This window comes from Solanum stenotomum, chromosome 4, assembly GCF_019186545.1.
Source record: "Solanum stenotomum isolate F172 chromosome 4, ASM1918654v1, whole genome shotgun sequence".
NCBI lineage: Eukaryota > Viridiplantae > Streptophyta > Magnoliopsida > Solanales > Solanaceae > Solanum > Solanum stenotomum.
In genome coordinates this window covers 48736345-48808433 of record NC_064285.1, presented here as the reverse complement: position 1 = coordinate 48808433, position 72089 = coordinate 48736345, and the positions used below count along the sequence as shown (strand labels likewise).

The 72089-nt window shown below is 34.5% G+C and overlaps 2 protein-coding genes and 2 pseudogenes across 2 annotated transcripts; 2 read left to right on the top strand and 2 right to left on the bottom strand.

The window, feature by feature from the left end:
• Positions 1-15775: 15775 nt before the first annotated feature.
• LOC125861548 (MADS-box protein AGL24-like) lies at positions 15776-16483 on the top strand (annotated as a pseudogene).
• Positions 16484-21983: 5500 nt separating this feature from the next.
• Positions 21984-48421, top strand: LOC125862269 (zinc finger CCCH domain-containing protein 41-like). The gene is made up of 5 exons (XM_049542305.1): positions 21984-22173; positions 43841-44677; positions 44959-46173; positions 46783-47130; positions 47649-48421. The coding sequence occupies exons 2-5, from the start codon at positions 43943-43945 to the stop codon at positions 48114-48116; spliced, it is 2766 nt and encodes a 921-aa protein (XP_049398262.1). The 5' UTR covers positions 21984-22173; positions 43841-43942; the 3' UTR covers positions 48117-48421.
• Positions 32678-33612, bottom strand: LOC125861547 (uncharacterized). The gene is made up of 3 exons (XM_049541414.1): positions 33529-33612; positions 33295-33375; positions 32678-33205 (listed from the first exon to the last, which is right to left on the bottom strand). Exons 1-3 carry the CDS (start codon positions 33610-33612, stop codon positions 32678-32680), a joined length of 693 nt encoding a protein of 230 aa, XP_049397371.1.
• A 22073-nt stretch (positions 48422-70494) lies between the features above and the next one.
• The window catches only part of LOC125862277 (uncharacterized), a 3637-nt pseudogene continuing 2042 nt past the window's right edge, over positions 70495-72089 (bottom strand).

Genomic DNA, 72089 nt, shown 5'->3' with positions numbered 1-72089 from the left:
TGTCATTCTGCATTAGCACACAACCCAAATCAACTCTAGACGCATCACAATATACAACAAAGCCTAGCATACCTTCTGGTAAGGTCAACACATAGGCGAAAGTCAACCTCTTTTTCAATTCCTAAAAGCTTTTCTCACAAGCTTCAGACCATTGAAACTTCACTGTTTTCTGAGTTAACTTGGTCAAAGGGGATGAAATAGATGAGAACCCCTCTACGAACCTTCTATAATAGCCAGCTAAACCCAAGAAACTCCTAACATCAATTGGAGATATGACTCTATGCCAACTCTACATTGCCTCTATCTTTTGGGTATCAACTCTAATTCTATCACCGGAAACTATGTGGCCCAAGAACGCCACAGGCTCAAGCCAAAACTTACATTTAGAGAACTTAGCATATAACTCCTTATCTTTCAAAGTCCGATGAACTATTCTGAGATGGCTGGCATGATCTTCTTCATTCCTTGAATAGATTAGTATATCATCAATGAAGATGATAACAAACATATTTAAATAAGGTTTGAAAACTCTATTCATAAAGTCCATGAACGTTGTAGGTGCATTGGTCAAACCGAATGACTTGACCAGAAACTCATAATGACCATAACGGGTCCTGAATGTTGTCTTGAGAATATCACATTCCTTACTTTCAACTGGTGGTAACCTAATCTGAGGTCTATTTTTGAAAAATATGAAGCACCCTGAAGTTGATCGAAAATATCATCAATTCTCAGAAGAGGATACTTGTTCTTGATGGTAACCCTATTCAATTAGCGGTAATCTATACACATCCTAAGGGAACCATCTTTCTTTCTCACAAATAAGATCGGAGCACCCTAAGGTGAGACACTTAGTCGAATAAAACATTTCTCTAAAAGATCTTTCAACTGCTCTTTTAACTCTTTCAACTCTGCTGGTGCCATTCTATATGGCGGAATAGAGATAGGACGAGTATCTAGAAGAACATCTATACCGAAGTCTATCTCTCTCTTAGGAGCGAATCTGGGTAGATCATCTGGAAGAACTTCTGGAAACTCTTTTACTATAGGAACTGACTGAATATGAGGTATCTCAACACTAGAGTCATTAGCTCGGACTAAGTGATAGACACACCCCTTGGAAACTAACTTTCTTGCCTTAAGGTATGAAATGAAATGACCCTTAGGCACTGTTGAACTACTTTTCCACTCTAAGACTGGCTCATTAGGAATTTGGAACTTGACAACTCAAGTTCTATAATCAATGGAGGCGTAACGGGCATGAAGCCAGTCCATACCTAGAGTGACATCAAAATCTACCATGTCTAACTCAATTAAATCAGCAATGGTGTCTTTGTGATTAATGGAAATTACAAAATCATGATAAACTCGCTCAGCTAGAGTAGATTCCCTAACAGGTGTAGAAACACAAAAGGGTTCACAGAGTTTCTCAGGAATAACATCAAACTTATTTGCAACATAAGAGGTTACAAAAGATAAACTTGCTCCTGGGTCTAGCAAAGCATAAACACTAAAAGTAAAGACTTTGATCATACCAGTGACAACTCTGGAGAGTTCTCTTGCTCATGACGACTAGTGATCACATACAGGCGGTTTGCTCCTCCGCCAGTACCAGAAGAAGCTCCTCTAGGTGCAGCCCTGTCTGATAGGGCAACTCATAAAGATTGGGCTCTACTGCCCTGACTTCCACTACCATGCATGTTCTTAGGACACTCTTTCATAAAGTGACCCTCTTGCCCACACTTGAAACAACCTGACTGGCTATCACAACACTTACCTGGGTGGATTCTACCACATCTAGCATATGCAGGAACCCAGTTAGCTCCTTGTGCCACACTACATTGAGACTATGCAGGTCTAGCTCTGAAGTTCTGCGAATTCTGACCATTATACTCACCTTTGTTTCTAGGTACATATGCACTAGCAGATGATGAAGCAGGTCCCTTTTGCTTTTGCTCAAAGGATGAACGGTTCACATTACCTTTCTACTGCCCAGACTCATTCCCTGTCTTAGATTTATTATTTCTGAATTCCTCTTTATCCCTTAGCTTCTCTTCTTCAACCTACTGCACATAGACCATCAACCTTGATATGTCCATGTCCCTGATTAGTATCGCAGCCTTACCTTTCTTGCTCGACAGACGAGACAGCCCAGCAACAAACAAGCTCATTCTACTCCTCATGTCCGCAACCATCTCCGGAGCATAACGAGATAGTTGGGTGAACTTCAGCCCATACTCATGCAAACTTCAGGAATCCTGCTTAAGAGTAAGAAATTTTCGTACCTTAGCCTCTTTCAGTTCTCAGGGAAACACCCTAAGAAAGCCTCCTCAAAATATGCCCAACTCGCAGACGGTGCATCATCAGCTCTACCCCCTTTCCACTGGTCAAACCAAGTCCTAACAACATTCTTCAGTTGATATGTAGTCAGTTCAACTCGCTCAGTATTGGTAACATGCATAACATCAAATACCTTCTTCAGCTCCTCAATAAAGTTCTATGGAACCTCAGTAGTGCTCGAACCAATGAAACTTAGAGGGTTCATCCTCAAGAACTCACGAATTCTCGAAGTATCAGCCACTTCTTATCTAGCTCCTCTTTGTTGCCCAACCTGGTTAGTCACAGCTTGACTTAACATCCTTATGGCTTCCCTGAATTCAGCATTAGTGACTTGCCCTTGAGGTTGCACTTCAGGTGCATTTGGTAGCTCTTGTTTCTCAACATTAAGCCTAGCAGGACGACCTCTGACAGCTCTTCCTGGAGGCATGATTATCTGAAACACGTGCAAGCACGAATTAGAAGGAAATTTTTTAAAGATCAAACTCTAATGCACAAAATGAGTGTGAAAGAAGTGAGATAAACTCTTGAACTCTATGCTCTGATACCAAGTTTGTCTCACCCCGAGCATACACCCCGAACGTGGCTGGCACTCGAGAACCATTGCTTGCCCCAAGCGAACCCTTGGTATGTCTTACTTACTCAGCGGAAGACTATATGCATATTTATAATGATTAATAACACTATACTCACTTGAATAATAAAATACTGAGAATGCTTAAAAAGTCAAACATTCAACTTGGCCAAAATGGCAACTCAAGTCTCAACATATGACATGATAATGTAAAGACAATTGAACTACGAATTTTCTGTCAATGAAGCCGCTAAAACAAAGAGGGATGTCGGGACAGGACCCCCGATCATCCTAACACTGAAAACCAGAAAGCAAATGATAAAAGAGTCCTCCGAAATGCAAGGAGGCTCACCAACTGACTCTGAGTGCTCAACCTAATCAACGAGACGCTGGATGTTGATCCTTGTTACCTGTGTCTGCATCATAAGACGATGCAGGCCAACTGGCATCAGTACATTGAATGTACGAGTATGCGAGTTGGAATGCTAAACACAACTTAAGCTTGAAAAGGATCTTAAAGGAACACTTACCTTGGGTTTACTCAACTCCTGAATAACTTAACTCAATGTAAGCAATAAACATATGCAATATATATAAAACTTGTAAAACAGTGGAAAAACAACTAAGGTCGTTAAACAAAATGCAATAACAAACTCAACTTTACTCATATAACAAAGTAATATAGTTTATGTGGGAGATTCTCTAACAGACAACCACCACTATGAGCCTAACTGGTGATACATCGTCTTGCCCATGTTGCCAGAACTGTCCTATACTTTGCTGTCATATAGAACTACTTAACTTAGTGGATCCACTAGCTTATGCTAAAAACATCTTAAAGAGTCATCTAAAAAGTATGATCCTTTACTACCCATGATAGCTACATGGTTTATGAAGACTTGAGTTAATATGAACCCGCATCCCCATATAGGTGCTCAATACTACTCCCAAAATATACTTAGCTCATATGTTTTTAAAACAAACTTCTTTCTTTGATTTGAGATAATTACTCAAAACTTAGCTTAAAAGCTCCCTTGGAATGGATGTTCCTTTTCTTGCTCAAATGTAAAAACATTTTAAACTCTTTGGGAATACATAGTCCCCATATATTTCTTTGAAGAAATGAACTTCAAATCTTTACTATTTGCTTAACTTAAAACTTTAGTCTTAGAACAAAGTTAAAACGTTTGTGAAAGACTTTTGAAAACTTTAAAGAACTTCTATTGACTTGCTTCTTAACTTCTAACTTAACTCTTAACTTTCCTTGAATTGAATTATGGATTTCAAGGATTGTGATTTGTGATAGAAAAGATCTCATGATGTTTAGGAATGATTTTAGATAGCTAAAACGTGAGAAAAGATCAAGAAATCATTGTCTAAGGGTGGGTATGCGACGCAGAGAAGTATTTAAATTTTTGGTTCAAAAACAACTTTTGAGGCAGAAGAGTTCGTGACCGCTCCGCAACGCGAAATGATTTTTCCCAAATCTAGGGAGCAGGTCCGCGACGCGGAGGCACTGCCCAGATTTGCCCAATGAAATTCCTTCTTCATTTTCTAGCTCTAAACCCTCTAAACCCCATTGGTTCTTTCCCCAAACACTTAGAATCATCTATACCCTCAACTAGCATCAGATTCTACTTGAAAACACAACTAAAAACGTGAATCAATCTCAAGAAAAACCCCAACAAAACAACCCACAAGGATTCAAACGAACTTCATCAAGAATTCAAGGAATTTACTTTCAAATCAATATACTTTGCTGAAATTGAATCAAGTTGGGCGCGTGGGTGAACTAACCCAACGCTATGTGATCTCACATACCTTGTAGGGATCACCCCCGATGAAATCCACAAGCTAAACTCGACGATCTTGACGAATCTTGCTTCTCTTCTCCTTTATCCTCTTCTTTTCTCTTTCTTCCAATACCTAGCGTGAAACTTCAACTTTTCTAAACTGACTAAAATTTGATTTTACCCCAATTAACTCCTAAAAACAAATTAGAATAATTAGGTATGGAAAAGATTAAATTACCCTTCCAAAATCCGGATTAGACTTTCCTTATTCAAACAGCCCAACTTCCAAAGGGACTAACTCACTCATACGAACTTGGAATCGCGCAAACTCGGCAGCGTTGGAAAGATCATTCCAAGAGCTTTCCTACCATATCTGTAAGTAACTCTAACTCATCCTTAACTAGAAGTTATGGTCGTTTGAAGTTGACCAAAAACTCATTTTTCCAAACTTAACAAAATTTCCAGATTTTCATTCTTTCCAAAATGACTATTTCCAATTATTAGCTTCTTCCTAGTTATTTTAAATTGCGAGATGTTACACACATGGTCTATGCAGGTTAATGGTAAACATCCCACAATAATGAACTAAGGTTACTTTTAAAGTATTTCATTAAGTGTTTTAAAGAAGTTAAGCTTCCATTGACCATGATTATGACTTATGTTTTCTACCCTTTTATCTTATGATTTATCTTGTTCATTGCATATCATGTAAAGTCCTTTTTATCATGCTTTCATAACTCTTATGAATTGCTATCATACTTAGTTCATTCCATTTACTAATGCGTACTTGTGCCTACATTGTTTCACAATGTAGGGTTCGACGCTCCTACCTCTTACACTCGTGGCTATTTGATCCCTTTGGCACTTTAAGATTAGTGAGTCCTCATGATCCGAGGGTCAAGACACTTTTATAGCTTTATGTCATTTCAGTTTTTAGAATTTGTATGTGGTGTATGAGTTAGTCTCAACCACTTATTTTGAGTTTGTAGATGGCTTGTTGAGACTTATGTTAGACTTCCGCTTTGTCAAACTCTTTTATGATATAAGATTGTTTCTTTTGAAATATTTATTTCTATTATCTTGTATGATGTATGCTAGGAGGATTGTGTAGGGCCTCTTGGGGTCCTATATGCCACCTAGGGTATACTTTAGGTTGTGACACCAATAGGAGACCGACACCTCCTTTCATAGAGAGCCTCTAACGGATCCATATGAATACTCAAGTGATAACTGTTATTATAAACAAACTCAATCAAATAAAAATGATCATCCCAGTTACCCTTGAAGCTAATCCCACAAGCTCTGAATATATCCTCCAAAGTCTGAATAGTATGCTCGACTTTACCATCGGTGTAAGGTAATACTAACCTTAACTCGAGTACCAATCCCTTTTTGGAAAGACCTCCAAATTTGGAAAGTAAATTGGGTACCTCGATCAGATATAATGGATAAGGGCACCGTGCAACTTAACGATTTCTCGGATATACAAATTAGGATAATCCTTAGCCGAATACGAAGTTTTCATGGGGATGAAATGTGCTGACTTTGTCATCCTATCCACAATGACCTAAATCGATTTGAGTTGTCGCAGGGTGGTAACCGGTAGTGAAATACATATTCAAATCTTCCCACTTCCAAGTAGGAATCCTAATATCTTGAGCCAAATCTCTCAATTTCTGATGCTCAACTTTCATTTATTGGAAACTTGACACTTTGCCACAAATTTCGCTATATCCTTCTTCATCATATTCCACTAATAGACCTCTCATAATTTATGGTACATCTTGGTGGCTCTCAGGAGAATAGAATATCAAGAACTGTGAGCTTCCTCTAGAATTTGTTACCTCAACTCATTAACATTTGGAACACAAAAATAACCTTGATAACGAAGCACACCATCTCCCCTTGGGAGAAAGCCTTAATAGCCTCTATGAGCACAACTTCCTTCAACTCAACCAAAGTTGGATCAAGATCTTTCTTAGCCTTCATATCCGACATAAGAGACGACTCTAAACTATTCCGAACAATAATACCACCCTCTTCGAAGTGAACCAAGCAAACACCCAAATGAGCTAGTCTATAAAGATCACGAACTAACTCCTTTTTACTATATTCAATGTGAGCAATACTAATCATCAATAATCAACTAAGGGTGTCGACAACCACATTTGCCTTACTCGGATGGTAAAGAACACTCATATCATAATCCTTCAAAAGTTTGAGCCACTTCCTTTGACAAAGATTTAAATCTTTTTTCTTAAACACATATTTCAAAAGTCTTATGATCGGTGAACACATCCGCATTAACACCATACATATAAGGTCTCCAAATCTTCAAAGCAAAGACCAGCGTCGCTAACTCTATATCATGACTTAGAAATTCTTTTCATGAACTTTCATTTTCCTCGAAGCACTAGTAATCACTTTCCCATTTTGCATCAAAACACAACCAAGGTCAATTAACTAAGCATCACAATGAACTACAAACCCATCGGATCCTTACGGTATGTTAAAACTGGGGCTAAGATGATTCAATCCATTAACTCTTAGAAACTCTTCTCATAAGCTTCCGGTCATTGAAATTTCACCTTTTTCTGAGTCAACATAGTAAAAGGTGAAGCAATAGAGGAAAATCCTTCCACAAATCTTCTATAATAACCGGCCAAACCCAAGAAACTCCAAATTTATGAAGGGAAAAGAGGTGTAGGTTAGTTCTTAACAACATCAGCCTTCTTGGGATCAACTTGAATACCTTCATCGAAAACAATAGCCATGAAAAGCAATAGAGCTCAACCAAAACTCACATTTACTAAACATAGCAAATAATTGGCGATCCTTGAGGATTTACCAAATGATCTGTAGGTGATCAGCATGTTCATCCTCACTCCGTGAACAAATCAAAATATCACCAATAAAAGCGATCATTAACATATCAAGATATTGCTTGAACACTCAATTTAAAAGATACATGAAATCTGCCAGGATATTAGTCAAACCAAAGAACATCACCATAAACTCATAATGATCGTACTGAATTTGTAAAGCCATCTTCGGAATGCCACCTCACTTACCATTAACTAATGATACCCTAATGGAAGGTCAATCTTTGAGAAGAAACTAGCACCTTGGAGTTTATGAAAAAATCATCTATTCTTGGAATAAGGTACTTATTCTTTATCTCGACCTTGTTAAATTATCGATAATTAATACACATATGAAGTGTGTCATCCTTCTTTTGAACCAACAAAATTGTAACACATTATGGTGAGATACTCGATCAAATGAAACCCTTACCAAACATATCTTTCAACAGATCCTGTAAATCCTTAAGTTCTTTTATAGACATATGGCAAGGAGGAATAAAGTTAGGCTACTATCCGGAAGAAGGTCAATTCAAAAGTATATATCCCTCTTGGAAAGAACACTAGGAAGATCATCAAGAAACATTTTTGGAAACTTATTAACAATCAGAACCAACTCAAGAGTAGGGATTTTGGAATTTGTATCCCTAAGTCAAATAAGATGATAAATACAACTTTTAGAAATCATTTTCCTACCCTTTAGGCAAGATATAAACCAACCTATAGACGTTAAATTTCCACCTTTCCATTCTAAAATAGGCTCATTTGGAACCTGGAATGTGACCACTTGGGTTCTACAATCAATGGAAGCATAACAAGAATGAAGCCAATCCTTACAAAGAATGACATCAAAAGTCTAGCATCTCTAACTCCATGAGATCAACTGAGGAGAATTTATGGGAAACTGAATCTGGGCAATTTCTATAAACCCATTTAGCAACAATAGAGTCACCAATAGGTCTAGAGAATGAAAAAGGTTCTAAAAGAATTTTTGGACTGACATCAAACTTCATAGCCACATAATAAGTCACAAAAGAAAATGTAGCACATGGATCAAGCAATGCATAAACATCAAGTTAAACAACTCGTAGCATACCATTCACTAGAGCTGGAGAACCCTCATGATCTAGTCGAGTCTAAAAAACATAAAACATTTTCTGATGCGGAGCACCACCCGAACAAAAAAAGTACCATGTTGAGACAGACGACTCAAAGAAGCACTAGGCATCCGCCTGATGACCATCTCTACCCTTTCTAGCATGCGAAGGGCAATCTCTCAATCTGTGACCACTCTTACCACAACCATAGCAACCATTGGTATCAGCTAAGCATCCCCTCGAATGAATCTTGCCATACTTTTGGCAAGCTAGAAATGAAGATCCACCGAACCTCGAGTGAGAGAAATCACCATTATCTGTTCTTTCCCTTTATGAATATCTAGCTTTCTCCTTGAGATTTTCCTCTTTGATTTGTTGAGCATGAGGCATAAATCTTCATATATCCATCTCTTTGATAAACATGACGGTTCTACATTCTTTGACCACTATTTCAGACTCACCCGAAATAGACCTACGCATTCATACCCTAGAGTCGACAACCATTGTCAGAGCATACTTGGAAAATTGAGTGAACATCAAAGAGTATTCCTTCATTTCCTCAAGTTGATAAATTCTTGCACCTTAGCCTTCTTCATCTCAAGGAGAAAGAACTAATCAAGAGATACCTCTCTGAACTTTTCCAAATCCAAGAGACCCGCATCCAATGTCCTTTCATCCTTCCAATATTGAGAAACCCACACATGAGCAAAGCCTTTCAATTGATAAGCAGCTAAGTATGCCTTTTCCACCAGAGTCACTCTCATAATATCCATGATAGTTTGAATCCCTTCAAGAAACTCTTATGGATCCTCATCCACTTTTGACCCATGGAATTTGGAGGATTAATCCTCATAAAGTCTCTAACCCTTATCGCCACCGTACCCATATTTGGATTCACAGGAGCTAAAACCTCTCTATTAGCTTGTGTCGTCATAGCTTAAGCCAATCCTCGGAAGGGGGCTCTAAATTCAGCATGAGACACTTGCTCACCGAAAGAGTCAATCGGAGCTTGAGGAGCTTTAGGTTCTACATTGTCGTTGACATTAATGGATCTCTTCTTGGAGGCATGTTTTGAAAACACATAGAACAATGGTTAGAAGGAAAACCCTTATAGAGTTCAACTCTATCACACCACTTTAGAGTAATGAAAGAAGTGAAGTTTCTTAAACGTCTCGTAGTCTCCTATTCATAAATGTGGTTGTTGACACCCAATTTTAGCTCTCCATGTTTAATTAATTAAGCTTCCATAAATAATAATAATAATAAGAATAAGAAAAAAAAATATATATATATATATATAAAAACTTTTGTTGGAGTATGAAAATATTTTTAAAAAAAACATTTTCATTTTTGGCAGGTTTGTTTCATAAATATTGATCTTATAAAGAAAAATATATATAAATTTGTATATAAATATTACTACTTACTTTCTCATTTTTAAATTTACATCAAATAAATTTCATTCTTAAGGGTTGACTTGATTTTTTTAGCTAAATAAAATTCTTGTTGTTGCAAATAAATATTTTTCGTACATTACTCAAAATTAGGAAGCTTAATAAATTAATGAGTTAATAATTCATACCAATTTTATTTTAAGAATGACCCATATTGTCAAATAAGCTAATCTTGCAAAGTAATTATTCTCAATTTAATTAATTATGGCTATTTAATAAAGAAAGGGGTTATAATTGAAATGATTTAATTTGAGGAAAAACTTGGAAATCCAAGTCTCCTAAATTCATCCAATCAGTGTCTACCATGTAGGCGGTACATGGATTGTATTTGTCACCCCCCAAGGCTACCCCTTTGACGTAAACACGGGACCTAGGATCACGAGTGACCCCAAGCTAACCCTGAACTGGCATATCATAAGCATACTTAAACAACTGAACAAAAGATACTATGCAGAAGCTTAAAACATGAGATAAATTGAAATGATGGGGAAATACCCAATCTAAGTCTGAATAGATAAATATTGGGTAAGAGTTTAAGATACTGAACTATAACTCAAATACCAAAGCTGAATCTGTCTATGTCTGAAATAAACCTCTAACTGACTAGATATGATGGGACGTGCCCCCAGCTAACTCTAGCAAACCTGAAGGTAAAATGAAAGACTGAATGTAAAAGAACATGTTTATCGTCCTCGAAGAATGAGGACTCGCCATTGATAATGCTGAATACGGATCGGAAACTAATCTACACGTGATCTGAATACTGAGGCCCTAAACCTACATCACGAAAAGATGTAGCGCAGAGTATGCGTCAGTACTTGAAAGGTGCTGAGCATGTAGGATAGGATAAAGATGAACAAACATATAACTGAACAAAGCATGTTGAGCAATGATATAATTGAATATGAATGTAAATATTGTAATATACTGATTATGAACTAAACTAAATGCAATGACCAAGTACATAACATGTTGAAACTGAATACTGAAATATAACTGGGAAACTGGTCAATGCATTAGAATCTGACTGTGGGAGTTATTATTAACCGTCATAAAACTACATGAGCTAAATGTGGAGTCTGATGTATACGCCTCATCGAGATGACCCAATATACCTTGCCAAGGGTATAGAGGCATGTTGGCGTGATCACTAAAACTGATGCGCACAGAGGGGACTTATAAACCTACGGGGGCACGTAGTTTTGGGACTATGAGGGTGACTGACCCTAGTCCAACTAGGTCTAAGCCTACTCCTAACTGGAAATGTGTACAATACAATATAACTGAAATATACTATATAGCTCAATATTCTGACATGCTAACTGAAAATGCAATATTAAGGTACTGATAATGAAACATTTGAAAACTGAGGCATGTATATATGTTTATATGTCCTAGCTAGTGTAGTTCATGAACTAAATGAATCTACACAACTAGGGTTCTGAGTTTCATGCAAGGAACTAAGCAACAGTGTTACAAAAACATGATAATTTGATTTGGAATACTCTAACATCTAAATCACAACAATTATTTGAAGTTCTAGAAACCCTAGGTCTAAGCAATATTTAGAGAATCAAGATTCTGACTAAAATCTAGGGACCCAATGGGTGAAAGGAACCCACTAGTGAAATCCCACATACTTGGTGACGAATTCCACGGAGAAATCTTTTGATTTTGGGGTGGAATGGAAGAAAACCTGTTGCATTCTTAGAGAGGGTTTGGTCGACTACTTTCCCCTCTTTTCGTTCTAATTGGATGAATTTTGGAGAATGAATTGACTAGGGTAAGTTCTGAATTAGTTACTAGGCTAAAACTAACTAAAACGATGTAGTTTAGGAGTTAAACGACGTAGTTTAGGTGTCCAACGCATAGGGGAAAAGACCAAACGACCCCTGACTTAAAATCTGACAGGGCCTGGTCAGCCGTCGTTCGGCTTCAAAGGATGGGTTTTGGGGGGTCTGAACCATGGACCGTGGTCCCACCTACGGTCCGTAGATCTTGGCGTGGTTCTGGACTTAGCTAAATTTTTTGGGGTTCTGGGGAGGGGGTTGCAGGTGGCCAACCACGGACCCCACCTACGGTCCATAGGTGGTCTCCGTTGGTGGCGCCTGGAACTTTTGATAATCTGCATTTTGGTATTTCTAACATACGGGGTGTTACAGTGTTTCTTCAACTTTAATCTCAATTCTCTATTTTTGTAACACTAGAAAATGGGAAAAGGGAAGAACTTTATGTTTTGGCTATAGATTGTGTCCCCTGAGACAAATCTACGGTTCGTATGACACTCATAGAAATGAGGTTGAGATTTGGGAATTCAAGTTTCTGAAATTTGACCTACTAGTGATCAGGATAGGTCGTCATTTGGACTACAGGTCGTGGATGACTTTCGTAAAAGGGTCCCAGACTTAGTGAATTTTCAGACTTGAATTTGGGTTCTACGGATCGTAGAAAGGGCTTGTGGGAAGTAAGGTGAATTTTGGATATATGAAGTTGGTTCTACAGTTGAAAAGTACGGGAGTAGGAAGTTCTACGTACCATAGGTCCAAACCATAGAAGCCATCTGACAATTATTTCTTAAGGGTATTTGGGTCTTTTCCTATGCATTTAATGCCTATATTATTCCATTTTGACCCTATTTAATTCCTGTAACTACTCTTCAACACCTAAAATTACCCCAACTCTCTCATTCACTCAAATCCCCAAATTCCATCCACATTCATTCTCCCAATTTTGTCTCTCAAGTTCAAGAAGAAGACTAGGGTTTCAATCTTCAAGTCTCTTACTCCTCAATTTCTTTTGGACTTTGTTTTTAGTGTTTTACCAATAATTTTCATTCACCCATTGAACCCCAAAGATTTCTCAATTCTCCAAGGTCAATTATGTCACCCCTGGAGGCTACCCCTAGACGTAACACGTGACCTAGGATCACAGGTAACCCCAAGCTAACCCTGAGTCTGTCATATAACAAGCATATTTAATATAACTAAGAAAGCGGAAGCATAACTATAAAGTGAGTCACAACTAAAAGAAACTCAAGTGAGAATATAACTAAATGTCAAAGGGAAACAACCCAAAACAACTAAATACTGACTTTATGTCTGAAAGCCTCTACTACTGATGAGCTATTGGGACAAGTCCCAAACCAACTCTAAAAACACTGAAAATAAACTAACTAAACCAAGCATAAAGAAACATCCTCGAACTATGAGGACTCACCATTGAAGCTGCTAAGTATAGGATGAAAATAGAACTAAGCGTGGGCTGGATGTTGAGTGCTTGAACCTACATCATAAAATGATGTAGCGTAAAGTATACGTCAGTACATGGAATGTACTGAGCATGCAAGATATAGATACTAAGCTGAACAATGATATAATAATGAGCATGGAAATAGACTGTACTGAAGTGTAACTGAAAGGCTAAGCTAAATGCAATGACCAAGTACTAATCATGTAGCTAATATGTTGAACTGAATACTGAAATGAATCCTGATAACATGGTCAATGCAATGAAAGTATGAATGTGGGAGATATTATTAACCGACATAAACCACGTGAGCTAAACATGGATTTTGATGTATACGCCCCATCGAAAGGACCCAATATATCTTGACAAGGGTATAGAGGCATGATTGTGGCATGATCACTAAAACTGGTGCTCACATAGTTCTGGGACTGTGAGGGTACACTGAATCCTAGTCTAACTAGGTGCTAAGTCTACTCCCAACTGAATGAAAAGCTAGAATGCACTAAAGTACTGAGTAGCTTAAAATACTGACATGTTATTTGGGAATGCAACATATATATACTGAAGATATGGCATTCAAATTTTGAAGCATGATTTTCTGTCTGATTTTCCTAGCAAGTATAATTCATGAAGTATGATAAATTTACACAAGTTAGGGTTTTGAGTTCTATGCATGGAACTGTTCCCTTATTTGGGGTGTGACCAAAAAAATTAATTTTCCTTGCATGGAGAATAAAATAACTATTTAGAAAATTCATAATTATATGATTATAATTGGAAAAATATTAAAAGAATATATTTTTGTATGATTAAAAAAGGAAATATATTGAAATATTATCTTATTAGACTAGATGTTATTTAAGAGTCTAAATTGGTGATTGCATTACAAATTGATCATTTTTGCCTTAGATGGTTACTTCAAATGGCTAAGTATGAAAATTATTGAGGATACTAACACTTTCCTCTATAAATTATTAATAAATATTTTTTTAATATAAAAAAGTCATATTTGTATATTTATGAATGGTAAAATATTAAAAGCATATCATGTTGGAATGATTAAAAAGGTAAAAGTATTAAAACATTGTCCTATTGGACTAGATATTGTTTAAGAGTCTAAAATGGTAATGTCATTACCAATTGATCATTTTAGTCTTAGATGATTATTTCAAATGTCTAAAAAGGAAAATTATTCGGTATAATAACACTTTGCTCTCTCAATTATAAATAAAATTTAATTTTTATTATTGTAATAGAGAAAAGTCATAATTATATGATTATGCATTATAAAATATTAAAATCATACAATATTTGTATAGTTAAAATTGGTAAAAATATTAAAATAATGTCAAATTTGACTAGATACTATTTAGGAGTCTAAAATGATAATGTCTTTATTGATTGATCATTAGTCTCAGATGATTACTTAAAATACCTAAATAAGAAAATTATTTGGAGAAATTACACTCAGATCTCTCAATTATTAATACATTTTGATTTTAGTCCTTTTATTGTATAAACTAGCATGTTTAACCAGTGATTAATTTAAAATTATGTCTTTAATCCTCTTATATAGAAAATGTGTTATATTTGGGCTCTTCTTAAAACTAAGTACCCTAAAATATGTAGTATCATTACAAGCTTCACATCATGGGTAATTAAGAGATGGACCAATTAATAATTGTTGAGTAAAAAAAAACATTTGAAATATTTGAAGCATTAATGTGTTTAGTAAAATAACACATGAACTAAAATAAAAATTCATTGATAATTAATAGACTAGAAGAACTCTTGACTTCACACAATCATAATATTTGAGATATCCTCTGACAATCCCAAAAACATTAGTGCACCGACTATATGTAACTTATAATATTCTAGAGGTGTATGTACTTGGGAAATTTGGACAATATTTTTCTGAACAAACATATTTTTTTATATTAAATTAATTTAATTTCAATGGCATCTCTTATTTATCACAAATGAATTATTTTAAGTTTCTGAATTCTCGACTCAAATATTATGACTTACTTCAATCAGTACAATAGTGTTAACCTTTAGTTAAAAAGTTATAGAAACATATTTTTAGAACATATTTTTCATCGAGAAAAGTTTCTACCAAATGTTATGGTGCCACAAGTTAATTATTTGCACTTTCTAACTCCAAAAATAATCATGGAATATAAATTTTAATATTTTAACCTTTTTAAAGAAAAAATATAATAATTTTATTGGAATCAGATTATGATAATTAGTTTATTCAATATTTTAACTAAACTGTCTCAATAAACTTAAAATTTCTTGATGGGCTCTAGTAACAATTCTTGTTAGGCATCTATAAAAGCCACAAACTTTTTTACATTTTATGTATTCTACTCCTAAAGAGAGTGACTTTTATATTTGAATGTCAAATATGAATAGAAAGAGGCGTAAGAATACTAGGCACCATAGTGAAAATGTAAGAAATTCCCTTTTAGACAAAAGAGCAACAAGTTTATTTAAGAAAGCAGAAGAGTTTTCTATTTTATGTGATGTAGATATTGCTATAATTATTTTTAGCCCAGGAAAAATTCAGCCCATTGTTTGAAAATCTACAGATCTGGCTAAGGAGGTATTAGTGAGGTATTCAAAGTTTTCTTTAGAAGAAAGAATTAAAAAGTTAATGAAACATGAAATGTATCTTTCGAACAGAATGAATGAGAAAGAAGAAAAAATTAGGAAAATAGAAAAACTGAATAAGGAGAAGGAAATGGAAATCCTCTTCAATCAACTTGTGGAAGGAAAGAATATCGCTGAACTTACTGCTAGAGAAATTCAAGGTTTATTAAATTTGTCTAATACTAAGATAGCTAAACTTCATGAGAGAAAGGAAAAAATCAATCAACAACATCAGTCTTCTCAACCTCAAAATTCTCTCTCAAACTCCAAGTTCGCAAACGAAAATGTTACCCCATCACCAAATTCAATGGATGATTTGATCAATGGCATGTGGTTTGTTGAGACTATGGCTACAAACAACAATTATTTTGACTTAGGGGATGGAAACAATATCAAGTCTACACCAATTGAAGGTGATGGCATCAGTGGTGGAGATAATGAACAATCCAAGGACCTCGATTGATAGTGTAATGCTTATATTGTTCTATCATTATTTTTTTATGTTGGTTTTTTAAATAGTTATTTTTGATTTATTTCATTTTCAAATCCATTTTGTGATATTGTATTTTCATTTCAGTTATTTATAAAGGTTCTATTTTTGTTGGAAAAGTGAACATATTCTTTTAGCATTTGTATTTGATATAGGATGCATTTCATTTGAATGCTTATGCCTCAAAATTCTTACTCCACATTTAAATTTCTATGAATCACCATTTTAAAAGACCTCGATATTTATCAACTATCGAAAATAATTATTTAGATCTAAAAGATCAGAATTCTTCTTATTCTTTAACTATTTTCTATTCTCCCCCATTTTCTCTTCTTCTCTAAACCTTCTCTATTCTTATTTTTCATCTCCTACATATCCTCTACCACTTCATATTTTGAAAATAATTTTGGGTTTGAAGTCATTGGTAAGCGTTGCGAAATCTAAATTGTTATAACATAGTTTTATTCAAGATGATAAGATTTTGATAGAGATAGTAGATTTAAATTACTTAAATGAGTTTTAATGGTTATTCATCAAATAAAATTGTATATGGTTGAAGTTCTGGTGATACATGGTGTTTCAAAGAAAATAAAAAGTTGTTAGTAGTCTCACAATGAAGACTTGGCGATCATTCTAGTCTTTAAGCAATTCCAAGCAATTGTTAGTTACTTGTTGAATTTGATACTTTCAATTATGGAATCATATATTTTGTCACTAGTGTTTAATGATTATACAGAGTATATATATTCAATTATAGTTTGAACATAAGTTGTGAATTCATTATATAATCAATGTGTTCATAGTTTCATCTTTTTCCATTTTTTAGTTGTTGGTAGATATGTATAGATTTGATTCTAGGATCTTTTTATGGTATAGGACTAACTGTGGTGAAAAAAGAAGGAATGACAGTAATGAGAGGTGAAGAGGAAAGGGTGTCTTTACTAGATTTCAATAAATCTAATTTATGCTGAAATTTAAAAGATATAGTGGATAAGAGGTCTAAAGAATTACTTGGGAGGGGATCAGATAAAAAAATGTCTTTAGGCTAATATTATTTTATAACTATACTATTGTAAATCTATTGTGTTAACCACAAATAACAAGGTAAAGTCTAATGAATGATGTGGATCTAGCAACTCATCCCAATAACTCCAACTGATAGCCTTAATGTTCAAAGACTTCTCGCCAAACACGATACTGAGAATAGAATTTGCAAATGAAAGGTGTAAAATGAATAGAGTGAGAAAGGGAAGCACCTGCAATCATCCATATTATTAGGATAGAATGAAATGGAAACATATGTACTCATTTGTATTATCGATCTATCCTAAACTAAAATGATATCATGATCCAAAATCGGGCCATGATGACGGCTATCATAAACCCCCACAACCCAAGCCAAAATCCAAACTACCAGTGATAAGCTAAATAACTTAAAGTAAGACTACGCAAAAACAAAATAGACAACGAATGGGGCCAGTAGCATACATATGCATATAGAGATGTACAATATACAAAAAGGCTAGAAAGTTATAAAGAAAGAAAAACTTAACATAAGAACCCTGGACCTAGTGTCAATGGTACAAGAGAATCTAAGTATAGAAAGGATGATACACAATGGTTATGTCTAATCAAAATACAACAGAGGGAACATAGTAAATCTTTGGATGCCAAAAGCTCACCACGATTCAACAGTGATGGCCTTGGAAGGTTTGGAATCAGCGTGGCTGACTCATACTAAGATCTGCATCAAAAACAATGTTGAAGTAAAGTATGAGTACCAAATACAAGATACTCAATAGGCATCATAGGCCGACCGAGATAAGATAAAAACTGTATAAATAATAGAGAAACAGTGTTAACACTATGATTTGGCAGCTAACAAGAAACATATCAGCCACTACTGACAGTGAAGATAATAAAATAATAAGCATAAAACATCCAAAACAAGTAAATCACATTCACACACATAATGCAAGATGATGCAATGTACGTGCTGACAATGCATAAAATTAGATTCTCCACAAAATTCCTCGAGTCGCTCAGAATGATTCCTTAGACTTGACAACTGGTGAAATGCACAAAATATAACATGGGATAGTTCCTCAAGCCACATGGAATACTTCCGCAAGTTGATCAGTAAAAGGGATAAACATGGAATAATTCTTTAGGACGCCCAAAAGGCTTCCTCGAGATGATTAGTATAGTAGTAAAACAGTCCATCCTTCAATCAATAACATATAATTTCATTTGTTTAAAACAAACTTCCTTTTTGTCCAAAACTCTAATTAGCATTTTCCCTTAAAATATTCAATCATCAAAGGTAAAATAGTCAATTTTAAAGTAAACATCTCTTTGGCATGAATGCGCTAGCAAATGGTGTAAATCCTTTCAAAATTTCAAATCTTCTCGAGTAAGATATTATAAAGAAAGAGAAGAAGTCCATGACATCTCATCACAATTATAAAGGACATACAAAAAGATTGATGTTGAACCGCATTGAAACATACATATATAGAAGATAGCATATGATTGGATTCCTGATAAATTTAGCATTGAACAAAAAAAAATCAACTTTATTAAGAAATCATCAGCGATAAAAGGGAGATTACTGAATTCGGACAAGATACAATACACAAACTTGAAGATCAAAATCAAGAGAATAATATGATGAATATTAAACTATATGTTTTTTGGATCACTTGAATACATATAAACAATTTCTCCAAAAACATACATATAGTATAGTAAACTTTAGATATATCATCATGTAATAGACAATAAGGGAAATATTATATTTATATGCTTGATTTCATTCTAGTTATAACTTTCTTATTCTAGTAAATACAATTCCCTTCTTGTTTATATTATTTTAAAATTACTTTAACTAATAAATAAGTATAATTTCTTTTTCTTTTATTTCATTTTATCAATTAAAATAGAATACCTACATGCACCTTTTTAACAGATAATATAGATCATATATATAAGATCATAGTAACCCCACCGTTAATTTCATTTCAATAACAACAAAAAAACATTCTAATATAATAAAAAACGTTTGTGTTTCTTTATCTTTTTTTCACCTAAAGTAGCATAACCATTTTCTAATAAATAAATAAATTATTAGGAAAAGATTGTGTTTAAAAGAAATAAAATAATATACTTATTTGGAAAAAGGACATTTTTGACCCATTATGTAGTAGCAGAGACAATTTTGAACCAAATTATTGACGGCGGAGACATTTTAGATCAAACTATTAAGAGCATTTTTGTTCAATTTCATATAATTTAAGGACATTTCTTTATCCTTTTCCGTTAATATAAACAATAGGTTTGTCCTATTGATATATTAATTATATATATAGAAAGAAATAGACTAAATTTTTATCCAACTTTCTCAGGCTAGAGAAAATATAATCTATATAAAGTATATAAAGTTAACGAAAAATGACCAAAAGTATCCTTGGACTATAGAAAAAGGTCTAAAAATACCATTCATCCACCTTTTGGTCTAAAAATATTCTTGTACTCATCTTTTTGGTCTAAAATATCTTCCATTTACCTTTTGACTCACTAATACCTATATGACTAACAACCAAAGTTTCTTTTTTTAATTTTTTTTTTTATCTAAGTGTCATTTTCTTATTGGATAAAATAAAAATTCCACCTCCGTTAAATTTTTCTCATAACTTATCCAAATAAAAAAAATTAATCTCTTCAAGACCCCAATTTTTTTTAATTTAAAAAATCTAATATGTTTTATATTTGCTCTAGTTTTTATTTTTTATTTTTTTTGTTTTAGATAATTAATATATTATAGAAAATATTAATAATTTCACAATTATAGCAACATATTATGTTATTCGTAAATCCTAAGCAATATCTATCTTCCTTCTTTGAAATAAATATATAAATTGATAACTTAATTTTTTTGCAATTCGGTGATAACTACTTTTCAAAGAAAAAGTTCCACAAACAATTTTACTTAAAAGATTAACTCATTAAAAAAAGAAAGATGGATGGTCATATCCGTAGGGAAAAGTAAAGTAGGAAAATAGAGAAAAAAATGTGCAATGTATTTATGAATAAGATAATATATTGTTATGATTATGACATTATTAATTTATTTATAAAATATGAATTATCTATATCATATTTAGAATCTTGATTTAATTAATTAAATCTTAACAATTATTTTTTTCTTATGTCATGAGTCTTCAATCCAAGTAAAAATTTGAGAAAATGGAGAGAAATAAATGGAGAGGAGTTGTAAAAATAAATAAAAAATAAAAAGCTACAATAGATACAAAAAACTACAAGATTTTTTATAAAAATAATTGGGGTCTTGAAGGAGTATATTGCTTTGGTTTGGATAAATAATGGGAAATAATCTATTTGAGGTGGATTCTTTATATTATACAATAGGAGAATGAGACATAATAATTTTTTTAAAAAAATAAAGAATAAAGAGAGGATTGTTAGTTTTAAGGATATTAGTGAGCCAAAAAGGTGGATGGAAGGGTATTTTTAGACCAAAAGATGGATGAAAGACATTTTAAAACTTTTTCCTATAGTATATGGATATTTTTGGCCTTTTTCTGTAAAGTTAATCATCATTGATCACTCAAAACCAGATACATCTTCCTTTTTCCACAAAGAGTTATTTATATTTCTCATATTTTCAAATATAGTTTGGATATCTAATTATTCTATTATTAATTCTATTATGAATACCACAAAAATAATAAGTCTACAAGTCCTATAAATGAGAAAATCTTGTACACAATTTCAACATGTTCAAACAACTCCATAAAACAACTTTTAAGAATAGTCCATATTTAGTTGGCAAATAAACTCCACAACGAGAGTAACATGAAAGTTTAACTAAAATATATACATGTTATTTCAAAAGTAATAAAATATGCGTTTCAAATGACCTACTTTAACATTTTAATTTGCTGATTGATTAGTACTAAGATAACAAAATTTTGATTTGATCTTTTCACGCAGAAAAATTAAAACATATCTTTTAGCTAGTCAAATCTATTAAAAATTGAGAGCTAATATTTTAATGATAACTTAGAAAGAAAACAATCTCTTTGGCCTTCTACAAGTAGATGTAACTGTTAAGTTCTATGACGATGAACTCAACATGATTAGTTATAGTGTTCCTACTATTGTGAAAAAATGCTAGACATACTTAACTAGGTGAATTTTTCAAATTAGATCGTCCTACTTTAAAAGCGAAGCCCTTCTTCCAATTCAAGTCAGCAAACTCGTTTCTATATCTGACCAACACTCACCCCGATCACATATAGACACGCATCTAAATCATATAAATGATTATTCTCTCTAATTTTCAAATATTTATTTAGATCATTACCTTTTTCATTAACTTTATTGCAAAATAAAGTAAATTTTCCATATTTGCAACCTGTAGAACATTGATATGAACCTATTTACCATCATCTATATTTATTTGGGAAACAAACTTTGCGTGGAAAACTAAATTCAGCTGAGACTGTAAAACCCTCTCTCCCAATAAAAGAAAGAGAGAAATAGACAAGGAGGTCTTTTACGGTCCGGCCATTTTTCGCCGATATAATCTATATACTTGAAGAATTGAGAATCGAAACCCTAAGAAGCCAATTCGTTTTCAGGTCTGGTTCTTCTACCTTTGCGAAGTAATTTCTTTTTATCATTGCTGTATAATTTATTGTTAAGTTGGTGATTTTGTATTGATTCGATTCAGTTAGGGTTCTGCATTGAAAATGTTAAAGTTGGATTTTGAGAGAATGAATGAGTTAGTAATTGATTTTTGTTTTGATTGAATTATTCATTTTACCATTTTATACTTGTTGCTTGTGGGGAAGTGGTTGTAGAGGTTTCTTTCATTACTTGTCAAATGAGGGATTTAAAAAAAATTACTGATTTTGTGCATTTGGCTAATATGATAATTGACCTGTATTGTCAATGGTGGCAGTTCTGGATGGATTTGTATGCCATGACTTAATCTGGCATGGTGGTTTGTCTAGGTTCCTACTGTTATGCTTCTATTGGCAGCAAATTATTTCCTTGCCTAAGTTGTTTGGACGTTTCGATAGCAAGAGAAAGGGTGCCAATTCTTATCCCCTTCTCGGACAAACTGAGGGGTTTTGGTTCAAATTTGACTGAGGTGGTACAATGGTAGTTTCCATTGGTTTTAGTTTGAGTGACTTTAATACTGTTTTTTTTGAAAAATGATCCGGTAACTTATAGCTCTGATTGATAGAATTACCTCAACTAATTCAGTAAACTACATCTTGATCCCAATTAGTTAGGGTTGGATATATGAATCCTATATATCCAATATTTAGGGAACAGAAAATGAATTGATTATCCACAAAGAGAAAAAAAAATTCGTCTAGTTTCTTTACGCTTTTAGTTTCACCATCTTAGGACATATTGCTTTAGAAGGACAATAAGAGAGTCCTAAGGTAGCAAAACACTGGTACATTTCGACTATTGCGTCCTTTTACCTATCTAAAAGGAAAAATAGAGATTGTTGATATCCTTTAGTGGTTTCCGTTCAAGCTTCGTTGTTCAATTTCTTGAATGAAGGTGATATCTTGTTATGATTAGCGAAGTTCTTTCCAACTCTGTATGTTTTCATTTGTTAATAATTACCATTTGATTGGAGACATCATTGCAGTTAGAGAGGAATGACTATAGGTTCAAATCTTACGTTTGGTCCTTTCTTTGCATCTTGTTTTGCTATCTCCGATTAGATAGTATCTGTCCACTTCCCAATAGGATTGGGCTCCTCATCCCCATTTTATAATCCTGATTTAAATGCTTCAAATATATATACAGGGCTATTAAAAGTTATCACTTCGTCATTTAAAGCGATGCAAACCAATGGATGATCACTTCATGGGTGAAGCCATGCACTTAAGAAATAGTATCCTCTTCACATGATGATGTTGTCACGACCCATTTTCTAAACAAGCCGTGTTTGGCACCCGATGCTTAACCGAGCAAACCAACTTGACTACTGTAGCATGTACATTAATATCACACACCACACGTAGATTTGAAATAATTAACTACACTTTTGGATCAAAACTCTATTCCGATTTTTCTTAAATACTCCAAATATATATTAAAATCAGTTAACCATGTAGATTTGAAATAAATAACTACACTTTTGGATGAAAACTCTATTCCAATTATTCTTAAATAATCCAAGTATAAATTTAAATCTGTAAACTAGAAAGTATTGAAAATAATGCGAAGTAATGTGAAAAACCATAACCCAACTAAAAACACGTCTATGAAGCCTCTACTGGAATACCAAGGGGAATGCAAAGGACATAGATTTCCTGGCTAATCCGCAAGCAAGTACTGGATAAACAAATAATGAATAAAAATGTTTAACTGAAAGAGAAGAAACTCTATAGTCAAGGGTGGAGCTCACCAAATCAACTTTTGGAATAAATTAACCTAACTTGTAGTCCCTCATCTATGAAACCACTAGCAATACTAAGTGACTCTTAACATTCTCCTCACTTGAGTCAGAATGAGACCTTGAATAAAGCATATGGGTAATGAATGGATAAGAGAGGAAACAAGTCAACTGTGATTGGTCCAAAGGGCGGGTTATGGATTCGTCAGTTACGAAAAAGAAAAGAGGAAACAAGTCTAATTTATCCTGAAGTGTCCTATAAGAGTGAACTAGGAAGACAATCACTAAAACTTATAGCTTAGTTCATTAATTCACTCTTTAACTTTCTTTAAGTTGTTTCAATCGACTGAACTTTTCTTATGCCCAACTGTGGCAATTAGTAACCCTTTATACAACCACCAAATCTTTTGTGCCTTGTTATGGTAATATTAGCAACCCTTTGTATAGATGCTCGTGACCCTTTATACAACCACCATTTATGTTGTCTTATTATGGAAAGGTTTGTAACCCTTTATACGATTACTCATAACCCTTTGTAGGATTACCATTTATGTTATGCCTCGTTATGAAAAAACTATTAACCCTTTGTACGGTTACTCATAACCCTTCATATGGTTACTATTTATCGAAGTCATAGCATAAGAGGGTACTTTATGGCTTTCATCACTATGAACAAAGTTGCTCGGACTCTTCACTTTCGGTTCCGCACCCGTGTCGACACGATATAGGTGTGGGATCTGTACCCGATCTGGTCAACTAGTTTTGGGTACTTTGACCAAATTCGAGGGAGAAATTCTGGACAGATTCAAGGATTTCTATTATCAAAATAGTATCTTTACAGTTTCATAAAAGAAGTTTTCTATTATAAAAACAAAACTAAGGTGAAATTGAAGAAAATGAAATACCTTGTATATATAAATTTCTATTGTCACTCCCTTTCCTTTTATCTCCTTCTAGGATTCTTCTTTTGATCAATATTTCTTTTTTTTTTTTTGATTTGCACCGGGTGTCCGAGTCTCTTTGAGCCCCGACTAATCCCGGGGGTGCACAGGCCCTCGGCAAGGAGTTTCCCGCAAGTGCACCACGGTTAATTCAGGTTTTACCCAGTCCGATGGCCCTCAGAAATTGTTTGCACCTAGTGTTCTTTTGATCAATATTTCTCCTCAAGTTCTCCACATAATATTTCATAATTTAGGTTTTTTAACTCTATTTTTAGATATTTGAAGTACTTTCGGCCGAATCTCCACACCCATATCCATACATGAATCCGAATCCCCGAATCTTAAAATTTAGAGCATACTTCATAGAGGATCCGGCCTGTAGATCCGTGCCTGTATCGGACACCCACAACCGAGTCCAAGCAACTTAGACCATGAAAGAGCAACACACAATTTTGGAGGCTTTCTTGGTCATGTTTCTAGGAGAACTAAGCGTTGTTTTGGGGCTGGACAAAGTTAGCATGAAGCACTCATACACATATAAGACACAACCTCCATATTCATTAGATGGATTAGCACAAGGAGGAAAACATAGAGCACTGGATAGACTCATTCAACGATAAGCAATGTGAGCTTACTCATTCCAATTAAATTCACACTAACCTTAAGACACATTTAATCAAACACTTTATGAGCATGACTTTGTAAGGAAAGAACTTGAGTAAGAAGAAGCCTCTACTCACCTCAAAAATCTTCCTTTCTAGTTAGATAACTTCTACGTTCGCCAACAACGATCAACAACTCAATCTACATAAATAATCCGGTTCAATTTACAGTAGTACAAGCTCAAAAATCTCATCTTAGGATTCGTTTTCATCAACTAATTCACAATAACTCAGTGACCCATTTGCAACATTCAAATGTAACTGTACTTATTTAAACAAGGATATTACATACTAGATTACCTTTAATCTTCTTGTTGAGACCCACTGTAGAATAGATGTCAATATATCCAAATAATATCCTTTGAGAGATTAAACAATGATTGGGATTTGTGTTTTTCTTGCAGTACGAGGTTCACTGGATCAAATACTAGCCATATATGATCTAAAACAGAACCTTAGATGTTCCATTTTGGCCTTTATCTTAAGGCACCAAAATTTGGCTAACTCCCAAAATTTTCAATTTTTTTTGCAAGAGAAACCCTATAACTGGAGCTATACAAATTTCAACCCATCCCATCTCATAATCTCAACCTCATACAACAATCCAACCATCATATATTTCACATAAACTATTAAAATTTTGCACATTCAAATATATACAAATAAAGTGAGTATTTTCAAAAAGTTAAATATTTACGTACCTATTTCCTCAAACAAGGGAGGGTATTTTTCTTCATATCTTCTTCGGCTTCCTATGGTAGCCTCTTCTAATTTATGGTTATCCCACAAGACTTTTACCGACTTTTTATATATATATATATATATTACCCGGAGGACACATTACTATGGGTTGTGGGGCTAAGTATCATGAGGACCTTGGCTCTGAGAGTATATGCCAATAAATGATATCTTGGAGTTGCCCCATCTAGAGTACATATAACATAACTGAAGGCTACATTCGTTAAGTTTTCAAATCTTTTAGGGACATTATTCGTAAAGGGTAATCATCTTCATCTCATGGTAACATTTGTATGTAGGGGATATCGTAAGTCGGTACAATTAGTCCGTCAAGAGAATATGACACTTATCCTAAGAGTCCATGTTATGGAAGACAGTCATGGAGCGATACTTATCTTGTGAGGACACACTAAGTAGGGATGGTACACATGCACTTGAATATCCCTTTCATAGAGAAGCTTTGGAATATGAGACTTTTTTTTAGTAAATGAGGCATGCCATTGGAAGAACGTACTAGAAGGGTCATACAAGATTGAGGAGATGAACGTATCAACATTCTAAACATAAGGGAAGCCGTGGACACATTTAGCATGCTTGTTGTACGAAGAATAAGAGTCCTAACATAAAAAAGTAACATGGGTATTCCGGGATATTTAAAGCATATGACGTTCAGATAATCTAGAATCTCATATTTGAGGAACACATATTGATACAATAAGAAGAACACATTGAATAGAAGAAGCGTATCATTGATTAGAACATGTAGGAGCTTCAAGATGGAGAGTTATAGCCTTACGTACGTTTGGTACTTCTTAACCAACAATTGTCTCATGAGTTCCAGACGACACTATGAACGATTATCTAAATCCTATAATACAATCAGTACCTATATTAATCTCAAGGAAATCAGTTTGCCCCATTCTACTTCTGGCTAAAAAGCCTAAATTTTCAAGGTTCTTGATTCTAAGATTTGTGTGAAATCTCAAGCTTGTAGGTATGTATCAACACCATTCCTGTTCATAAAAAATGTTTCACCAACATTACTGCATCAAAAATACTCAATCAATTTACTTACAATAAACCATACTGCTCATAGTCATTCTCAACGAACTCACTACCTTCTCCAATTTCTATACTTCAAGTTAAATTCAATTGATAGTTTAATTTAATTATTTAGATTAAATACTTCATCTTAAACTTAAAAATATTAACCCCCATCTCAACAATGGAGGGATTTAATGCTATGATGAGGATTGCTACACAAAATAGATGGATCAAAGGGTTCAAAGTGGGAGGCAGAGGGGGGGAAGAAAGAGAAATTGGTCATATGCTCTACGCAGATGATACCATCATCCTTTGTGATCCTGTAGAAGAACAGATAAGCTACATTAGAGTGATATTGGTACTTTTTGAAGCAGTCTCTGGATTGAAAGTGAACTGGGGAAAAAGTAGTCTCTTCCCTGTGAATGAGGTACCTCAGATAAAAGAGATGGCAGGCATACTAGGGTGTAGTGTTGGGAAGCTGCCTACCACCTATCTAGGCATGCCATTGGGTAACAATCACAAAGCCTTGGAAATATGGGATGGTATTTTGGAGAAAACTGAAAAGAAGCTCTCTGGATGGAAGGCTCAATATCTTTCACTTGGAGGACGATTGATCTTAATAAACTCTGCTCTTGATTCTCTGCCCACTTATGTGATGTCTCTATTCCCAATCCCAGGAAAAGTAGTGGAAAATCTGGATAAGCTAAGGAGAAAATTCTTATGGCAAGGCAACAAGGATGGAAAAGGCTATAGCTTAGTAAACTGGGAAACTGCTCTACTTAGCAAAGACAGAGGGGGGCTGGGAATTAAGAACTTGAAACTACAGAATGAGAGCCTATTGAAGAAGTGGTTGTGGAGGTACACTGAAGAGAGAAATGCCCTCTGGAAAGAGGTGATCATAGCAAAATATGGTGAGTTAAACCCTTGGTGTACAGAGATCACAACAGAACCTTATGGTGTGGGTGCATGGAGATCAATTAGAAACTTGTGGTCACAAATGGAGACAAATTTATATATCAAGGTGGGAAGTGGCACTAAAACAAAATTTTGGAAGGATGTTTGGATAGACCAATCCCCTCTTAGAGATCTCTTTCCAGATCTCTTTCAAATTTGTGGAAATCCTGATGCCAATGTTGGTGATTGCTGGACTGAACAGGGCTGGGATCTAGTTTTTAGAAGACTTCTCAATGATTGGGAGGTGGAAAGGGTGGCTGAGATATTAGGGATGCTAGGCGGAGTGACCATCAACGCAAATGCCACAGACAGGATGTTGTGGAAGCACAGCAAAGATGGCCTTTTCTCAGTCAACAGTGCTTACAGAAGAGGTCTCCAGGTGATGGCAGGGAGACCAAAACACCTCTGGAACTATTTTTGGAAGGGGGATATTCCTACAAAAGTGAAATGCTTCACTTGGCTAGTGATAAAGAGAGCTTGTTTAACACAAGAAGTACTTCAGAAGAAGGGTAGACAGCTGGTCCCTAGGTGTTTTTTATGCAATTTGACAAGTGAAACTAACAGCCACCTCTTCTTGCACTGTAATTACACTGCTCAAATCTGGAATTTGTTCCTTAACATCTCAAATCTGAATTGAACAATGCCTGAACGTACATCAAACGTGTTGAAGAGCTGGGTAAGGAGAGGAGGTACCAAGAGCCAGAAGAGATGGTGGAGGTTAATACCATCATGTATATGGTGGTCAGTTTGGAAGGAAAGGAACAGTAGATGTTTCGACAATAGATCCAATTCCATACACAAGGTCAAATGGAATTGTATAGTATCTCTACTTTTTTGGTGTAAACAGTTGTGTATAGTAGATACAGATCAAATTGTAGATTTGATAGGAAGTTTGTAATTGACACTTTTTGGTGGTGGCCAGCATGTCCTTAATGCTGAAGAATACAACCTTACCAGTTTCAAAAAAAAAAAGTAGTAAGAAAATACAAGTGGAGTAAATGTGTTACCCTTGAAAGTATACTGATGGTGATTTATGGTTTTATGCTATGGAACCCTTGATGTGGTGATGTTAGACAGTATCAGTGTTTATCAAAAAAAGGAAAATATGTATTGCACAGTGATGTTTCTTGATTCTCCTTCTAAGCCGCTAAAAATGAAATAGCAGTAGGGTTGCATATATTCTATTCGTTGCTGCTATAAGAATTAAGCATATCCTCTGAATTTGTTTCCCCATGTTTTTATCAATGGTAGAAAGTCAATTATACCCTTATATGTTTCCATCATTAAATCTAAACCTAGTTGAATCTTACGGATGTAACATTCACCTCCAATGCACCCTGTATGACCTAGTGTACAATTGTCTTATAAACCTCAAGATGCTTCTAATCCATTATTTAACATATCATTGTGTTAATGTGCTAATAATGCACCTTTTGTGTAACTTCACTTTCAAACAGTCTTATCTAAGAAACAAAATGAGGCTATGCCATTGTATAAGCTAGTTCTGTTGGATTAACAACAGCCACGAGTACTGAATACAGTATGTTCATCTTTTGAGTCAAACTAGTATAGTAAGGTAAGACATCACTTTATATATAGAAGTCCATATAATAATGTTCCTATAGTATGGACCATGTCCGACCTTGTAGCTCCTCATTCAAAGCTACCATTCGAGGCATAATCAGGTGGCCATTGGACCCTAAATAATATACTAATTCCTGTTATTAAACACCTTAATGTACTGCCATCTAATGCACCAACATCAAGATCCCATTTAATTTGTTTATTTGTCAAGAAGTTGTTACAAGTCTAATCCCTTTGGATTTCCAAGTTTTCACATGACAAAAGTTTCAGCTCAGCTTTTCAAGCTAATTCAATTCTAGATCTATTGTATACCAAACATTTCAACTTCACTGTCGCAAAAAGTGACTTATTCATCCAACCCAATATTACAAGAATATTTTTTTTGATGAAGTAAATAATTTCATTGCTAACATCAAGTGGATGTACAATTGTTACAAAAGTAGAGTAGCAAAAAGAACTTATCAGCTCCAGTACATATCTAGTTGAGAGCTAATGAGCTGATAAAACTCAAGAGGGTAACAAGGTTAGACCCAACTATACAACAACATAAGACAACTAGCTTTTAGAGATTAGCAGGTAGTGATATTCCATCAAAGCATCTCCTATTTCTTTCATTTCAAATTCTCCAAAAAATAGCTACAGGTATCATCTTCCAAATTTTCTTGATGGTGCTATCAATTTTCCAGCAACACCAACTCTCAAAACCATCCTTGATACTCTGTGGCATGACCCAATTGAGTTCAAAAAGTGTGATAAACATACTCCATAAGTCTGTTGATACTGAACAATGTCTATAAAGGTGGTTGTGTGACTCTGCTACCTTCATGCACTAGGTTATCTTGAATCAAACATCCTCTGTGCAGTGCTGTTCAACTGAAGCAACTAGTTTTAGGAAGTAATTTGACTTCCCAAGGCCAAAGGGCAGTGATTGGTATAGAAGCTTATATGCGACCTTGACTGAAAACTCCCCAGTCCTGCTATCTCCACATTTTAGTTGATCTGGTGCAAGGCCGTTGATTGTGGCATTGTGAAGTTCTCCCAAAAGGCTGATCAACTCTTCCATCTCCCAGTCTTGTATGTTTCTTCTGAGGTTGGGGTTCCACGAGCTTCCCTCCCTGTGTTGGTGTATTGTAGCATCTGGCTGATTTGCTATCTGGAATATGTTGGGGTAGGCAACCTCTAGAGGGGTGTTGCCCAACCACTTATCTCTCCAGAAACTGATGTGTTGGCCATTCCCTATTACCAGGTGTCTGTATTGTGAGAACATCTTCGATAGCTTGCTTATGCTTTTCCAGAAACCAACCCCATAAGGTTTAGCTGAGACTTTTAGAGCACCAGTGATTCAAGGCTCCATGTTTGGTAATAATGACTTCCTTCCATTGCCACTGATCTTCCTGAGTGTTTCTCCATAGCCACTTCATTAGTAAGCACTGGTTGTGTAGTGCTAGGTCTTTGATGCCCAGGACACCTAGATCTTTTGGGCTTTTGGCAACAAGACCTTATCCCACTTGACCAAATGAAATTTGTGGCTTCTAAGATTTCCTTCCCATAAAAAAAGTTCCTTCTAGTTTTATCTAGTTGTTTAAGTGCCTTACTGGTGATGGGATGGAGTGACATACTATAAGTTGGGATGCATTCAAGCACACGGTTGATCAGTGTTATTCTGCCACCCATAGAAAGGTATTGCATCTGAAAACTTCTTGAGAATAAAAGTTGTGTATAGTGTTGCTTTCTTCTATTGCGATGGATGCCATTCCATCAAAATTAGCAAAAGGCTCCAACTTTCCTGCTTAGTGTATAATCTTTCAAAGAATGCCAATGTCTTACTTTTGATTTCCTCCTATTCAATAGTGGCATTTCCCACCAGAAGTCTGTCTATGCTATTGGATCTACTGTTTGAGTTAGCAATCTTTTGAAAATATTTAGTGTTTCTGTCACCTTCCTTGAGCCAAAGACATCTTGATTTCTGCCTTCATGAAATCTCCTCTGTTTTTGCCAATTGTTGTATCTCAGCTTTCAAATTTGTCATTTGACTTGCCTCAGCTATATTCAATTGTCTGCCAGGTGTTCTGTTCCAATAACATCAGCTAATCTAGTGTGTTGTCTTTCCTAGTCTCCAATTTCCCAAATTCCTCCTTATTCCAGTTGATGATATCCTTCTTTAGGCTCCTTAGTTTCTGCATAATTTGTCCAAAAATCCATCTACCTCCAGCCACATATTTTCAAATTTAAAGTAAGATGGAGTGGCATCCTAGTTGCCATTTCCAGCAAAATGGGTCTATGATCTGGAAATATACATCCTCCCCGCTTAGGAACAGTCCTTGAACATTGTGTAGGGTTATGAATACTTGCCAGCCTAGAAAAAAAATACTACAAGGGTATTTAAATTCTGTTGCAGTTGGCTTAGATTTGGACAGTGTAAGTACTAGTTGTTACTGTTGGTTTTTTAATAAAGAAATAAAGAAAATAACAGAGAAAGACTTTGAGAGAAAAAATATTGCCAGTATTATCAAAGGGAATTGTTTTATTAATAATTCAGAGACATACATTTATAGATATAATTCCTAACTAAAAAATAGAAAAATATGCTACTAACTTATCAGTTAAATTTAAAGAACAAATAAAAGAACTAACTCCTAAATTTAAGTCACATAGGACTCCAATAAAATAATTTAAAAATCCTAAAAGTAGCTAACTGATTTATTCTGCAATATCCTGAGACATTCTCAACACTCCTTCTTGGATCAGGAATTGTAGATTGTAGTCTCATCTGAAATTGACCTTGTGAACAAATCTGCTATTCGTCCTTTGTCATGCAAGGCTTCTGTGCATCTTCTGTTGGATTAAATGAGAAACTTTTACCTCTCATTTCAACTTGTAAAATCTCTTGCTTAGTAGAATCAAAGATTCGACAATATTTGTCTCCAAATAATAATTTAAATCCTTTTTCTATTAACTGACCAACACTAAACAAACTTTTATCAATATCAGGCACATAAAAAACATCTGAAATTATTTTTGTACCTGAATTTGTTTTAATTGAAACAGACCCTTTTCCTTTTGTAGGAATACAATCACTATTCCCAATTCTGACTTTCTTATTTTCCATAGGAATGAACTCTTTAAAAAGATTTCTTTCATATGTCATGTGGTTTGTACAACCACTATCAATCATCCAAAAATCAGATTTTTTGGTTGAAAAACAAGTTGCCACAAATAAGTGTTCTTCTTCTTCTTCAGTAGTGACTTGGGCAACTGTTTCATCTTTTTGAAATTTGCTTTTGCAAATCACAACTTCACGACCAAGTTGTTTGCCGTTCTTGCACTGTGCATCTGGTCTTTTCCAACATTTATATGGAGGATGTCCATTTTTTCCACAGTGCTGACAAAGTGGGTAATTTTTCAAAAATTTACCTTGCTTTGAGTTTTGTAGCTGGCTACTAATGCTCCTTCAACCATGCCATCTTGCCTCATAGGTCTCCTTTGTTCCTGAGCCTGCAAAGAATTTAACAATTCTGCCAAGGTAATTTTGGACAGATCTTGTGTGTTTTCCAAGGTAGTTATACATGCTTCATATCTTTCGGGCACTGTAACAAGAACTTTTTCAACAATTCTTGTATCTTTAAATTCAGTGCCTACTAATCTTACCTTGTTGACAATACCAATCAATCTGTCAGAGTATTCCTTGACTGTTTCTGACTCTTTCATTCTCTGCAATTCGAATTCCCTCATTAAATTTAATACCTTCATTCCTCATATTCTTTCATCTCCAGCATATTCTTTCTTCAGATAATTCCAAATATCTTTTGGTGATGTGAGAGTCATGATTTTCGTGAAAACAGTTGTCGAAATAGAAGGAAACAAAGTTGTTTTTGCCTTCGACTTAATGGTTTTCTTTTCCTTGTGACTCTTGATTTGGGCCACGGTGAGATTATTTGGCAGCGGATTAATTTCATAATCCTCTTCCACGGCTTCCCAAAGATCAAGAGCCCTCCAAGTAAGTTTCCATTCTCACAGCCCATAGTTGATAATTCTCACCATCAAAAATAGGAGGAGCCATTCGTGAAAAACTATTTTCGGAATCCACTTTTCTACTCACAGGTCCCTCAAGAAGAAGGCTCTGATACCAATTGTTGGTTTTTTAATAAAGAAAATAACAGAGAAAGACTTTGAGAGAAAAAATACTGCAGTATTATCAAAGGGAATTGTTTTATTAATAATTCAAAGACATACATTTATAGATATAATTCCTAACTAAAAAATAGAAAAATATGCTACTAACTTATCAGTTAAATTTAAAGAACAAATAAAAGAACTAACTCCTAAATTTAAGTCACATAGGACTCTAATAAAATAATTTAAAAATCCTAAAAGTAGCTAACTGATTTGTTCTGCAATATCCCGAGACATATTCTCAACAGTTACATCAACTAAATTTTCTCTCTGTAGTATGACAGAAGTAAGGAACTTTCGAAAACTTTCTTTATCTTCAGTCAGTTGCAACAACTTAACAGCTCGTGTGTACTCAAAAGACTTGCAAGTTACAAACTCGTTTTATCGGAGCACCATAGCCTCCACCTCCAATGAGTGTTTCTGGCTATCTGAACACTTACCTGCATTCAGTTTGTATAAACACCTCTGATGCAAAGTATAATGTGCAATATTTCTTAAGACTGTTCACATTGTAGTTGCATACGTTTACCTTGGTTTAGATGACTTTCCTATAATTCATGTAAATCAAACTACTACATTAAATACTACCAACATTAAATATCTAAGGTCAACCATCTTTTGTGTGTTCCTTACAATAAGAGTCTGTTCACATTACAACTGCATATTCACAATTCCTTAAGTAATATGAAATGGAGAACAAAACATAATGTTTCACCTTAGCCCCGAATCATATTCTTATTTCCCCCGGGACTTACAATTTTGGATCTCTCCCAAAAATAAATTTAAAGTTTTGGAAGCTACACGAAACTAATTTAACCTGCTCAAACAAAAACACACACAGACACTTCCAGCTACTCCATCCAACAATATAAAATCGTGATGCACCATTATACACAACAGTGCTACTACACATCTCTAGAAGCACCAGCTTACTATCAAATTACTCAACCATAACATATATATATATATATATTAAATAATTCATATCGCTTGGAATCTTGATTCAATGAGGATACTGTCATGATTTATAAACATCTCAGTTTCTGTACACCCATGTAAGTGCATATGATGTTCCTTTACTTACTGTGTTGTTTACACTTGTAAGCAATTTATTATCAAGTCATGCATGCTTTGCTTCAAATTTGGACTTCCCTCTATTGTGACTTTGTTTGCCACATGAATTGTTTTCTCATATCTAGTCTTATCCTAAAGCAGGTCTCATGAATGACTCCCGTCTTCATAAAATACCTAGGACACTTGAACCCAGTGCGATGATGCCAAGTTTTTCACGACCCATTTTCTAAACAAGTTGTGATCGGCACCCGAAGTGATGCCATAACTTGACCGAGCCAACCAACTTGAGTTTTCTTGCATGTACATTAATATCACATACCCTACGTGCATTTAAAATAAATATCTAAACTTTTGGATCAAAACTCTATTCCAATAGTTCTTTAATAATCCAAGTATATATTGAAATTTGTAAAATAGAAAGTACGGAAAATAATGCAAAGTAATGTGACAACCATAACCCAACTAAAAACACGTCTATGAAGCCTCTATTGGAATACCAAGGGGTATGCATAGGGCATAGATTTCTGGGCTAATCCCCAAATAAATACAAGTTACACGAGTAATGAATAAAAATATCTAACTGAAAGAGAAGAAACTCTATGGTCAAATCAACTTTTAGAATAAAGCAACCTAACTTGTAGTCTGCTCATTTGTGAAACCCGCGTCTTCATTGACATAGGTCAATGTAGGTTCCGCAAAGAGAAATCCAGTACACCACTAGCGGTACTCAACGAGTCTCGACATTCTCCTCACTAAAATAAAAACACGTGGGTAATGAATGGATAAGAGAGGAAACAAGTCATAATTCATCCTCAAGTATCTTATAAGAGTGAAGCAGAAAAACAATCACTAAAACTTATACCTTAGTTTACTAATTCATTCTTTTAACTTTCTTTAAGTTGTTTTAGTCGGGTTAACTTTTTTTATGCCCAACTGTGGCAATTAGTAACCCTTTATATGGTTACTCGTGGCCCTTTATATGTCCGCCATTTATGTTGTGCCTTATTTTGAAAAGTTATTAACCTTTTATATGATTACTCGTAACCCATTGTAAGGTTACCATTTATCTAATGCCTCATTATGACAAAATTAGTAACCCTATATACGGTATGCTTCAAGATTTTTAACTTTATCAAAGTCATAATAGGGTACTTTGTGGCTTTCATCACTATGAAAGAGCACCACACAATTCTGGAGGCTTTCTTGGTCATGTTTCTAGGTGAATGAAGCACTTTTTTTGGGCTGATAAAGATGCACAAAGCACTCATACACAAATAAGAACAACCTTCATATTCATTAGACGAATAAGCACAAGGAGGAAAACATAGAGCACTGGATAGACTCTTTCAACGATAAGCAATGTGAGGTCACTCGTATCAATTAAACTCCTAACTTTAAGAAACATTTAATCAAACACTTTCTGAGCATGACTTTGTAAGGAAAGAACTTGAGTAAGAGCAAGTCTGAACTCACCTCAAAGGTCTTCCTTTCTAGTAAGGTAACTTTTACGCTTGCCAACAAAAATCAACAACTCAATTTCTAAGGAATTCACAATAATTCAGTGACACTTGAATTTAATCATACCTATTTACTAAGTTGCTTGGGCTCTCTACTTTTGGTGTTGCACCCGTGTCGACATGGGTATGGGTGTGGGATCCGTGTCCGATTTGGTCAACCAATTTTGGGTACTTTGACCAAAATCGATAGGTAAAGCCTGGACAATTTTAATGATTTCTGTAATCAATACAAAAGTTAAGGTGAAATTGAAGAAATTAGAATGCCTCTTATATAGAAATTTCTATGTCACTCATTTTCCTTTAATCTCCTTCCATGATTCTCCTCAAGTTCTCCACATAATATCTATAATTAAGGTTTTATAACTCTATATTTAGATATTTGATTATTTTTAGGGGAATCCCCGCAACAGTGTCCATACATGGATCCATATCCGTGAATCTTAAAAATTAGATCACGAAGGATCCAACCTCTAGATCCTTACTCGTATCGTACACCCACACCCGAGTCCGGTCAACTTAGCTTATTTAAACAGGGATATTACATACTAGATTACCTTTAATATTCTTGTTGAAACCTCATGACCCAAAAACCGAGGTCATGATGGCACACACTCCGAGAACCCAAATAGGTGTGTATGCCGAATGAATAACTCATACGAGACTTCTAAAGGGAAGTCACACCACAACAAAAGAGAAATGATAAACAACAAAGGAATTCCCAAAACCTGGTATCATAAGAATAAAGAACATCTAATACATTTCTAGAATCTGGAATACATATCAAGTCTTCGGAAAGAAATTAAAGACTGTAAATGATGGATGAAAACTAATGGCGATCCGGAAAGTAGGAACTCACCACAACTTCGAATGGGAAGAAATCGCTAGATCCGATCAGCTGCTATGAAGATCACCCTGACTAGCATCCGCATCAAGAAGATAACAGAAATAAGAGTGAGTACAATCCACACGTACTCGTTAGGTTAGACCGACATAATATAAGCAACTAATCAGACTTAAGAAATAAACTATAAAACACTTTCACCTGCATATAGAAAAGTCCCATGAAAAGGAGTCCAATGATACTCATAATGACAAGATTAGAAAATCGAGGGTAAAATAGTCCAAAAATTACTTCGGAAATTGGAAGGGTAAAATCAGTTTTTTATTCAAAAAAACACAATCCACAACCAAAGAGGAAATCGTGGTTGAAAAACCCGTTAAAATCCATCAAGAAACGAGCTCCAATTCATGAAAATACCAATTTTCCAACTTAGGGGAAGAACCTCAAAACCCACATTGAAATCAAGATTTAAAAGGTGTTTCAGATGATAAAAGTTGAAGGAAACGATAAGGAGTTGATAGGGGTACTTACCCATACAAACTTCACCAAGAAAAACCTCCAAGAATCACCTCTCCTAAGCTCAAATTGAGTGAAATGGAGGAAATGGGAAAAATCCTTAGTTGCGCGGACTCTTCACTTTTGATGCCGCACCCGTCTCGGATTCTTCAAAAATACACTACTTTTGGCGAATCCGACACGCACCCGTTGGCATTTTTGAAGAGTCCGAGTAACATAAGAAAAATCCCAAATTTAGGTTCTGTTATGGTAAAAATTGGTCATCGCGATCGCAAGCCACTGACTTTCGCTATCGTGAAGAACACGGAGGCTACACATCACAATCGCAAGACCCTTGTTCGCGATTGCGAAGGTTAAGGGATGGGACTCATCGCAAACGCGAGCCTATGGGTTGAGATCGTGAATACCAAAGAGAAGACACATCGCAACGCGACCCTATGGGCCGCGATCGCGAAGGTCAAGGTGACCTGCACCAGAAACCAGAAAACCAGCAGTTCAAACTCAAGATTGATGTCCCCGAATGGACCCTCAAGAATCGTTCGGGGTCCGATAAAAATAAACTAGACATTCTACCCCACTAAATTCGACATTTTTGACTCAATGGAATCGTTGAATCTATAAGAAAAGGTCAAATGACAGAATTACCCTCCTGAACCCCTCTTTAGGCTTAAAACTCAACTTCTCACCCAAATGCTGAAAACTCAACCCAAGGCCTCAGCAACCTGACCACCCATCTTACTAGCTCAAAATAGACATTCTGGATGCACTGGAACTGGCAAAATCTCCATCCGATGCTTGGAATTCAAAATATTGACCAAAGTCAACCATACCAATAATTCTCAACTTGAAAGGGTCAATATCACCAAAACTCACTGGTCGCATCTGGGACCACGCCAACCGTTCCCGTAACATGAATTAAGCATGAAGACGCTAAGGGAAGGGAAAAATGGTCATTTCACAATTAAAAACAATTTCACAAGAAATGGGACATTACAAATCCACTGTAGAATAGATTTCAATATATCCAAATAATATCCTTGAGACATTAAATAATGGTTGGGATTTTTTTTTTTTTTTTTTGCATTATCAGGTTCATTGTATCTTATATGTCTCTCGTAACTCCATGACGTCAAAGTCGTATTTACATTCCAGCTCTCGTAGAAAGTCAAAATTGCTATAATGTATTTCCTCTTTGATATCACGTTTTGAAAAAAAATCTAGAAGCTATATTTCTTCCTTTCAATGCCTTGTGCAGAAAAGCTTAGGAAGCTATCAACTATACATTTAATAGCCATAGGCCATTTTACCTATGATGACATGTAATGAGCTTAGCCCATTATTCGTTGATTCTCTTTTCTTTCCCTGTTTTTTCTTTGGTTATTTATTATTTCAAACACTTATAATTCACACCGTACATATTATCATATCCTAAACACTTCATTTAGATCACGTGAGCTTTATACTCCGACACATTCTATTAAGCCCGTAATTATCAAAATTTTAAATCTAGAAACTTACGGGACTTAACAGATGCATAAAGTGATTCCAGTGAGAATCAGTTGTCTCCGTAAATTTCAATTTTGAGTTTTATTAATATGGAAACTAGCATATTTAATGCTGAAATTTGTTGTATGAATTGTAATTTAATTTTTATTTTACTAAATATACATTAGATCTTTATAAACTTAACATATATATTACACTTCATGTTAAAGCAACATGTGCTTCACTTCTCACTTTTCTCTTTATGCCCCATTTACCTTGTCTCTTATTTGCGATATTCCCTTTTCACATAGATACTAACTTTTTGTCTGCTGTAAGTTTGAGCCTATGACATCCTTGTAACCTACACATCATGCATTGTGCTCTTGCCAATAGACAAAATCCTTGGGGGCGATATGGAATGTTGAACTATGGGCTCTAAATGGTCATTGCAATGTGATACAACCTTGGGAGAACTACACCCCTAAAGCTAGTGTATTCAACCTTAGGAGAACCACACCCCAGAAGTGCTGGAATAGTAACACTTGATAAATTTCATTTAAAAGAAATTGTTTTGATTGGGAGACCCCATTATTGTTCTCTACTGAAAGACTTGGAAAACATAGAGATCGTGTCTTCCAATGAACAAGTTGAGGACTACATTATGGAATGACAACAAAGTGGGAATCTCACTGTAAATGCATGTTAGCCCCTCAATTTGCCAATGAAGCAAATTTGGAACTCTAAAGCAAATTTACAAACACAGAAGAGGACTAATGATTTGTAGCAGGTTTCATGTGTAATAGTGGACCGAAGAGTGGAAACCACTTATTTTGCATTGCGCTTCATGTGTAATAGTGGAGTGAAGAGTGGCAACCACTTATTTTTCATTGCACTGAGGCTGGACAATTTGGACACTCTACTTTCGTATTTTCAAGATAACCATTATTCTGCCATACACAATAAAGACCGCTACTAAATTGTTGAAACTCTCGGGTATAAGCAAACATCTTCAAAAGATTTGGAGCACCATCCTCGCATATGCTGGAGTGTATGGAAGGAAAGAAATGCTAGATGTTTCAATGGGAAAAAGATTATTGTATATCAACTTATATACAAATGTTTATAACTTTTGTCTTTTTGGTGTAATATTTAAGATGTAAAGGATGAAGATAGCATGCTAGAGTGGCCCAGTGGTTTGGGCTTGGGACTTCCATGTTGGAGGTCTAAAGTTCGAAACCCCTTACCAGCGAAAGCAAGGGGTTTGCCTTCTGGGTCGAGCTCGTCGCACCGGATTTGCCTAGTGCGGGTTACCTCTCCTATGTGGTTTGCGAGCTATTGCATAGGAGCTGGGGTTTTACCCTGTGCGCACCCAAAGGGTAGCGACTGCGGGTTTCCCTTGTCATAAAAAAAAAAAGATTGCATAGTATCTTTACAAGTATTGAACATTTCAGGTGTGTTTAGTACGTGGGAAAATGTTTTCCATGGGGTGTGTTTGGTATGTGGGAAAATGTTTTCCATGAGATTGAGTGTCTTACTTATTTTGTAGTGTTTGGTCAATAAGCAAAAATATATTATCCCAAAGGTACTTATATATAATCTAGCAAAATATAATGTGAGTGGGATACGACGGGGAGTGGGGTCCAGGGGTGGTGGGAAATTGGATGTCAAACGGGGGAGGGGGCATTGGGGATGCTGGGTGGGTGCGGAGGAGGCAATGAACTTGGAATGTCCTTTATGAAACTTGTTTCCCTTACATTCATTAGGGAAGTCATCTCATTTTTAAGGAGCCCTTCTAGAGAGAATGTATTCAAAAATATTTTGACCAACCAAACATAAGAAAATTGAAAAATATTTTCTCGAAAATGTTTTCCTCCATACTAAACACACTCTTAATGCAAAATCATTTTGTTTTTACGGAGAGGGATTCAATATACTTATGTTGCCACAACACCATTTGTCTTTTTCCCAATATATGATCTTCTCATCTTTAAATTAAAAAAATAAAAAAGATAAATACTTGGCAAACCAATCATGGGGAGGGGCTTGACTCATACTATATTAAAGAAAATGAGTTGTGAGCTTTATTTTCTTGGTCATAAACCCTTCTAAAATTTTACTGCAATCTCGTCTGGCCAGGTCTCTCAGCCCCTCTCATCTTACGAATTGCCCTCCTAAGCTCCTCAAACTTTATGCACCTATAATACGCAAAATCTTGACAACTCTTGAAGTGCTTTAAATCACCCTGCACAATATTCCTGTTTCCCTCCACATTTAAGAGTTTATGGAAGTATGCCTGCCCTTTTTGTCTAATGTGTGCCTTTTCCCCTATACTTTGCCAACCTCGTCTTTAATGCATCTCACTTTGATCAAGGAGCCTTCCTCTCTCTTGCCTTGGCAAGCCTATACCACTTATTTTACCCACTTTAATCCTCAAGCTCCTTGTACATACATTTAAATGTCATTTAGCCGCCGTAAATGCTATCCGTTCTTCCTTTTTTACAATCTCATACCTCTCCTTATTCGTCCTCTTTTCCTCCTCATTTTTCCTCTCCACTAACATCATGTAAGCAACCTTTTTGGCTTCCACTCTCCTTTCCATCACCATTTCCCTCTATGTCCACCAAAGTTGCCCTCTGCTTCCCTAATATAATTAGTTGTCCTAGTCACATACTATTTGCGGCCCCATTAATATCCCAAGCCCCCATAGCCATCAACTTCTCTCCTAACTCCTGAATTTTTATCATTAGTCACATCCCACCCCACCCACTCCCACTTAATCATTGGTTGGTCATACAAAGCCCTCCTTCTCCTTGTCCTTCTAATCTCTAGATCCATTACCCAGAACTTATGCTAAGGTGTAAGGTTCTTGCTCGGTATGACCTTACTATCCTTGCATAGACCTCTATAACTCTTCCTAAGGAGTAGGTAATCGATTTGAGTCTTAGCCACCAACGTAAGGTGACCAAGTGCTCCTCCTTTTGAAAACTCAAGTTATTAGCTATCACCCTACAAAAGCTTTTGCAAGAAAAGGAAACGAACCTTGGTTTCAATTCAACCCCAAACCTAGTATATGAGGTATGGATTACTCAACACCATATAAGGAAATAACAAATCATTTCTCAACCAATGTGAGACATTAACATGAATAATTTCTTGGTTATATCTTTGTTGCTAAATAAATATTATTCTAGGTGCTTTTGCTAGGGAATTTAAAAATCATTGATTTTATGAATTTTGTTTGAACTGAATTCATTATCAAATGAATCCACATGACTGTACAACATTGTTGAGGTTCTATTTGGTTTAGTTGAGCGGTGAGGACCAATAAATTGATTCAACAGATTTTGCTAGGATTAGTTTAATTAGGGAAAAGAGCCAAAAATACCCTTGAACTATTCAAACTAGGTTGTATTTACCCTTTGTTATGTTTTTGGCTCAAAATGCCCCCGCGGTTAGTCAACTAGCTCAAAAATACTTGTTTTACTAACGGTGCTCCAAAACAAGGGAAAAGACACCAATTTTGCCTTTGAATTATTCGAAATGAGGTGATTTTGCCTTTTTTCATTTTTGGGTGAGGGGATTGAATGTGGGAGAAATAGAATAACATAAGAAAATAAGTAGTATAAAAATCATATACCTTTTCCTACATAATTATTTAAAATTTCTACATTACTTATAGTGTTTTTGTTTTAATAACTCTGATTACAAATACAACAACATACCCAGTGTGGTCCCACAAGTGGGCTTAGGGAGGATGGGGTGTATGCAAACCTTACCCCTACATTGTGTGAGGTAGAGAGGCTAATTAAGAATGGTATGATAAAAGAAGAACCTTTCATTTGTGTGTCGATTCGAACTTACGATGTCTGTTTTTCATAGTATCTGAACTTTTGATAGTTTTTTTGGAACCCTGCACATTTACACCGTCATGGTTTCCATGTTAGCTGGTTATATTGATGACAGAGCCTTATAAAGGATCAATCTCATATGTTTCATGACATTTGTACTGTGTAGTCCTTTCTTTTGGTATGATCATCTGTCCTCTCAATGTTGGAGGTCAGACGCGTAGGGGACATCTGCGCTGGCTTTGTGGTTTTGAAGCCAATGAGTCCATAGTGCTGGAAATTTCTTTACATGGTAAAAAAAAAATTCTGCATTTTTATTGTGAAAGTGCTCTCTTTTTAAATGATGTTTAATTTTGTGGTCTATTCTAGTTCCTCCAAAGAAAAAGGCTTTTTTTCTTTATTTTGCATGTGGAAAAGCGTTTTCGAGTTTAATAAAATTGTGAAATTCAACTTGTCATGCTTGCATAAGATTTTTGTCTTACCTACCTATTCTTGTCCCCACCTTTCAGGCACTGGTCACTTTGATTGATGGGGCCTGTTTAAATAATTTGATTATCTTATTAATCTGGGGCATACAAATTTTGGTCATAAACAAGGTTGAGTGTTGACTCATGGAGCTTAAAGTTTCATCTTCAAAGCCAGCCTTTCCATCTTCTGATAGCAACAATGATCCTGAAGAGAAAGAAATCAGTGAAGAGGATGATGATGATCGCAATCACAAGCATCGTAGGAGAGAATTGCATTCTCAATCTGAAGAGACAGAGGATGTTGAACCAGTTTTCAGTAGACCATTCAGGAAACGAAACAAGCCTTTTGAAAATGGACATCCTTATGGGGAAGGGAACTCTCAGTTAAGTGAAACCAAGTTCCCAAGAAGACGAGGTATGGGCTCATTTTCGAGAGCCCCTCCGGATTCATACCAAAGAATGAGGGTGAATCAATCACTGTTCGGTGATGCTGGTAACAGTAGGGGTCGAGGAAGAGACCTTAATGCTTGGGGCCAACGTGATTCCAGGTTCAGCTCAGTGGATATTGCATCTCAACTGTTTCCACAGGGCTCTGTTACTCCTGGTCTCTTTACTGGAAGAGGGGTGGAAAATGTTGCTAATGCACAGAGTTCATCTTGGAGTGCATTTGGAATGGTTCCAGGAATTTCTAATGGCGGTCTTGATACACTTCATTCCGTTGGTTTCCAGGGAACTCTCAGGCCATCCTTGAATCATACCATGAATATGGGTATTCCAAGGCAGAGATGTAGAGACTTTGAGGAGCGTGGATTTTGCCTAAGAGGAGATATGTGCCCGATGGAGCACGGAGTAAATCGTATTGTTGTTGAAGATGTTCAGGTGTGTGGACTTTCAGCTGACAAATAGTTATTACTGTATCTCACGTTCTTGTTTTCTGTGGGGGAATGGTTTTTGTCAATCATGTTTTAGAGTGCTTTTTTTCTTCTAAATGTTGATGCTGATTGACTGTTCTGTTACTTTATATTCATCTCTTTTAATTTAAGCTTTTGTAAGTCGAGTCAAGATTCCCAATTCATGTACTGTCTGCACTCTATTCTTGTAGTTAACTAATTTTTTAAGCAGGGATGTTTGGTTTTATGCTATTGTTTTCCAAATTGCAGAGCCTTTCTCAGTTTAATCTTCCTGTGTCACTTCCTAACGCGCACATGCTTGGACCAGTTACTGGACAAGGATCTTTACCTGTGATAGGTCCTTCTGGCTCATTGGCTAGTGGCAAAGCTTTACATAACAAAAGCAAATTTCCAGTGATTGATGATGCATTGGGCTTGACTGATGCTTTTGTTGATGGTTCTATGGCCGGGGGAGCTGATTTCTATGATCCTGATCAGCCTTTATGGTCAAATGATCGTTCTGAAACTTCAGCAGCACTCCAGAATTTAAATCCATCCAACTTCGATGATACTGGTCGTTTGTTAGTTGAAGACTCCTCTGACAATGATCAAGTTGGGCTGTGTAATGCCTTTGATCTTGAGCATCCACTAAGAGGTGCTAAGGCAGCTACAGGATCTCAGAGTGTGTGGGGAAGAAACCGAAGGTCTAAAAATAAGTTGAATGTAAAAGAGAGAACTGCTTGTACAGGAAATGCTTCAAGCTTTGATGAAACGGGAAAAGATTTACTAGGTAGCAGTCAGGGCATATTTCTTCCAGGGAAGCTAATGAATGAAGAAACTATTGACCCACAAATGAAGGATTTTTCTTCCATACCCCAAAGTAGTTCTGGACATAATATAAGAAAACCTTCTCAAAAGGCTCTTCGCACTCTGTTTGTGAGAGGCATACCACAGAGAGACAACAAACTAGATGCTCTTCTTTCACATTTCAAAAAATTTGGGGAGGTCATTGACATCCACATCCCACTGAGTGCTGATCGAGCTTTTGTTCAATTTTCTAAGAGAGAAGAAGCTGAGGCTGCTTTAAAGGCACCTGATGCTGTGATGGGAAACCGATTTATAAAGCTTTTATGGGCAAACAGGGATAGAATTATGGATGATGGAGTAAATGGTGTTAGTAATTCACCTTTAACTCCTCGTGGAGTGACATCCAGTTTAGTACCACCCCACCTATCTGTTCCTTATAAAGGAAAAGACAATATCCAGTCCTCAGCCCCAAAAGCTGCTGAACATGGTCCTGTTGCTCCATCACCTACTTCTGCTTTACCTAAGCCTGTGGCTCATAATGGTCCCAAAGCTGCACCAGCTCTGCAAACAAAGGTGGCAAGCTTAGAACTTTTGAAGGAAGAATTGCGCAAGAAGCAGGAGCTGCTTGATCAGAAGCGCAATGAGTTCCGACGTCAGTTGAATAAACTTGAGAAGCAAGTAATTACCTGTTCTTTTTTCACATACTGTCCAAAGAAAGTGTTTGTTTAAGTTGACATCAAATATTCTTTATGATTTTTAGATATGTGATATTTATTGCGAGTGACATGCTTTATCTGATATGCACAAGAATATTTATCTGATATTCTTTGTTTACTTTCATCAACTTGAAGTATTCCATGACATACTTTTTTGGAATTACTATAAAGATATGCTTTTTTTCAGACTTGCATTTCTGATATGCTTCCTAGTCATTAACTGTAGAAGTACTTTTTTTAATAACCAAATGAGGGGGTGACTACAGGGAATACCTTGTCTCTGGAATTGCTTATTAGATGGAGCGTTTGTGCAGTTCTTTCTTTTCTCCCCCCTCCCACATATGATGATATAACTTCATGTTGAACTGTACAAGTTAATACTCTTTTTCGTGTAACTATATCAATTAATTTGTCTTCAGAATTAATTAGTTACATGAAGCAGATCTCATGTTTATTGCGGCTTGTACTTTGTTTTTTCTCCCCATGTATATAGAATATAATTTGATTGATTTTTAGAAGAAACTAATAATGGGACCCTCTCTTCCACCGTTTTATGGTTACATTTGTGCAGGCTGTAGGTGTGAAAGCTGAAGCAGTCTCTGACCAGGATCTGGAGAAACAGAAGGAAGGAGAAACAGTATCAGATTCTACAAAAGTGAGGTCAAGCCCCATGCGACTTAATGATGTATCCTCGACACAAGCTGAAGCAGTATCCGATAATAGCAGATCAACAGAAAATGCAGAGCGCTCTTGTCCTATATCATGTTCTGCTGCAGCTACACAGGAACCTTCAAGCTTGAGACAGTCAATTCCTCCAGTGGCACCACATGGTGCAGCTTTTGTTTTCAATAGATACAAACTAGACAATCGTCCCACTGCCTTCAAAGTCCTTCCACCTATGCCAAGTGGTCTTGCAAATGTAATCTCTTCTAAACCTCTCAAATAGTTGAAATTTTTCAGTATTTGCAAATGATTATGTGAATATGCTCTAGTTATATTTGCTTATGCTGCCTAGGATTTGTGCCTTAAATGTTCTTCTAAGGCAGAGCTGTTATTGTGTTAGAGGCATACCTGTGTCATTACCATCTTCTCCTTCTCACTAGGGTGGGATTCCGAAAGATGGAGTCCGCACATTGAAGATTGTTCATTTATTTTCTTATACTTTCCGGTGGCCAACGTATGAACTGGCCAACGTATGAACTATGTATATTTGTCTGTTCTCATATTTGTAAATCTTGATCTTCTTCAATGTTTCTTCTGCCAACTTTAGGTTCCCCCTATTTCTTCTAAATATGTGAGGAAGGAACTGAAAACATTCTGTAGTACTTTTCACTAGTGTCATCTCCCTTGGTTAGCTACAACAGTCTAGGTTGATTGTAGATTCTTTTTTCATGTTCTTAGCTGTGTGATAAATTATAAATGGGTTTCCTTTTCTAGGTTACTGTCTTGAAGGAACATTTCTCCACTTTTGGTGACCCTCCCTCCGTTGAGATGGAAGATTTGGAGCCTCAAGATGGTAATAATGGCTCGGAAATGTCAAACATATCTGCTAGTATATGTTTCCCAACGCGCCGTTCTGCTGAAAGAGCATTTTCGAATGGCAAAATCTGGCAAGGCCAAGCTTTGCAGTTTATGTGGTTGCAGTCTAGTAATTCTACCAAGGATATTGGTGTCAAAAAAGATGCTGATCCTGCTTTGAAGCAACCTCCAGATGCTAGTGTGCAAACCATCCCACAAGACACACAGGAAGAAAATGCTGCAGGGATTGATGAACCTGAAAAATATGATATAGAATGCGAGAAGCAGCCTTCAGATGCCAATGTTCAAACCAGCCCAAAAGATCCTTTGACTGGTTCACGGGAAAGAACTGCTGCAGATATGGATGAACTTGAAAAGCTTATATAAGTAGCTGAATGTGATCGATCATGATGGGCCCAATTGTCAGAGTAGTACAGTGAGGTAAAATTTTGAATCACTTCTGTGTAATTGCAGGAGTAATAGCAATATACATATTCTAGTTTCAATTTTGCTTTATCTCATTATCTGGAAATGTAAAGAGGATTTTTTTTTTTGATTTTTTTACCACCAGATGGCAGTCCTGTTGCATATCTATATTGAATTCTGTTAAGTCATTCAATGCTTAGAAATATATCCTGGAATGAGGACTATAGTTCCAAAAATTTATGCAGATGAGACTTCTTTTGGCTGTATGGTCTGTTTGCTCTAGTATGATATTTTACTTGTATCTCGATTTTAGAGAATTTGTCTACTCATATTTTCCCATTGCAACAGTAGCTTGACGTAAGTTGCACACTGTTCAACCATACATAAAGTGTTGTCTCTCTATACGGTTTTGGGTAGTCTTTGTCTTATGGGGCTAGGTTTTGGGATTTAGTAACCTATTGTACATTTTCTTACCATAGTATAGAGCTAGACCCGTCTCACACTTGTGCTGAGGGGGATGAGGTGTTGAGTGACCGATGTCGATTGAGGCTTGAGGGAACAATCTGTTCTCTTTTTTGTTAATCAGTATCTTTGATTGCGTTCGAAGTCTTACGCCAGTCACCAGGAGAGATTGAGTTTTTCCTTATATGTGCTGCTCTCTTATTACTGAAATCACAATTCTTTAGCTAGGACTATGAAGAAAGAAGCATGAAACATGTGGTTAGACTAGTATTTCTTACCAAGAAAGGAGTTGGGGATCATTTGGTAGGAGGTATTAGGAGAAATAGTCCATGTATTATGTATTGTATTATTTAGTACTATGCTTGGTAGAATTTTTGAGCCTAAGTATAACTAATCCATGGATTAGTTATACACCCTACATGGTATTATAGGAGGTGTTACTAATACCTTCCATGTGGTGATATTAGTAATACATTGGATTTAATACCATGGATTATCTATGTAAGGACAAAAACATTCCTCAAATCATTTTATTTATTTTCTTGATTTTTTGTTTTATACTTGTACTAGTAAATTTATTTGAATAAATTAGCTTACTAATTTTATTATTTAGAGAGTTGTTTGTTAATAAATAAATGCAATACATATCAATACAATATTTAAAATGTGAGTTGTTTAACATTTACTAATTGAAAAGGCAAATATATCATCACATGACGTTTGTGATCTTTAATTGAATATATTATTTGTTGGTTTATATGTGGTTTCTAATTGTTTGTATTTTGAACAATATATAAATTGCATACATATTAAAACTACAACTTGCAATTTTTATATGTAAATGTAGATTTATTTGATTTTACTATTTTTACCGTCTTTTCAGTTTTAAAAGTAGATGGTCTATCTATTCTAAATTGAAAATTAACATTTTTAAGTGATTAATTTATTAAGATAACAATTGTTTACCCTCAAATAATTCAAGTGAGAAAATAGCAAACATGACAACAAAATTGTTCTTCTCCTAGCTAGTTAGAAGGTCATAAAAATATAATATTGTTCGGCAATTATCTATCTTGACCGATTACATAAAATAGAAAATCTCATAATAATGTAAAGGTATAATTAAAAAGAAGCTTTTTGTAGAGTTTTAATTTAAACACAAGGTGGGGTCAGAAGCAATGAGCCAAACACTAGATAAAAAATACACACTGCACTATTAATCCCTGCATTATTTATTTTTTTACCAAATGACTCGTTAGTGCACAAGCCTTGGACAACTACTAATATGATGAGTCATTCGTAATTGTTGTTTGTGAATAAGCATATTGGCAGTACATGTGTAATACATTTGTGTTTGGTATGGAGGAATAAAAATGCTTTTTAATTTTTTCATGTTACTTTTATTTAGGAAAATAATTTTTTTTTAAAAAAGAGGAAGGGAATTTCAACTTTGTTTTTTTTTTTTAAAAAAAAGAATTTATTTCTATTTAGTAACTTTTTACTCTAATGTTTCACCTAACAGAAAACAACATATGCATCGAAATTCACTAGTGAGGTCTAGGGAGGGTAGAATCTATTGTAGATTTTAGCACTACCTCATAGAAGTTGAGAGATTATTTTTTGAATGTCCTTCGGCTCAAGTGCAACAAATCCAGGTGTAAAGAGGAAGACAATAAAGGAAATAATAGAAAGCAACAAGATAACAATGTCAAGTTTATTGAAAAGGTGTCGAAAAACAACAATAAAATAAAGTGATAATCGAAATACAGTAAACAAAATACTAGGACGGAATATTGAAAATACTAATAAACAATGATAAAAATAAAAAAATAAGAACTACAATAATACTACTAGTACCATGACAAATACCAGTCGCCCTAAGCAAGACAACACTACACTACCTACTAACTTTCTACCTTAATATGTGTTCTCCACATCCTCTTATCTAAGGTCATGTCCTCCGTAATCTGGAGCTACGTCATGTCATGTCTTATCACCTCTCCCCAATACTTATTTTGCCTATCTTTGTCTCTCTCGTACCCACTATAATCAATTCCTCGCACCTCCTCAGTGGTGCGTCCATGCATCTCCTCTTCACATGTCCAAACTGTCTCAATCTTACTTCCCTCATTTGTCCACCACAAAGACAACTTCCACCTTATCTCGAATATCCTCATTTCTATTGTTATCGCTCCTAGTTTGACCACACATCCACCTCAACATCCTCATCTCCTTCACATACATTTCAAGACATTAGAATTTTTGACTAAACAACACTGCGCCCTATACAACAATGTTGGTTTAAGCACCATTCTATCAAATTTTGAATTTTGGCGGTATCTTTTCATCACACAAGATTCAAAAGAGAAGCCTTTACTTCATCCATGTCGCACCAATATGATGTATTCGTCGATGTTTCCACTCTCCTAGATTATAGACCCAAGATACTTGAATTTGTCTCTCTTGGAGATATTTTATGTGTCAAGCCTCACTTTCACGCCTATCACATGCCTTGATTCATTGAATTTGCACTACATATACTCTGTCTTGGTCATGCTCAAACTAAACCCTTAGTCTCCAAAGTTAGTTTCTACACCTCTAACTTAGTATTAACTCCATTGCGCATCTCATCAATTAGTACTATGTCATCCAAAATAACATACACCACAACATTTCATCTTGAATGTCTCGCATCAATTCACCCATCACCAAGGCAACTTAGTATTAACTCCATTGCGCGTCTCATCAATTAGTACTATGTCATCCGGAAATAACATACAACACAACATTTCATCTTGAATGTCTCGCATCAATTCACCCATCACCAAGGCAAATAACAATGGACTAAGAGTTGATCCTTGGTGTAACCCCATCTCCATAGAAAAATGATTTTAGTCTCCTCTCACCATTTTTACCCATGTATTAGTTCCTCCGTACATGTCCTTTATCGTCCTAATGTAGGCCATTGATACACCTCTTGCCTCCTGGCCCATCACCATGACATAAATCCAAACTAATTCTTGGAAATAGACATACACATTCTCACCCTCATCTCATCGCTTTCTTTCAAAATTTTATAGTGTGACTTAACGACTTAATACCCCTATAATTGTTACTTTTTTTAAAGACGGAAAAAGATCGAAAATACTTCTCTACTTTTATTTAGTAGTTAAGTTTATCTTTCATTATACTATCAGACTAAGAAGATCGAAGCACTGTTCTAAAAGACGGTGGTGCGAGGCGAGATACTTTACACAGCATGAGGCGAGATTTAAGCCCTAAAATACAGGGTGTAAGTCCCATGATTTATGAGGTGTATATCTCATATATCTTCAATTCTATAATTTTATTATTAAGAAATAAGAAAGTATTTTTTTCAATAATTCTCCCAATAAATTCAAAAAATCACTATATAGAGAATTTTTTTTTATAGTTATTATGTGATATAGATAACAATGCAAAAATGATAATAATTGAGATAATCTTTAAAATAGAATCAATATCGATTTATAAAATTCCCATCTTCAAGTAATATTTAGAATGATTATTATTTATATATCTCCAAGAAGAAGAAGAATCTATCTATATATAATAGGAGAGGAAAAAATACATACGTGTCAACACCACAAAATTTATAGATATATTAAATAAAAAACAATTTAAAAAACAAAAAAGTTCAAAAAAAAAACATAAATTAAAAACAGTTTTTAAAATCTGTTTACGTTAACTACACCAATTCTAACAAACTAATTGTATTACTTCCTGTGTTATTCAAAAAGAAAAAAAAAATTAAAAAAAAAAATAAAAAAAAATAAATATATATGGTGATAGCGCTTACGTGTCAGCGTCACAATTAATCTCTACTTTTTAACTTTTAAATTATCAATTAATTCAATATAATTAATTTATTTTTTTTTTAAAGAAAATAAGTTATTATTTTAGAAGATAAGTTAGAGTTTTTAAAAAAAACGTGTTATTCTTGAATTTTGAGTTTGAAAAATAATAATTAAATTTATTAATAAAAAGTATCTATGTAATAAATAACAATAAAAAGAATAATAATAATAATAATAATAATAATAATAATAATAATAATAATAATAATAATAATAATAATGGTACTAATAGTATAATAATTTTTTTTTAAAAAAAATCCAACTGAATAGTGTATTTTATAATAATAATCTGAATTTATAATTAAATTAACTAAATTAATTTAAAATCCGAAAATAAAAATAAAAATGAAAATGAAAAATTACAAACGAAAAAGGAAAAAAAATTGAAAACACGATTTTGAGTTAATTTTTTTAAAAAAAAAAGTCTAACTTCCCACGTTTTCTAAAAATAAAAAAATACATATTATGGACAAAATCAAAATTTTACAACGTCTCAATTTTAAAGAATTAAACTTAAATTTATAATTAAATTAACTAAATTAATTTAAAATTTTATTTAGTATAAAATTAGTGGGATCAGTTTAAACTTTAGATAAATATTGTTATCTTTTAAATTTTGAGTTACAAAAAGGGCAGTAGTGATTCCTAAAATAAAGGTAACTAATTAAAATTAGATAATTAATTTGAAAATAAATAACAGTTATGTGGTTTGAATTTTGAAAATTCCACTAAATCTATAATTGCTATGTGGTTTGAATTATGAATTTGATTTGAATTTCATTAAAAGATAATATATTTATGACAGTTTTAATAAGACAGTTTTAATAGTGATTTATGACCGTTTTATTTTTAATTTTAAATGTTTATAAAATCAAAATGACAGAGCAGCGTTGGAAACCACCACTCCTCCTACTTCCCATTCCCTGCTCTCACGGACATTTTTTTCTCACGTTTTTTTTTTTTTTTTGCTTTTTATTTTGTGGTGATTGGTTGAATTTTTATGTAATTATCATCCAAATAATTGTTCATATAGTATAAATGATCATTATTTCTTATTGAATTATTTGTAGGATAGTGTTATTTCTACGTGAAGATAAAATTTCAATTCTTATTTTTATTCATTAATTTAATTTGTATTTTATTTTATTGTTATGTTCAAGAATTTGTGATTACTGATTAGTTTTGCATCAATTTTATCTGATATTCCCGAAGGGATGGTTTAGTTTTACATCAGTACTAACCATTTGAATTTTGGATGGTTGTTTCCACATAAAAAAGACAAGAATGAATGATTAATCTCAAAATCAAGTGCTTTGCCGATAATTCTTGAGAATGATGAAAATCTTCTCAATTTCGGCTTGGCCTTTTCTTTTCGATTGTGATGGTAAATGCAAATTCATTTCCTATTACTCATTTTCATATATCAGGTAAAGAAGTGATCATGTGCAAATTTCTCTATTAAATAATTGTACCATTTAAAAAAAAATATTCTTACGTTTAAAAAAAATACATATAGAACTACCCCAATAACGCTCTGCTAAAGTTTTGGAATAACAAATTTATGTTTACATTTAAATAAATTTTAAAAAACAAATCAATTTAGCCTATTGTTATGTAAATTATATTACGACAAAATATCTGGTAGATAATTGCATGTACAAGTAATGATGCTATAATTTAGGTTTTTAAAATATATTGCATGTACACATAAGAGTGCAATGATTTAGGAATTAAAATATATTTATATAAAATTAAATGTGTTAGCACCACATAAATTCTTAAATTGTCGGATTTAAAAAATATTAAATATTACATCTACTCATCTTTTTAATTATTGTTCTCCAATCTATTATTTTATATATTTATATTATATATAATAAAGTCTAAAAAAAATAATTTTGGAAATGTGGGTGCTGAGTTGTGTAGGGAGAAAAATAAGCGAATATTTAAAATTTTTGTTTATGCTAATTATATAAAATATTATCAAAATTGTCTAAATAATTAATTTAAATTTAAATTTTAAAACATAAGTAACTAATCCTATCTTTATCCTTGAAAGCACCTCTTTTTTAGATACTAAAACGTAGTTTTTTTCTCTTCTTTTTTCTTTATTTTCTATTTATATATTCCGTTAGAATTTTGAATTTAAAAATAATTATAATTCAATTTTTCAATTTTTATTCTTAATTTAAATTAATTATGTTGATAATTATAATTTAAGTAGGTATTATTAAAACCTCCACTACCTTGCTATTTCTGAACAAATTTTTTAATCAATTTGTAAAAAGTGTAAATCTTTTCACTAAATAATATATTATAAAATTTCGAATCCTATTTTTTTTCTTCTAAAAACAGAAATATTTAAATTAAATTTCAAAATAGAAATGCTAATTTTTTGTGGTTTTCAAGTTTAAAATAAAAAATTTAAACTTTGAAAATATAAAAAATAAAAATAAAAAAACACACGGAAGTTATGCATCTGAAATTTAGTTTTTGAGCCTAATTTTGTGGAACTATCAAGTATTATCCTTTGAAATAACTTAATTTAAATTATTAAATATAATTACATTTAAAAATTAATTTAATTTTATCATTTAAAAATGACATCTAATTCCTCATATTATAAACCCACGCATGGATGTTTCATTTAAAATTCATCATTTAAATAATATATTTAATTTTGAAGTTTTATATCAATTTATTTTATTTACATTTTAAAATAAATATTTTTAAAGAAAAATACAACTTATAATCTCTATGTTCTACCTTTTATTGATCAAAAAAATTGAACTAATAATTAATAATAATCTATACTAATAATTATAATAATTATAATATATATATATATATATATTTTTTTCTTTTAAAAATCCAACTAAATATGTCGTTTTAATCTTTATTTTGAAAAAATAATAATTATCCAACTAAATAGGAAGTTTTAAAACTTCCCATTACACTCCCACAGTCCCACTTCTAAACAAATTGAAAAACTTTTAAATTAAAATTATTTATTTATTTTTTTAAAAAAAACAAAACCACGTATGGAAAAAAAGGTGTTTTAATTTTTATTTTGAAAAAAAAAATATTTACCCAACTAAATAGGGAGTTTTAAAACTTCCCATTACACTCCTACTTCTAACCAAATTGAAAAACTTTTAAATTAAAATTATTTATTTAAAAAAACCCAAGTATGGAAGTTTCTTTTAAAATTCATCATTTAAATATTATTTAATAGTTTAAGTTTTATTTCAGATTTTTTTATTTGCTTTTTAAAATAAATATTTTTTTAATAAGATATAACCTATAATCTAAAAAATAGAACTAATAATAATAATAATAATCCAAGTATAATGTTATGATAAACATAATTTAATGTCTTCTATGTTTATTATTATTATTATTATTATTATTTATTTATTTATTTTTGCAGGTTTTCAACCTTAACACAAGATAAATGAGGAATTGTCATAGCAAAATTTATAAAATGATAATCTCTATCACTATCATAAACATAGAAGGCATTAAGTTATGTTTTCATAATATTACTTTTAAAGGACAATCAAATTTCAAAATTGGAAAATAATTTTATGAGAAATAAAGTTTAAACTTTTGAATTTAAGATAAATAATATTTATTTATATCTAGCTAGCGTTAAATTCTATCTTGAACAATATCACTATTATAAGTCATTTAGCAAATTTAAGACTATTCACAATATTATATAACAACATTAAATTAAGTTGAAAATTGTGATTTTAAAATATACGATAAGTTTTTAATTTTCAATTTTTAACTTTTTAAATTTGAATTCAAAGATAACTATAATTACACGTAATATGCTTTTATTGGATAAAATTCAAATAAACAACCTCTCCTTTATATCTATATGTTTTATGATATATTCAAATTAAAATTTAATATATCCTCTACATACATTGATTAAATCTAATATAGCGGTTGTACTAATTAAGATTATTTATACCTTTATATCAATTTTCTATTATATTTTACACAAACTAATACAATAAATAATATTTTGAAATCTTTTAATTTTGAATAAAACATATATAAAATGTTTCAACATGTTATTTAGTCTTATGATATCAAATAGTTCATCTGGAAGGTTAGAATTGATATATTATTAACATAATTTATTTTTATTCAAACAACATAAAAAGAATAAACTATATATATATATATACATATATAATAAATTAAATTGTGTACTAATAATATTAATTTAATATAGCTCAAATACACAAGGTAATGATTTGTATTATTATTATTATTATATATTATTATTATTATTATAATAAATTAAATATATTATTAAGTGCATTGTACATTTTATTAGTTATTTTTAATTATAAAATATTACATTTTAAATTATCCGCGCAACACGCGGGCACATATACTTGTAAAAATATAAAATAATGACAAAAAAATAGATAAAATTGTCTCACGAATATGGTGTTATGGAATCTCTATCCTATCCATTTCAGCTATGATTATTTGAAAACTATTTATGAAAATATCACTTTCTATGGGAATTGTTGTCTTTATTTATATATATTTTTAAAAAATCACTACAATATGAAAACATGATAACATAATGTGTTGTATGAAGGAGAGTATTTACCATGAAAAATATTTTCCTAGAAAATAAGTTGCTTGCTTAGTTTCTAGGTTTGGGGCTTTGGGTGGGTGGGAGGGTACAATAAACATAGAATCTCACTCATAGAACGTGTTTTCCTAGGAAGTCATTTTTCTCATTTTTAAGGAATTTATTTTCCTAGAGAAAATGTTATAAGGAAATTTTGTCCAACCAAACATGAAAAAAATAAGAAAACATTATTAAAAAATATTTTTCTCCATATCAAACACACCCATAAAGTATAAATATCATTATCCCAATAATAATAAAAAAATGGTTTATAGAAAAAATACTTTTTAATAATAAAAAACAAATTTAACATTTGAACATATGTCTTTACGCTTGAGACTTACGCCCCAAAGTCTAGGGCGTACAACTTATGGACTTTCATTTGCGCTACAAAACGTTTTTGGTACGCCCCGTTTCGAACTCTCTAGAAACCCCATTGGAGAGATGAGTTTTGAAATTTAATTTTGTTTGAGTCTAGTTAATTTAGTTGGTCAGATTTGAATTAAAAGAGGGAAACAAATAATTTCAATGTAAATTGGATAATTTTGATTAATTTGAGGACATTCGTTCAATTGAGCAGCAAATGTGTGAAGTTTAGTAATAATTGTTGGTTTTTTGATAAAGAAATTAAGAAAATAACAAAGAAAGACTTTGAGAGAAAAAATATTGTAGTATTATCAAAGAGAATTATTTTATTAATAATCCAGAGACTTGCATTCAGGGGCGGAGCTACTGTAGCAGAAGGGGGTTCGGCCGAACCCATTGTCTTTTCCGTAGACCCTATATTTGTATTAAAATATGAAGTACAATGTCTATGTATATTTCCTGCGAACCCATAAACACATTGAAGCATTAGGCCCAGTGGTCGCTGTGCACCCAGCGAGATCGTTCACCCCCGCGGAAATGTGAGTTCGAATCTCGGTAGGCACACAATTTTTTTGGATTAATATCTTAAACGTGTGTTTATGAAAAAAAATAATTAAAAAATAGAATATCGGTAAGGAAGTAGTATTTGTGTCGTAATTAATTTTTTTTAAAAATAAAAAATCTGTAAGAATTAATTAAAAACGTAGGTGGGTTTATATAAAAAAAAAATTAAAATACAAAAAAATGTTAAATGAAAAAAAAGAAAAATAGTATTTGTATCGTACTATGAAACTACAATATCTGACTATTGATTTGTACTCACATTCAAAAAGTTTAACTCAATTTTTTTCTCCAAAAGTTAGGGTTCTAACTTTTATTGTTGATCTAATTGCTTCTATCCAACATCCGGCCTTCGATGTGTACTCTTGTCTCTCCCTTTTCAGTTTTTTCCTTATTTATTTCCTTACTCGTTTTTAGTGAATTAAATACTTGTATTTGTTCGTTAGTTTGATGATAGTTACTTCAGGTTAAGATCGTTGTTTCTTTTAAAAAATTTAGAACCTACTGACATGAAATCCTGGCTCTGCCTCTGCTTGCATTTATAGATATAATTCCTAGCTAAAAATAGAAAAATAAGATACTAACTTATCAATTTAATTCAAATAACAAATAAAAAGAACTTAACTCCTAAATATAAGTCAAATAGGACTCTAATAACATAATTTTAAAAACCTAAAAATAGCTAACTTGTAACGACCGGGTTCCGTCGTTATAGAAAAATCAACGGGAAAGTTTTTTGGGTCGAAAAACTTTTTCGTAGTAACTTGAAATTTCCCAACCTAGTCCAAATTTGGACGAAATTGGAGTCATTAAGGCGTAGCAATTTGATAACAATCGGGTGATTTAAATATGATTTTGATTACATGAGTGGATAGAGAAGTCGTTAAGGAACCCGTACGACTTTATGGAATTGAATTCGGGTGAGTAGAACTCCCGGAATTGATCTTAGCTTGAACGGTATTTTCTGAGCGTCGTTGGTTAAAGGTGTGTTGTGAAATGGGGTTTTGGAATTATTAAAATAGCTCACTGGTGTTCCGTGCAAACTGCTGGGGCAGGATTTTTGCCGCCAGGGCAGGGCCGCTATAGCGGGGTGGGTTCCGCTATGGCGGGTCCAACGTGACTTAAAGTCGTAAATAAACCCCTAAACATCCTTATCCTACACTTTTCCATTTTTAGAGCTAAGGAACGAACCCCAGGCGATTCTTGACAGTTTTCCACCATTCCTAAGGCTAAATGTAAGCTTTTAACTCCCCGAATCCGTTTTTCGATTCATAGAACGTAATTTAATGGGTAATTAATTATCGATGGGGGAGGGTTTTTGATCTAGAATTATGGTGGAAACAACCCTAAATTAGATGTTTGGGATTTTGGGTATGATCTAGGGTTCATAGAATTGTTATAGATTCGGGTAATTAGCGATTGTTTATTGATTTTTGTGTTATTATGATTGTTTGTAGACCAAGACCAAGCAGAACAAATTCGAAAAGGGAAGGATCAAGTTTCTTAGGGTTTCATGCTTGTTTCGAGGTAGGTGATGATTGTGATTATATGATTGTGCGATGTATATTTGTTCTTGCTTCATTATGATACATGTATGCATGTGAATGTTGCATTATTGATCACATTAATCGTAATTGAGGATAAATGAATGATAAATACCATGAATCATGACTTGTTTGTATGATTATGAGGATAGACTTATGAATTTGATTGTGGCTTATTAAATGGATCGGTTGACATGTTCCGGCATAACTAACTTGGATCGGTTGCCACGTTCTAGCATAATATATTATTGGATCGGGTACCACGTTCCGGTATGCTAACAGTTTGAGTTTGAGTTCTATGAGAGGACCAATGATTTGATATAATTGTGCATCTTGAGAAATGTGAAACTGCGCCTTGTTCGTAAATGTTGATAATATTGTATATGTTCGATATATGTATGTGATTATATTATTGTAATGACTTATATATGTTGCACTTAGTGGGTTAGCAGCATGATCCTACCAGTACAATGTGGTTGTGTACTGATACTACGCTTGCTCCTTCTTTGTTGAGTACATGACATCTTCAGGCGACTATTGACATACCTCGTTTAGAAGACCAGTGATCGTCGCTTCAAATTCAAGGGTGAACCAGTTCTTTCGGGCTGCCATGAGTTCTCTTTCCGTCTATGTCCACATTCCGGACTTAGAATTGTTCTAGTTAGTATTAGTTCATTAGTTTGGGGTTGTGACCGTTCTTGTTAGACTTATGGATCTTGTTATATGTTTTGGTACATTGACTTTCAGGTTCTAGGCATTACTTCCTCAATGTTAGTTTATTATTGCTAGACTTTTGTTAGAGTTTATGGGAACTCTATTTATTTCCTTAAGTATTTAACTTGCTTTCATAACTTAAATGCCTTAGTTTTTAGATTAGTTGCTTGTTTTGGGTTGTAGTAATGGTTCTCCTACTGGAGGGTAGTGTGGGTGCCAATCACGATGGTTGGGGTCGTGACAAAGTTGGTATCAGAGCCTAGGTTCGGTGATCTCGATGTACCAAAATGATTCTAGTAGAGTCTCGCGGAACAGTACGGGGATGCCTTTACTTTTCTTCGAGAGGGTATAGGACTTTAGGAAATTTCTCTATTTTCTCTTGTCTCCTTCGTGCTATAACTTGATTCCAATTGGTATCTGTCGATTCAAATTGGTATCTAACCTCCTTCACTCTTTTGTTTGCAGATGGTTAACACTAGATACAACGACATCAGGCCCGTAGCTTCCGTCAATGCTCTAACTGAGGAATCTATAACGAGAGGTCGCGGTCGAGGCAGCGGTAGAGAAAGAGCTAGGGGTAAAGGACGTGAAAGAGTAGCGCCTGCTATAGATAGGGTATCGATCGAAAATATTCCCCAAAATGAGGCCCCTCCCGTACATCATGAAGAGGTAGAGGAGAATGTTGATATTGAGAATGTTAAGGAGGTTGGACAAGAGGAAGAGGTGCAGGCTGAGACTACTGGTGTTCCACCTATAGACCCAGTGTTAGCTCAACAAATCATGTCATTCTTGAATGGATTGCTTGCTGCTGGAGTTCTTTCTTCTTCTCAAGCAACTTAAGCTCCCGCCAACCCTCCTATTGCTATGACTACTCCCAAGGTTGGTGGAAACGTAGGTACTGATGCTTTCTTCAGTCCTTTGTTAGATTCTGTTATAACTGGTAATGAACATAAAATATTAACTAAGTTTTTGAAGCTAAAACCTCTTGTATTCCTTGGTTCTGAGAGTGAGGATGCTTATGCGTTTATCTTAGATTGCTATGAGAGACTTCATAAGTTGGGAATTGTCCATCAGCATGGGGCTTAGTTCGTGACTTTTCAACTTCAAGGTGAGGCCAAACAGTGGTGGAGAGCTTATATGGAATGCAAATCTTCAGTTTTACCTCCACTCACTTGGACTCAGTTTCATGCTCTATTCTTGGAGAAATATGTGCCTAAAACTTTAAGAGATCATAAGAAAGATGCGTTTATGGCTTTGTAACAAGGTGGTATGTCTGTGACTGCTTATGAGGCCAAGTTTCATGCATTGTCTAGATATGCTACATAGTTAGTGACTATTGAGGAGGAGAGGATCCGTTTATTTATTAAGGGACTAAATTCTGAGTTGCAAGTATTATCTGTTCACATGACTTCTGCTGGGAGAAGCTTTAATGAGTTAACAGACTATGTTAAGAAACTATAGGGGGGTAAGACGAGACGGTCAGGCTAAGACAATGGCAAAAAGGGCCAAGAACTCGGATAACTTTCAAGGCCCTTACTCCAAGGGATTAGGGAGGCCAACACTTGTAGCTAGGCCAATTCAGTCCGCTATGCCCGCCTCTCGAGGTAATTACTCAGGAACTTCATCTCATAATTTGATTCAGGATAGCCAGGGAGTCGCGCAATCTTTTGATCGTACTTGCTATAATTGTGGAGAACCTGGGCATATGAGGAGAGATTGTCTCTACCCATGTGTGTTGGATTTCGCACAACAGCCATCTAGAGCAGTGATACCCGCGGGGAATGATATAATGGTAGAGGACGTCCACAAAGTGGTAGAGGACGTCCACAAGGTGGGCGATGAGGTAATCAACGAGGTCGCGGGGTAAAGGAAATGGTAACGCGGGCAGAGGTGAAGTGCAGCCAGGCAGGGAAGTAGCTCATCAAGATGATGAGGCTCAATGTTATGCTTTTCCGGGCATGAATGAGGCAGAGACGTCTGACGTGATAATCACATGTATTATTCTTGTCTTTGATCGGATGGCTAATGTGTTGTTTGATCCGAGTTTTACTTATTCATATGTATCAGTGAGATTTACCTCAGAATTTGCTATGATTTGTGATATACTTATGCCCCCATCCATGTTTCTACCCTAGTTGGAAAGTAAGTCTATCATAGTCACCCATATCTATCGTGCTTGTCCTATTTTGTTTATGAGTTTTTGGACCTGGGTTGATTTGGTGATTTTGGATATGACTGACTTTGACATAATCTTAGGCATGACTTGGTTGTCCCCCTATTATGCAATGCTTAATTGTAATACTAAGTCTGTAACTCTAGAAATTCTGGGAAGGAACAAGTTAGAGTGGGAAGGGGTATACAAGCCTAAGCAAGCTAAGGTCATATCCTCCATTCAAGCTAGAAAATTGGTGGGGCAGGGTTTTTTTGACTTATTTGGCTCATATTAGAGATGTTGAGGTTGAGACTCTATCTATTGAGTTTATTCATGTGGTGTCAGAATTTAGAGAAGTGTTCCTTAATGATTTGTCTGGTATGCCTCCAGATAGAGATATAGATTTCTGCATTGATTTAGAGTCTGAGACTCGTCCCATTTCCATCCCTCCATATCGCATGGCTCCGACAGAATTAAGAGAACTTAATGCTCAAATCCAAGAACTTCTTGATAAGTTATTCGTCCTAGTGCTTCCCCATGGGGTGCTCCAGTTTTGTTTGTTAAGAAAAAAGATGGTAGAATGAGAATGTGTATAGATTACCGACAATTGAATAGGGTCACTATTCGAAACAAGTACCCTTCGCCTCGAATAAATGATCTTTTTGACCAATTGCAAGGTGCATCAGTTTTCTCCAAGATTGATTTAAGGTTCGGTTACCATCAATTGAAAATTAGGCCTAAGGATGTGCCCAAGATGGCATTTAGAACTTGCTATGGGCAATATGAGTTTTTGGTGATGTCTTTTAGTTTGACCAATGCGTCTGTAGCTTTCATAAGCTTGATGAATGGGGTGTTCAAACCATTCCTTGATTCGTTTGTTATAGTTTTTATTGATGATATTTTGGTCTATACAAAAAGTGAGGAAGAGCATGCCGACCATTTTCGTATCGTTCTGGGTGTTCTTGGGAAACAAAGGTTGTATGCTAAATTTTCTAAATATGAATTTTGATCGACTTCGGTTGCATTTTTGGGGCATGTAGTTTCAAAAGAAGGGGTAATTGTATATCCTCAAAAGATTGAAGCGGTTGAGAATTGGGTTCGTCCTATCTCTGTGACGGAAGTTAGGAGTTTTGTGGCGTTCGCTAGCTATTATCGTCGATTGTGAATAACTTTGCTTCTATCGCCACTCACTTGACTAATTTGACCAAAAAGGAGATACCATTTGAATGAACTGAAAAATGTGAGGAGAGCTTCCAAAAGCTCAAGACCCTCTTGACCACTGCGCCTATTCTAGCATTACCGGTTGAAGGTAAAGATTTCATTGTTTATTGTGATGCTTCACATTCTGGTTTGGGTGTTGTGTTTATGCAGGATAAGAATGTTATAGCTTATGCCTCGCGTCAATTGAAGGTGCATGAGAGGAATTACCCAACACATGATTTGGAGTTGGCAGCGGTAGTGTTTGCTCTTAAGATTTGGCGACATTACCTCTATAATGTTAAGTGTGAGGTATATACTGATCATCGTAGTTTGCAGCATGTGTTCACTCAAAAGGATCTAAATTTGAGACAACGAAGGTGGATGGAGTTATGTAAAGATTATGATGTCACCATTCAATACCATCCGGACAAGGCTAATGTAGTGGCATACACCTTGAGTCGGAAAGCGGTGAGTATGGGTAGTTTAACTTGCTTGAGTGTAACCAAGCGACCTTTGGCTAAAGGATTTCAGACCCTGGAGTCTAAATTCATGCAATTGGGCATCTCAGAAAAAGGTGGGGTGTTAGCTAACATTGAAGTAAGGGCCACGTTTATGGAAGAGATCAAGGCCAAGCAATTGGAGGATGAAAAATTGAATGAAATTAAGAAAAATATTGTGTTTGGTAAGGCACAAGAGACCACTCTTGATGTGGAAGGTGTGCTTAGTTTTAAGGGGAGGATTGTGTTCCTCGAGTTGATGATTTGATTCAAAAGTTGTTGATGGATTCCTATGGTTCGCGATATTCTATTCATCCGGGTGTGACCAAGATGTACCGAGATTTGAAGCAAATTTATTGGTGGTTGAGCACGAAGAAGGATATAACAGAGTTTGTGGCTAAGTGTCAAAATTTCCAACAAGTAAAATATAAGCATCAAAGGCCTGCAAGTTTGCTTCAAAGAATGCCAATTCCGGAATGGAAGTCGGAACAAATTGCCATGGACTTTGTGGTTGGTCTTCCTAAGACCTTGGGGAAGTTGGATTCTATTTGGGTAGTGGTAGATAAATTGACTAAGTCAGCCCATTTTATTTCGGTAAAGATAAATTATAATGCTGAACAATTGGCTAAAGTTTATGTGAAAGAGATAGTAAGGTTGCATGGGGTGCCCCTTTCTATCATCTCAGATGGTGGTACGCAGTTTACATCCAAATTTTGGAGGATACCGCTTTTCATCCGCAGACGGATGGGCAATCGAAGAGGACTATCCAAGTGTTAAAGGACATGTTGAGGGAATGTGTGATTGATTTTGGAGGACATTGGGATAAGTTCATACGTTTGTGTGAGTTCTCTTATAATAATAGTTATCACTCTAACATAGATATGACACCATTTGAGGCACTCTATGGGAGGGGATGTAGATCACCCATAGAATGGTTCGAGGCTAGGGATGTGAAACCATTAAGAGTAGATTTAGTAAATGATGCCCAAGATAAGGTGAGAAGTATTCAAGCTAAGCTTCTAGCAGCCCAGAGTAGACAAAAAAAGGTATGCGAATCATAAGGTAAGAGACATGGCGTTTCAAATCGGTGAGAATGTTCTTCTTAAAGTATCACCCATGAAAGGGGTGATGAGATTTGGTAAGAAAGGTAAGCTAAGTCCGCGATACATTGGTCCATTTGAGGTTCTTAAATATGTGGGGCTGGTAGCGTATAGATTGGCTTTACCTCCTAATTTATCGGGAGTTCATCTGGTATTTCATGTGTCCATGTTAAAAAGGTATCATGGTGATGGGGATTATATCATTAAGTGAGACTCAACTGTGTTAGACAAAGACCTCCAATATGAGGAGGAACTGATTGCAATTCTTGACCGTGATGTGTGTAAGTTGAGGACCAAGGAGATTAAGTTCGTGAAAGTTCAATGAAAGCACCGTCCAGTTGAGGAAGCTACTTAGGAAACCGAAAGGATATGCGAGACAAGTATCCCCAATTGTTCGTCTATTTAGGTACTACTACATTCCTTTATTAGCCTATTTTTCCCTAGTTTGTCACTCAGAGACGAGTGATGGATAAATTGGTATCTATTGTAACGATCAGGTTCCGTCGTTATAGAAAAACCAACGGGGAAATATTTTGGGTCGAAAAACTTTTTCGTAGTAACTTAAAATTTCTCAACCTAGTCTAGATTTTGATGAAATTAGAGTCATTAAGGTGTAGCGAAATATGGTATCAATCGGGTGATTTAAATATGATTTTGATTAGATGAGTGGATAGAGAAGTCGTTAAGGAACCCGTATGACTTTACGAAATTGAATTCGAGTGAGTAGAACTCCCAGAATCGATCTTAGTGTGAACGGTATTTTCTGAGCGTCGTTGGTTAAAGGTGTGTTGTGAAATGGGGGTCTTGGAATTATTAAAATAGCTCACTGGTTCCGTGCAAGCCGCTGGGGTAGGATTTTTACGACCAGGGCGGGGCCGCTGTAGCGGGGTAGGTGTCGCTGTGGCGGGCCCGATGCGACTTAAAGTCGTAAATAAACCCCTAAACGTCCTTATTCTGCACTTTTCGATTTCTAAAGCAAAGGAACAAACCCTAGGTGATTCTTGATAGTTTTCCACTATTCCTAAGGCTAAAGGTAAGTTTTTAACTCCCCGAATCCATTTTTCGATCCGTAGAACGTAATCTAACGGGTAATTATCGATGGAGGAGGGTTTTTGATCTAGAATTATGGTGGAAACAACCCTAAATTAGATGTTTGGGATCATGGGTATGATCTAGAGTTCATAGAATTGTTATAGATTCGGGTAATTAGTGATTGTTTATTGATTCCCGTGTTATTATGAGTGTTTGTAGACCAAGAATAAGCGGAACGAATCTAGAAAGGGAAGGATCAAGTTTCTTAGGGTTTCAAGCTTGTTTTGAGGTAGGTGATGGTTGTGATTCTATGATTGTGTGATATATATTTGTTCTTGTTTCATTATGATACATGTATGTATGTGAATGTTGCATTATTGATCACATTAATCGTAATTGCGGATATATGAATGATAAATTCCTTGAATTATGACTTGTTTGTATGATTATGAGGATATACTTGTGATTGTGATTGTGGCTTGTTAAATGGATCGGTTGCCACGTTCCGGCATAACTATGGGATCAGTTGCCACGTTCCGGCATAATTATTGGATCAGGTACCACGTTCCGGTATGCTAACAATTTGGGTTTGGGTTTGGGTTCTATGAGAGGACCAACGATTTGATATAATTGTATATCTTGAGAAATATGAAACTGCGCCTTGTTCATAAATGTGGATAATATTGTGTATGCTCGATATATGCATGTGATTATATTGTTGTAATGGCTTATATATGTTGCACTTAGTGAGATAGCCTCGTGATCCTACCAGTACACTGTGGTTATGTACTGATACTACACTTGCTCTTTTTTTGTTGGTACAAGGCATTTTCAGGAGGCTATTGACAGACCTTGTTTAGAAGACCAGTGATCGTCGCTTCAAATTCAAGGATGAGCCAGTTCTTCCGGGCTGCCATGAGTTCTCTTTCCGTCTCTATCCACATTCCGTACTTAGACTTGTTCTAGTTAGTATTAGTTCATTAGTTTGAAGTTGTGACCTTTCTTGTTAGACTTATGGATCTTGTTAGATGTTATGGTGAATTGACTTTCAGGTTCTAGGCATTACTTCCACAATGTTAATTTATTATTGTTAGACTTTTGTTAGAGTTTATGGGAACTCTATTTATTTCCTTAAGTATTTAACTTGCTTCCATAACTTAAATTCCTTAGTTTTTAGATTAGTTGCTTGTTTTGGGTTGTAGTAATGGTTCTCCCACCGGAGGATAGTGTGGGTGCCAATCGCTATGGTCGGGGTCATGACATAACTGTTTTATTTATGTAATTATGCTGAGACATATTCTCAACACTCCTTCTTGGATCAGAAATTGTAGATTGTAGCCTCATCTAAAATTGACCTTGTGAACATATCTGCTAATTCATCCTTTGTCTTACAAGGCTTGTGTGCATCTTATGTTAGATTAAATGAGCAGCTCTTACCTCTCATTTCAACTTGTAAAATCTCTTGCTTAGTAGAATAAAAAATTCAACAATATTTGCCGCCAAATAATAATTTAAATCCGTTTTCTATTAACTGACCAATACTAAACAAACTTTTATCAATATCAGGCACATAAAGAACATCTGAAATTATTTTGTACCTGAATTTGTTTTAATTGAAACATTCCCTTTTCCTTTTGCAGGAATATAATCGCCATTTCCAATCCTGACTTTCTTATTTTTCATAGGAATGAACTCTTTAAAAAGATTTCTTTCATATGTCATGTGGTTTGTACAACCACTATCAATCATCCAAAATCAAATTTTTTGGTTGAAATACAAGTTGCCACAAATAAGTGGTCTTCTTCTTCTTCTTCTTCAGTAGTGACTTGGACAATTGTTTCATCTTTTTGAAATTTGCTTTTGCAAATAAGAGATTCATGACCAAGTTGTTGGCAGTTCTTGCACTGTGCATGTGGTCTTTTCCAACATTTATATGGAGGATGCCCATTTATTCCACAATGCTGACAAGGAGGGTAGTTTTTTAAAAAATTACCCTTGCTTTGAGTTTTGTGGTTGGCTACTAATGCTCCTTCAACCATGCCATCTTGCCTCATAAGTTTTCTTTGTTCCTGAGCCTGCAAAGAATTTAACAATTCTGCCAAGGTAATTTTGGACAGATCTTGTGTGTTTTCCAAGGTATACATGCTTCATATCTTTCAGGCACTGTAATAATAAATTTTTCAACAATTCTTGTATCTTTAAATTCAGTGCCTAATAATCATACCTTGTTGGCAATACCAAGCAATCTGTCATAATCTTCCTTAACTGTTTCTTACTCTTTCATTTTCTGCAATTTGAATTTCCTCATTAAATTTAATACCTTCATTCCTTGTTTTCTTTCATCTCCATCATATTCTTTCTTCAGATAATTTCAAATTTCTTTTGGTGATGTGAGAGTCATGATTTTCGTAAAAACAATTGTCGAAACAGCAACAAATAAAGTTGCTCTTGCCTTCGACTTAATGGTTTTTTTTCCTCGTGACTCTTGATTTGTGCCGTGGTGGGATTATTTGGTAGCGGATTAATTTCATAATCCTCTTCCACCGCTTCCCAAAGATCAAGAGCCTCCAAGTAAGTTCCCATTCTCATAGCCCATAGTTGATAATTCTCACAATCAAAAATAGGAGGAGACATTCGTGAAAAACTATTTTCGGAATCCATTTTTCTACTCACATGTCCCTCAAGAAAAAGGCTCTAGATACCAATTGTTGGTTTTTTGATAAAGAAATTAAGAAAATAAAAGAGAAAGACTTTGAGAGAAAAAAATACCGCAGTATTATCAAAGGGAATTATTTTATTAATAATCTAGAGACTTGCATTTATAGATATAAGGGAAAAATATCTGAAATATATTCGAACTTTGACCGAAATTGTTGTAACGATACCAAACTTTGGAAATGACCTTTTACCCCCTCTGCACTATTTAATAGTGTATTTTAAAGGTATATATGTGCCCCACGTGGACATCATAACTATTGCATAAGTATAAATAGTAACATGTCCACGTGGCCACATATATACCTTTAAAATACACTATTAAATAGTGCAGGGGGTAAAAAGTCCTTCATAAACTTTGGTATTGTAAAAAAGTTATTATACTTTTATTGATTTTGTAAATTTTAAAAATTTCCAAAATTAAATTAAATTCTCCTTTATAACTAAACAATTATTTATTTTTTAAGTAAAAATAAAGCCTTAATCCGTGAATTATTTTACTTTACTACTCCCTCCGTCTCTATTTACTTGTCAAATATTTCCTAATTTGATTTCCCCTTTTTACTTGTCATTTTTGACAAATCACGAAACGGTAATTTTCTTAATAGGTTTGTCAAGTCAAAATTTGGCAAGTAAAAAAGGACAGAGAAAGTATTTTATATAGAAGCGCCCTTTTTACTTGTCCTTTTTGACAAATCAAGAAATGGTAATTTTCTTAATAGGTTTGTCAAGTCAAAATTTGATAAGTAAAAAAGGACAGAGGAAGTATTATATATAGAAGCGGCTAGAAACTTACCATTGTTCAACATGTCTGCTTCTAGTCTAAACAAGTTAGCGATGATTGTATGAATTCTTAGCAACTACATTCATAATTAACATAATGAACAAAATTACTATGCTTTTAGTAATTTCAAGTTGAGGTAAGAGTTGGATGTTTAACAAAGTTGAAGGGAAAAAAATAATGTTCGCTTATATATACTAATTAGTTTCTGGAAATATGCATTGCATGTGTTATCCAATATCAATTGCATCATGAAAAATAATCCTAAATTGTTTGCTTAACTTCTTTACTTTGTTTTTTTTATCAACACAATGATTAAATTCAAAAGTAAAGATCTATTGAACCTTAGTAAAAATGACAATGAAAATAATTAAGCAATATTGTCTTTCATCTATAAAAACAGTAATCATAATAAACTGTAAAGAAAGAACCAATTAATGAAAATAATAAAACCAATGTACCAGAGAAACCAATTATCTAAGCTTTTTGAAGCTTTCCTTTGAAATTTTTGTAATAATTTTTAGTAGAAATTTCAATTATTTTTATTTTTTTCGAGATAATACTCTATCGAGTGGTAAAATTAAATCAACCCTCTAATTTATCAATATTCACAATCATGATAAAATTCAAAACAAAAATTTGTTGAACCTTGGTAAAAAGTGATATGGAACAATATTTTAGAATGTAGTGAAGGATTATGCTATATGTTGTGTGGAGCATCAACTGGAAAAGAGCCTATAGGTACAGTCTAAGCCAAGAGTTTGATGTACTGTTAGCCCAAGTGTCAAATTGTAAAAAGCCTAACAATGCTTTTGGCTGTGCTGCTTATTGACACAATTTTCAATTCCTGCCCCATACCTGTTGCAGAAGATAGAGGACATGTGGTTAGAAAAAATATACTTATGAATCAATGATACATTTTAGAATGAATTATAGTAGTTGAGTCATAATACACAGGAACTAATTGAAGTATCACTAGCAGATATCAAAACTGAAGCAGCATTTCTTCTTAGGAAACCAATAGTGTCATGTTATGGCACATCATTTTAAGACCTGTAGAGGACCATCTTGCACGCACAACCACCAAGGCAATTTAGTGAGACATAAGACCGGTAACTAGAAAAGGAATACTGAGCATGTTGCACGGTGTCAACTGCATGCTAGACAAGCTATTTTTACCTCTTGCAGTACCTTTGAACCGAGAAGCATTTGCAAAGCTTATCTCAGCAAGTTCTTTTGTAAGCTCAAGTAATGGTGAATGTTTGCATGATGGTTATGGATTTCTTCTGCCTGTTGTTCATTGCCTTTGCCTTCCTCGGGTGATTTCTCAGATGGATTTCCATCATTAATTCCTCCAATTGATGTTCCATCTGCTGATGAAGCTTCCTTCTCGATCAAATACAGAGAATCTGGATTGCTCAATTTTGGCAAAGCATCTGTCTCCAACAAGATCCTGTCCTTAGGAATTGACTTTAACATTTTCTTCGCCTTGCTCTCCTTCATGGACATACGGAACCCAAAAAAGGAGATGTAAGCACCAAGCTTAGCAAATTCAGGAACCATTTCGGCATGAAACCAGCAGGAACAGGCCCCGCAGATTTTAATAATTCCAACTCTTTGGCAAGTTGAAGCTGCTGTCGACAGACATCCACCTCATCAGCGAAATCAATCTTCCTTCCAAATGAACCTTTTTTTTTTTTTTTGAGAAGTTAACAACTTGTATTCTATTCCAAAACAAAAAACCAGAACCTGCCACAACAAATTACAGGTTCCTAATTACAATTGTGGAGAGTACCAGGAAGATCTTTAATCCTATAGCAAAATTTACAAGGAACCTAAAACATCTTTAACTGATTCTAGATCTACCATGTACTCAAGTTTACACCATAAAAGAAACAAAACTAAGCAGTTCATCTTAATCTTCTGGATGGAATTGCTCTTGTTTTGGAAGCATCTGAGATTTCTTTCTTTCCACACTGACCACCAGATGCAAGCCGGAATGATTTTCCATCTTTCTTTATGCCCGGTAATGCTTGCATAACTGCTCCATAACTTCAGAGTATGCGTAACTTTCCTAGGCATAACCCATTTCATGCCCTTCTGATTGATAAAGACATTCCACAAAATGTTGAACCTTTAACTAAACCAATCTCTCCAACTGCAGCAGCAGGAGTAGACTCCAAAAATCCTCTCAAAGTTTTCAGCCAATTAGGAGTCCTCTCAGTTATAAACCAGGGATGGAGCCCAAAGT

Bases quoted from the DNA above. Each gene is read 5' to 3' on its own strand.
- LOC125862269 (XM_049542305.1), top strand. From the start codon at position 43,943: ATGGAGCTTAAAGTTTCATCTTCAAAGCCAGCCTTTCCATCTTCTGAT. The intron at 44,678-44,958 runs GTGTGTGGACTT...TCCAAATTGCAG, and splicing joins TTGTTGTTGAAGATGTTCAG to AGCCTTTCTCAGTTTAATCT. The intron at 46,174-46,782 runs GTAATTACCTGT...ACATTTGTGCAG, and splicing joins TGAATAAACTTGAGAAGCAA to GCTGTAGGTGTGAAAGCTGA.
- LOC125861547 (XM_049541414.1), bottom strand. From the start codon at position 33,612: ATGAGGGAATTCGAATTGCAGAGAATGAAAGAGTCAGAAACAGTCAAG. The intron at 33,376-33,528 runs GTAAGATTAGTA...AATTCTTTGCAG, and splicing joins TGATTGGTATTGTCAACAAG to GCTCAGGAACAAAGGAGACC. The intron at 33,206-33,294 runs GTAAATTTTTGA...CCAGATGCACAG, and splicing joins GCTACAAAACTCAAAGCAAG to TGCAAGAACGGCAAACAACT.